Source organism: Cheilinus undulatus, linkage group 5, assembly GCF_018320785.1.
Source record: "Cheilinus undulatus linkage group 5, ASM1832078v1, whole genome shotgun sequence".
Taxonomy (NCBI): domain Eukaryota; kingdom Metazoa; phylum Chordata; class Actinopteri; order Labriformes; family Labridae; genus Cheilinus; species Cheilinus undulatus.
Window position 1 is genome coordinate 12,839,820 of NC_054869.1, and position 69,717 is coordinate 12,909,536.

Here is a 69,717-nt window from a genome sequence, read left to right on the forward strand (position 1 = left end):
GAAGTTTCCTCCCAACAGAACAGTCCTTGTAGGTCTCGCCACCAGGCACAGTAAGTCCTTCACAGCAAGGCCATGGAACAACTAAGCCAACTCTTTCCACACCACATCACAAAGGGAAAAAATGCTAATATTTTTATTTTAATAAATCTATTACAGTCCCATCTGATTCATTATTTGGCCACACAAAAGGGCAGTTGTGCAACAACTGTTTACAAAAGCTAATTCACAGTCATTGGCTTGCAGATCGCAAATGCACAACAAACAGCAAGGAACAGTTGGCCTGGGGTGACAGGGTCGAAAGAGGTCACAAGGGAACCATCCATCATGGCTGGCAGACAGGGAGACATGCTGGACGTGTACATACCCATGTTTAAACAAAGATCACTGTGGCTGCCTTACACAGTAAGCCACTCATTTGGGAGACATGCTGACAGCATAACAAGACCTTATCACATGCAGTACAGTTCACAAGTGTTATTCAGTGTTTCTTGTCAAGGAATACCTAAACTTGAATCTTAAATGGGTAAAGACAGTTTCCTTTAACAACTTTTGGAAAAAAGGTGTGCTGCTTGATTTCTACTAATGTCAATAGTGAAAACACAACTAAGATCAGAGTTTTTCCTGCATTCAAAATTTGGAAGAGCTGCCCTCATCCCTAATTCTGTAGCCCCACCAGCCTTTGTCATTGATACGAATATAAACAAAAATAAATAAATATAAATAAATACAAATTATCATTATCTAATATTCAGCACCTTCATGACAGCATTGTTGTGTGATTAAAAACACTAACATGCTGACGTATCTGAGACATATTGGGGGGGCAACATGATGATAATAAATGGATGAAAACTTAAAAACTCATTAGTACCACAAATAACAGTCTTTGTCACAGAGGCAGCGGGAGACAAAAAGCTCATAATGACACAGTCAGGATTTGGTGATGAAGTCATGAACGCAGCTTGACATTTTGAAAAACTTCTGCCAAGGCCTTGGGATAGTTTTAAAAAGACAGCTTGCTAAAGTGGCCGTCCAAAGAGGAGCCTAACTCCAGTCTCATTGGGCTGCCAGGAGGCCTGACTTCACCGTCAGGCCCGTTTGAGCTTGTGTCAGTAACACGTGCACTGGAATCTGAACATGTGGAGAAACGTTATGTTCAGAGATGAGTCCAGATTCTGCCAACAGCAGTTGGATTATAGGCTAAAAGTGTGGAGAAGACTAGAGAGTGCTATGCTGATAGCATAGCATCCTTTTGTGGAGGCAGTGTGACCGTGCGGGGCGGCATCTCCCTCACTCAAATGCTGGTTGAAGAATGGGACGCCATGCGACAGCAGTGTATGACCAGGCTGGAAAGTGTCTGGTTAACGACACATGCAACACGTGCATTTGTGCACAGTAAGAGAGGTGCCACCGTCTCATTTAGAGCCAGGGAAAAACCTGAAGATGTTAATGTCAGTCAAGCAAGGATGGGGTCAAGTACGCATTCACATCTGTTAATGTAAAAGACGTGAATGCATCTTTTTGGTGTATTTGTGGCTTTTTGAGTTGTTCAGTTATTTCACATTCATTCATTACTTTCAGTTTAAATATCAGGTACCATTTCAGTTAATTACAGGCTACCACACAAATGTTTTCCCCCAGTGCTTAACAGATGACAACTGTAGAGCTCCCTGCCAGAGACGTGAACAAAGGATAATGGGTAGTTTCCAGCTTTCCAATGAAAACTATCAAACCAGGTCAATTACTAATCTTGTTTTTTTATTACAGTGATGACATATAAGTGAGCTAGAGTGATCACACTTCAACTATTTTACTTTAAGAAAAAACATGATTTAAGCCTATCCTGGCATTTCATCTGGGCTGAAAAGCAGAGTCATTCTACTGTTAGTTGACGGCCCCTAATTACTCTACCAGCTCTACTTGTTGGTATATTGTTTTACTACTTCATTTTATACTTTCTAACACGTTGCATTCACATAAACTTGTCTCATAAAGTTTATAATGTACAGACATAATGTACAGAAAACCATGGAGAGTAAACAGAAGGTGGAGGCAAAGTTTTTGTTTGAGGAACCAAAAACTTGTTAATCAAACCATAAAGTGTGCTTTAGGGCATTTGAAGAACTTAAGTTTTTTTTCCAATCTTCTATTTGTAGTGGCAGAGAATACATTTGATTATTCTTCTTTTTCTGTGCATAGGGAAACCTATTTATTTATAAAACTCTTCATAACAAACTGTGAGTCAATCCACTGTTTTTTCTGTTATTATATAGCTTATCTTATGTAGCTTACATAGCTTCAACCTTTAGAAAATGAAAACAGAAATACACAGCAGAGTTTAAAAGGATTTAAAAAATGGGTCAGGGATCATTTTTCTAAACATATTTTGTTTGAATTCAAAGATCATTTTATTTACCATTGGAGATTATTCATCCAGATGCCTTAGCAGCTTGAAAAGAACTACTGTGATATATGATGCATGATGTCATGCTTTCCCTTTCACCCCAACAGCAGGCACATTGTTGCCAAAACATCAGCTCATGGGAAAAAAAAGCAGACACTATAAATCTGTTATTATAAAGTACTCCTACTTTAGTTGCTAGTTTTAACCCAGTGTTTGCACAGAGGAAGTGTAATGCAGCACCCTTTCACATCAGGACAGAATGTGGGTTGCAGGTTAGAGTCCATTCCTTAAAATCTAAATCTTAAACATGAATTCAAATTTTGATATGCTGAGAAAGCAAATACGTTCAGATGTTACCTTATGAAATTATTTTTCTATCTAGGGTTAGAGTTCTCATTCTTAGGTTTCCTCTATTTGTGTTTTCTTTCATTTCAGTTGCTGAAATGAGAGATTATGTGAATAATATTTGTTGATACATATTCCTATGACAAATTTAGCAGCTGTTTTCTGTATTTGGCTTTCATTTTCCTGAGTAGTCATTGTTTCAGTGAATTTGTGCTTGATGAATTGGTATAATTTGAGGAATAACAGCAAAGGGAGTATCTCCATCTAGAAAATTCATAAAGGATAATTCTATCCATAAGTCTTCATTTTTATGTACTAGTGACAAATGGTTCTCATAACAGAAGCTTTCCTCATGTTGATCCCTTATGAACCAGTAAACATGCACATTCATTCAACACTGAACTCCATCTGCGAAACATTTCCAGTGTGAAGCTTTCCACGGCCTCTCCAGTGGATTCTAGCTGCTTTAAAAAGCAATGATTGCTTACTATTTAAATATGGGAGTAACATTTTCCCCTTACATTTTATGATCCTTTGTTCCTTCACCTGCTGGGGATTAGAGATGGAAAAAGGACTAATCACTGCACCAACACGGCCGCATTGAACAAGACTCAATGAGTCACTGAAAACACTCGACACTGAAGAGCAGCTTGGCTTCCCAGCCGCTGAGTAAGTTTACCAGTAAGCCGCAGAGTCAGCTGCAGTTGTCATTTAGGAGCGGAAAGGGAAGATGATGTGTATAAACAAACGAATAATACCAGTTAAGAATTGTTTCGCATGAGAGCTAAATTTAATCACATTTTCTTTGATCGAAATCTCTTTTGAGGGATTAGCTTGTTGTGTGTTTGATCGGTCCTTCAATCTGGCTCAGTCGTGGATGTTATGAAACAAAATTATCCGCTTCTTGCTGGTCCAGCATCTTCTGCCAGGAACTTTGTCGCAAAAAGCCAGTAGTACATTCTCACTTTGTCATCAGGGGAAATATTTAGACAGTTCCATTCACTTGGGGACAAAATGAAATTAAGACCGGAAGAAAACCACGGCGGTTTGCCTGCACTACACGTGATGTGGACAAAGAAGGCATACATGAAGGCATCATCCCTTAATCGAACGGAACAAGGACTATGCTGATAGTGGTAATAAAGTCCCCCATTATAGGTATTTTATCCTTTCACTGACTACTAATTCATGCCCAGAGGATGATACAGCTACTACTAACTGAAAGGTTAAATGCTTCCTTTTGCAGATCGCTTTTCCAGTCTTACTACATTTGTTTAACTGCCCATGGAAACATTTCCCAAAAGTGAAGTATGACGGTTTTATTACCGGAGCAATCTTTGATATAAAACACATGAATGCAAACTGAATGAGAGACTGGGTTTCAGAGATGCAGAGGCCAACATTTACATTTAAAGGCTTTAAGGGAAAGAGGATGGAAATTTAAAGCACAACAATGGAAAGCACTGATTATACAGTATACAATTCAGTAGCACGTGAGGAGTAGCATAAACAGAATACAACATGGGGCTTGTTTGAAGGAAAAAGTCATTCTGTAATTGCACTAAACTTGCACATCATGTTCTGTGCTCCATTTAGGCTTTTTTTTAATGCTATTTAAACTCTTGTGTTAATATCTGGCATTTAACAGCTAAATAAAAGTTATGTAACTGGAAGCTTTCCCTTCTTTTCCTTTTTTTTTACATGCATCCCAACACTTAAGAGTTTATAGTTGACACATATAAAAGTCAGTCACCATCTGTAACATATTCAATGCTGATGCCTTTGAGGAGATAATCACATATCCAGTGCATTGTAAAACAAACTTCTCTGCCAAACAGACATTTTATTAAACACAACGCTACTATAAAACCAGGGAATAAATGTTTGCAGCATCTTTTGGCATCTAAACTGTGTGAGAAACTGTGGCTTTGATGGGCTGCCTACTGTTAATTGATGACACAATTCCTGTTTTTTTATTTGCTTAAGACTAAAATCCCTGTTAATGCAGCTGATGAAAATCTTCACCCATCTGATACCAGATTAAGATATCAGTTTAATAGCTATGAGTTAAGTACAAATTTCTTTGTGATTAACCTCTTAGGAAGTATGTTTCTGTGTGCACACAACGAAATACTGTTAGTTCAAACAGGAAACCCAGTGACGACATTATTGGCTGAGCTAAATCTCAAATCTTACTGAAAACAGGAAGACAACACAAAAACAACAGACAAGGGCCAAGGCAACAGTATCCAAAGCCAAGAGTTTCCTTTAGAAATTTATGAGCAATTGGCTTGACTGTCTTCACTTTGACACGACAAAGTGTTTCATATCCTTTTGTCCAGTAACACGCAGGGACACAAGTACCAACAGCTCTGCTTTTGAAGCCATTACGTAATTATCCCGTGGAAAGATGTAGTTCAAGTGTGCTGCAGTGTACTTTCAGACATCTCACCTCCAGGCTAAAAAAAAAACACCATAGTCATCAGTCCCTCACCCAGACCTGGTCTAAGTCAAACACCTGGATCTGCTTCCTATCTGTTGGCCTCTTTCCGTCTCAAGGGGAAACTGATCATTCATGGCCAATTAGGATCTGATCAGTGTAACATCAGTGCTGCCAACACCAGGGGAACCATGCAGTCCAAGCCAGAAATAGTGGTGGTGAACCAGTGGCAAGGGGGCAGGGGGTTGGAAATTTGAGTAGTGTGTGTGAGTGTGTGCCTTGTGTTGTGCATGCTTGCGGATCTCTTTTGTGCCATGGGGAGGAGGGGTGGAGAAAGAAGACTGTTGCTTTCAACAAGAATGTGTTCATTTTTAAGGGAGAGGGGGGGAGGATCTGAACTTAATTTGTCTGCCTACTGAAAAACTGCAAGAGGATTTTTCATCATTTAAAAGCACCAAGGAGGGAGAGAGAGGGAGGGAGAAAGAGAGGGAGGGAGAGAGGTGCATTTGAGAGAGACAGCCTCTTAGAGCTGTGAGGCAGAAGTGATGGATTCAGCCCACAGAAAAGTGACAGTCTTCCCCTAACAGGCCACAGGCAGTACACTAACCCGCCCTGGAGTCTCAACATTTATCAGGGAACTACCTCTTGTATCCAGATAAAGTTTACCAAATTGTTCCAACTTTTTCAATTGCATTTTTTGGAACAACTTACTTAATATTTCTTTAAGTCTTTTCTGGAAGTTTGAGAATCTTTTCAGCTTATGCTAGGGTTTTATAACAAAATTTTGAAATTCTGCCTTACAACTGGAATGGACTAAGGTGACAAAAAGTGAGAAACTAGAGGGGTGAGAGGAGGACGCAGGGGTGCAGCTTTCACATTTGGGATGACTTTCCACAAGGAGAAACTTCATTCAGCTTTGCCAGGAGAGCAAGGCAACTGAGGGAGCCTCATCAGTTCTCTACAGATATCACGTAAGCATTGTCGCATTCGGATCTTTTGTAAGTCTTCTGAATTGGTTTATTAAAAGGGTGAAGACCTTGTGTATATTTCATTAAACATTACCTCATCGCCCTGCAGTTAAAAACCATCCACAGCTGTAACAAGTAATGTCACAGAGCAAATGATGATTGCAAATGAAGCTGCTAGTCAGTTGAGGGATATTTCAAACAGATGAAAGTCTTCTGTTGTACGGGTTAAAGTAAGACTCATGCTCTGCCTCTTAACATGCAGCCCTTTATGTAATAGAGATTTTGTTTGAACTTGAAGTCATCAGTTGTCATGCAACATCCGCCATCTGACTCACTGTTTGGTGCAAAAGGGTAATTTTTCTTTCTAATGACTAGCTGGACAGATGACTGTTAGGCTTGGCTGAGGGGGGTTAATTCAGCGCAGGGGGATGCTGGAGAGCGGGCTCTTCAGGCTAAGTGTTTCTTTGCTACTGATAAAACACAGGACCCTTATAGGGTAAAGTAAAAGCACATGGCAATGAGGAGGGTGTGTGGAAGATGATTTTCTTTCCTGAAGAGCCTTGTATGACGCATGCTGACACTGAGAGTTGTTTTCTAATATCTGAAAAAAGTAACATTTAATACTAAAGAAGAGAAATAATGAATGTAAATAGCCAGGAGCTTCAGGATGTTCCCCTTGGCTCAGGGCGGACAGGGAAGCAGGCAGTTGAATCCCGTCTTTGTTTCTGTTGCCAGGCTAGTGTTTGGATAAGAGGGCTTTGAGGTAGCATGCTGGAACTTATCGGAACAATTCCCGTGACCCCCTGCTGCTGTGTCTGACTCAGATCACAAATGGAAGAATGCACCAGACAGCATGAGCATCAGAGACCTTAATTCAAACAAAAACTGCTTCATGGAAAAGAAAAAAAACAAACACTGTCCTATACCACCAAACTGTGCAGGTAGTTGAGGTTAATCATGTCCAGAATGTCATGTTACACGCTTACAGGGATTACATGCTTGAGGAAAGAATGAGGTCACCCTACAGGTAATGTAATAGTGCAGATTACCATGAGCAAATTGAATTTGACTCTGATCCAACACATATTGGGTGTCATGCCAGAGACTGCCAGTTCTCCGCTGAGTCGGCCCTAATTTGAACATGCAGCACAAAGCCGTCCCGCAAAGTGCCCGCTTCTTTTCAGCTACCGACAAATTAGGTGCAGTGTAGTCGTGTTGTGGTCTCCTGTTGTGGAGGATGATGATGTGATTATGAAGCATTCATACAGAAAGTAGGACAGTGTGAGTGAAATGGGTCAGTAGATACAGTATGTCTTACAGGTGCTGCGGGAATAAAAGGGGTACTGGTGCGGCGTCTTGATGGTCGAAGTCTCGCCGTCTGCCACCGCCACTGACTCGCCGTGTGTGTATGGCAGCTCGCTCTAATGAGGTGACGAAGAATGTGAGGAATGCCATGCTCATGCTGAAATGAGAGGGGCTGGGGTGAGACATCAGCCAGTCTTAGGCTGCCCACCTTCTAATTAATAAGTGCTGAGCATGACCAAAAAGGCTGGTGAACAGCAACGGTCAGAGGCACACTGACCTGCCCGCGTATCACACTTGATTTAACATTGAGTAAAATTCTGAAGGAGGAGTGGTATAAACACAGACGTACCACCTGTAGACACTTAAACCAAAACATTTTGGTGTGAAGCAGACTTAGAGAAATTACCTAAGAGGAGCTGTGCCAATCAAATCACTTTTGAGTTGTTTTAAGTTGCACTTGAGCTGTTTGTCCATAAGATGTAGACATATTAGACACTTCTCAACACCAGTTAATCATTGCAGCCATTGGCCAGTCAATAGCAGCTTGTTAAAGTGAACTGATGTAGGCACAATAATGAGCTGTGGGGGCTGTTAACAGCAAAGACGGAGGAGGAGGAGGCTTTCTGTTGTTCCCTCTGGCAGACTGCAGATGGGTTAATAACAGGCTGTCTGGGTCGGGGCAGATGGGACTCTCTCTCAGGTTCCTGGGAGAGAGAGTAAAGCAAGTGTTGTTTTTTGAAAACACACATTAACCGAAAAACATTTGCAGACATGCACATACACTCACGCAAAAAAAAAAAAACACATTTCATCACAAGCTGCAAGCATTTTCCCCTTCAGCTTTGAAGTGCAGTGAAGCCTGGAGCAGGAGATTCCGGACTAACGACGTCTAACATGGGAATCCTCAGCAGCAGGGGTAAATCACGGCATCTCAAAAAGACACAGAGCTCATGTTCCAGGGGGAGAAACCGCAGGAGCCACTGGCCAAACACAGTCATCAGCACATTACAGGGGACAGGCCTGAGGCTGCTCTATTATCTTAGTGAGGGTTTACTCGAAAGCTATAATTAGCGAGCACTTTAGGACTTGACCTACAAGATAATTTCATTGATAAGTGATAAGTGTTTGTTTGCGTGGTGTGAAAAATATTTATGACACCACAATTACTTCATCAATCAGCGTCTGCTGCGGTGACGTCATACAGCCAAGCTTTGTACAGGGATTAGTGCTATGAGAGACTTCATAGTGTGCTGACAGTTTCATGGGGAATCTGAGACAGAAAGCACTCTCTTCTCTCTCTTGCACATCAAATTTTTCTTATGACGTGCAAAATACAAAATGAAAAAGAATGGCAGGTTACACAAGAGTCCCATGTGAAAAATTCAGGAAAACGATGTGTTTTCAAAGTCTATTTTAGACAGATAATGCCAGAGTGGTCCAATGTGCCAGGGGTCATGTTCTTGGAGAGCTCTGCATTTCTCTTCTCCACATCTCCAACCTAATGTGCTGGCATAAAGCCCGGAATAACGAGACAAAAACATTTCTGCTCCCTTCCCAATTCTGTTCTGACTATTATGTGGTCCATTATCTCTTACATTGAGATAAATTGTAACAAATGCATGAGGGAATCACTTGTGAGATTGGCTCTCTTTCACCCTCCGTCAAAACCGAGCCAATATAGGCTTCTCTGTAATGCTTTTTGATTAGACTGGCCCCTTCTGACTCTGGGGAGGTGTCACACAGGACCCCTCTGTAATCCAATATACAGCAGCTTTCAATTAACGTGCCCTGGGAGTTCAAGGCCACGATATCCTTACACAGGAGTTACATTCTCTGCAGCAACCAGGGGTATCTCCTAATAACACATCATCTACTAACAGCACCTCCACTTATTTCTGTAATAAAAATGCCTACACTTTTAGGGGCAATAGTTAGGCTTGCCGGTCTCATTAACTTTGGGAGAAAATTACAGGGTTTGCCACAAGGTCCAGTTATAGTAGGAACAAAGAGAATGTAATCTAAACAGGAAAGTTTTCCAGACAGGAATGGCTTTGTGCCCTATCCCTAACTAGATTTATCATGCTAGATGCTAAAAGGGAGCATCTGACATGTTAAAAGTTTACATGCAGTGCCATTTGTGATACTTTATCCTGTCTGAAAGCAATTTATTTTCCTCTTTAAATAAGCACTCTGGACAGGACTGATGCAACATACTCAATATTCACTCAGTTCCTTGAATAGCATCATCTGGTATTGTCTCAAATTTTCCATAAGCAAAGATGTCCAGGCCTGCAGAGGGGAGCAGATTGGAGGGTTTCTTTACGTGAAAGACCGGCAGTGGCAGTTGCCAAAAAACCTGAGCCAGCGCAGCACACGAAGCAAAACACTCTACACTAACAGTCACATAACTGACTAAATAGATCAGCACATCATTAGACAAAAGAAAATATTTGTCTTTGGGGCAGCGAAGAGATTAGTAACTTTCAAACCACATGTTCTGCAAAACTTTGATGGTAGAAACCTGATTTAAACAAATCGTGATCAAGGCCAGATGTATTGAATGATACTTTGAAACCAAAGGTAAAACAGCAGTGTGTGTTATAGGCAGTAGTGATATGTGGAGCGCATAGAACAGTCATACATTACACATATAATATGCTTCCTGTCATGGAAAGTCAAAGCAGCCACTTGAGCTTTCAGATGGGAGAGCAGGAGATTTCCTTTCAGATCTAATCTTTGTCAGTAGCCCAGCTTTTCTGAGCTGTAATGACCTCCAGCCTAGAGCCCTCAGGTGCATACACACAGGACTTCTGAGCTGGTCTATTCCTGGCAGGCTACATATGATAGCAGCAGCAGAAAATCCTGATAGGCAGGTTTCTTCTGGTCTCAGTCAGAACATCTAAAAAGGACTCAATTGACGTTCTGTCAAAATGTAACCCAATCATGAGGGCTTTTGGTAAAAGTTGTTGGGAAGATGGTTTAGATTAGTGGTGCTCATGCAAACTTTATTCTTAAAGTAACAAAAGTGGGTCAGTTGTGACAGCTTTATCACTACAACATAGTCATGTTCTTCATTTTCTGTCCAGGTCTTGGCAGGCTTTGGTGAGTTGGACACAAACTCATGGATCCTCCTTCAATGGTCCTGCTGGGGCTCCTTCTTGTTTATGGACTATCCTGTGGTGTTCAGCAGACTCTGGGGAGCGCATCAGACAGCAGACATGGAAAGGACAGGGCCCAGGAATTTGAGAGTAGTGAGGATGGTCTAGAAAGAGAGTTCCTCTTCGCTGGAAGGAGCAAACGGGCTCCAGCTGACCCACAGCAGGACAAATGCTCTTACACTTTCATTGTACCTCAACAGAAAGTGACCGGAGCCATCTGTGTCAACTCTAAGGAGCCTGAGGCAATGCTGGAGAATCGGGTCAACAAACAAGAGTTAGAGCTGCTAAATGTGGAGCTACAAAAACAGAAGAGGCAGATAGAGACCCTGCAGCAATTGGTAGAGGTGGACGGAGGGATTGTCAATGAAGTCAAGCTGCTGAGGAAGGAGAGCCGAAACATGAACTCCAGAGTCACTCAGCTGTACATGCAGCTGCTCCATGAGATCATCAGGAAGAGAGACAATGCCTTAGAATTGGCTCAGATGGAGAACAAGATCCTGAACCAAACCTCTGAGATGCAACTTCTCACCAGTCGATACAAAGATCTCGAGCACAAGTACCAGCATTTGGCATCTTTGGCCACGAACCAGTCAGCTCTTATTGCCCTCTTGGAGGAGCAGTGCCAGAGCCGCCCACCTCCTCGTCACATGCCAGTTCCCCAGCCCCGGCCTCAGCCACCTCCACAATCACCACCGCTCAACAAGCCTTACCCACCACCTGTCCTTCCACGCATTAACAACCCAATCAGCAACGAGATCCAGAGTGACCAGAAATCTCTGCCGCCTCTTCCAACAATGCCCACCGGCACACACAGCCCCTCCACCACTGACAAGCCCTCTGGTGAGTCAAGCATAGTTCAATATCAACTTTTAGACAAAGGCCTTTTATTGTAAGTTTGACTTCTGATGAATGCTGACAAAATTCAGTTATCAAAAACAAAGAAAATTGTGTCTTTGTATATTGTAAACCCCCTGATCATTAATCACAAGACAATACCACACACCCATTCTTCCAGTCATAGCAAATATGAATACAACCCACATATTCCCAGGGCAAGGGGGCTCGCAGTGAGAACAGAAACTCTTGTTTTCCACAGCTTTTTGAGATTCATATCATCTAATCGCCATGATTCAACCAACATAAAAGCATTCAGCACATTAAACACAAGCTTTAATGGATAGATGGGTCCTAGTAGATGAGGCTCTTGAACATATGTTAGTGAATGATAAAGCTTTGACATTTTTGTAGACGATGGTTGTTTTCAGTGAACTGTAGGGAATAATCCATTGCTGTTTCCTTTCTTTAGTAGATTTAAATGATGGGAAAAGGAACAAACCATTCCCAACCTGACAACTGGGAGCTGTTTTCCACTGACATTTAGTGACACTGCTTGCCATTTTCACCAGGCTGCGTATTTGAACGCCAGTCTTTGTATGCAATGTCTGAATGGAGGCAAGTAATTTCCTGCCCACAGCCATGCAACTAACACCCTGAAATGTTACATAAACTCTTTACACGAACAGAGAGTTTCACACAATGCAGCAAAGACAGAGGAGAAAAAGCAACCTGAAAACAACCAAAGGGGGGATGGTGTTGAAGCCAAAGGGGAGGGGGTGAAGTACAAACAAATAGAGATACCAGGAGTCAGTGATGTCATTTGTTCCACTTGCACCAGGCAAGAATCAGTCATATGTTCCACCAAGCTGCAGACTTTATCAGGGAGAACAGAGCAAGGCAGGACAGGGCAGCTTTCTGGCTTGTATCTACTCAGCAGAGACATTCCTGAGGAAAAAAATGGGTGGCAGAGACAGGACTGAAAGACTGATATCACTTAGAGTATCTTACCAAAGCTGTTCTCAATATGAACACATTTTTCTGTTTGTTATTGCAAGATCTCATGACATTTTTCCTTCTTTGATAAACTTCGTCTTCCTTGCAAACTGTTTATGCTCCCCTTCCCTCACCTCTACCTCATTGTGTGACCCCTATTCTCTTTTCATTTGTCTCCATTGTATTTAAACACTTTGTAATCCTGGCCAGTTGGCAAACCACACAAGTGTGAAATCTTGAGAACTTAAACACTTTCACAGCCAATTGAATCAAGGGAGCCAGTTGCCCCATTAGGGTTTCCAAATCTACTGGGTTTGGAATTTGAGCAAAAATCATAGTGGCACAGAGGAAAACAAGGTTTCACTGATTACATCACAAAACTGACTGTAACAGAAATGAAAAAAACCTTTTTGATTTACTGGAAGAAAAGTGCAGGTGGAGAAAAGGATCTTAAAGCTATCCTTAGTTCACTCAGTCCCGGAAATCCTCCCTTAGGAATATGACGTGAAACCTTAACATGTAAGCCTCTACTTAAGGGATGTGTCTGTATTATATAAACTAAAGAAAGTCTAAGTGAAAGTAAGTAAAATAATCTTCTGCTGTAAAGCATCACAGATGCTTGAACGTTTTTGCTACTGTTTCCTCATTCAGCAGTCAGAATTCCCTTTGCCCTCATGCCAGTGTTTCTTTTGGCTGCACTATCGGCAGCTATTTCCCTTGTGAGAAAAGCCGCCAAAGTCAATTCTGCTGTTAAAATGAGAGCCTCTGCTAAAAAAATGGGATTCCCTATGGCAGAGGATAAACACTCCTTGTGCCACTATGACTTTTTCCTCATCCTCATTTCTTAACTTTGGAGAAACAGCTGCAACTGCCCAAGTCTGGAATGCTTCAAATAACTCGATGACATCTCTGTTTTCAGGACCATTTAAGGATTGTCTGCAGGCTCTGGAAGATGGCCACACTACCAGCGGTATGTATCTGGTGAAGCCTGAAAATGCCAACAGGCTTATGCAGGTGTGGTGCGACCAGAGACATGACCCAGGTGGCTGGACTGTGATCCAAAGAAGGCTGGATGGCTCTGTCAACTTTTTCAGGAACTGGGAGACGTACAAGGTGCGACAACCTCACACCAAATCAAGGACCTCATAGTCTAAAGAGAAGCTGGTGGCTTGTGAAGGTTGTTTGACACCAACCAGATGTGAGGCAGTAATGAATAGGTAATTGTTAAGGTTTCAAAATGTCTGATGCAGTACTTGGCTCAGTCACTGCAAAAGCCATATGACTCATTAGTTCCAGCAACATCAATTGGTCTTTGTGACTTCACGGTGAAATTAAAATGTAGGAACTACACTTGTAAGCCACATTGGTCGGTGGTGTCAGCAACCCTTGATTTTCTGTCAAAATAACTATTTTTGCACACTTTATCCACCAGGGGTACCCCGGAACAGGGTATTGAGAAAAACTAGTTTTCCTTATCTTTCTAAAGGGAACCCCCTTACAAAAGGAAACAGTTCACTGGTAATTGTTTGATTGCTGGCCAAAAAATTCACAAGGGCCCTGAAATCCACGCTTAGGGCAGCAACCGAGATCTTTCCAAGACTTTTATGGAAACCTTTAAACCACATTATATTTGAAATTTCATTTGTGTTCTTATCCAAAGGGGTGTTTCCATGATTCAAAACATCTGTGGGCTAGAGGATACCACAAACCAACTTAAGAGAGTGACTGGAGCCAGAAAAATCAGCAAGACAGCACCCGCTTATTCAAATTTTATATCATGCAGTATATCCTGCTGTGTTTTTAACAACAAAAAAGAGTTGAAATCTGGACACCTGATGGTAGATACACAATTGGCTCAATGGCTCCTTTATATTAATGGTCCATGACAATAAACACAGAGGGACTGAACTCTCAGTTACCTCCAGATCATGAACCTTGAATAGCCCCAGACTCAAAATGAGTGTGCTAAACTGTTCAAAGAACATTTAGCAATATCTTCTTATCTTACTGATGTTTTCTTATCACTGCACTTTACAGCAAGGTTTTGGCAATATAGATGGGGAGTACTGGCTTGGTTTGGAAAACATCTACTGGCTGACTAACCAGGGAAACTACAAACTACTTGTCACGCTGGAGGACTGGTCTGGCCGCAAGGTGTTTGCAGAGTATGCCAGCTTCAGAGTGGAGCCTGAAGCAGATTTCTACAAGCTAAGGGTGGGCCGCTACCATGGAAATGCTGGAGACTCCCTCACTTGGCATAATGGCAAGCAGTTCACAACACTGGACAGAGATCATGATGCATATACAGGTAATGTAATGCTATTCAGTGTTAAACTAATCAAACTATGACAGTATTAAACTAATAATGGAACACAGTAGTTAAAAAAATATGCATACCATTTAACAGTTTATATTTTTGGTATTTCTAGGAAACTGTGCCCACTACCAGAAGGGAGGGTGGTGGTACAACTCTTGTGCCCATTCAAATTTGAATGGCGTTTGGTACAGAGGAGGACATTATCGCAGCCGCTACCAAGATGGAGTTTACTGGGCCGAGTTCAGAGGAGGAGCTTATTCACTAAAGAAAGTGGTCATGATGATCCGTCCAAACCCAAATACCTTCCACTAAGGATCCAAGGAAGACGACTGTACTGTGTCTCACTAAAGACAGACATTTCAGCTCCTTAATCCCAAGCAAGCATTATCATTTTTGTTTGATTGGGTGGCACCAGGACAAGCAAGATGACAAAGAATGAAAATTTTGAAGTGCAATATCAGAACACCAGGCAGATATTCTGGTACCATAGTCAAAGATTGTGCGCACCTTGTGCATTGTAATCCAGTTATCTGTACCATTTTTCACTTTTGAATATGGGGCAGTTAGGATATGTGCAAACAGCTCAGGAGTTTTTGAAATACACTGTCTTTGATTAAGCAAAGATCTGTTTAGCTGACAGTACTCCCATTTGATGAAAAATGAAACAATTGGTGCTTTTTAAGTTGAAAAAAAAGAACACAATAATTCATTTGTTAAGGTTTGAGATAGGAACCCTATATATTTAGTTTATACATTTTTTAACAAGCAAGGAGATTGACACAGGAAACAATTCCAGTGAATTTTGAATTTCATTTTGAAACATTTTTTTAAAATGTGTAAGTAATAGGTACAGTAACATTTACTAACTTGTAATACAGGGTTAATATTCTGGCCAGTTTTACTTATTACAGTATACTAAATATACTTTACAAATAGCGCAATATTATTTTCTTGCAAAAATCAAGACTGGTAATATCAAGACTTTAAGATAATGTTTTTTTTTTTCATAGATCTAGGTACTTTTAACAGATCTGAGAAAGAAAATCTACTCATCACCAAACCTTTTGAGGGGAAAACCCGTTTTTAAAGTCCTGCTTCTTTTGTAATAATGCATTTATTGAAATCTTGAATTGCTTGAAGAGGTATCCATCAATTTGCTTGTATGAATCAAGCACTGTATTTACTGTATAAATTAAGCAGTTTGTTGATGTCAATAGATCCAACACATTGCATTTGTACATAAAAGGTTATTTGTAATATAATGTATTAAAACATGTTTTGACTATTCATTTGCAATAAAAATGTACAGCTTGTTTGTGTGTTTTTGCATCACTTGGTATTAACTATACTGAGAATATGTAACCAGAATAATTCTTTACGTATTATTAAAATTGAAAGATTGACCACTTTACTCAGCCATACATATTTGGCATATCAATGTCTTAGCTGTATCTATCAGTATAGTGAACATGAATTCAATTACATGGCTCAATTCAACTTGAAATGATTGAGTCATACAGTGTTTATTAATAAAAATGCATCTACTTTATAAAATAAACTTAGAATTCCAAGTGAAATTGGTCAAAAACTCCTACCCAGAAATACCAAATTAAATTGTTTGCTGTGTTTGAATGATTTGGAGATCAAGCACAAACAAGGTGTCTTTATAAAGGTAATACTCTGAAGTATCTTCCTAAATTGTCAGACTCACTGTAGTTGCTACTGCTATTGAGTAATACAACAACAACTTTTTATTTTTTTTCCTTGTCTGAATTTGTACTGTGAAATAGAGGCCTGTAGATGACTGTAGCTTGAAGGTATTAGCTGGAAAACTAAACTGAACTAAAGCGCAAAGCCTCAGGTAGTTCAGGTTCAAAGTTGATAACAATAGAACAGAAACTGGTTAATGAGGAAAAGTCCAGGTCTTTCAAACTGAAGACTCCAAAAAGGGTCGAGACTGATATACATTTTATTATATAACATTACTAATACCACCTAAAAAAAAGACAGCGAATACAGTAGACTGTTGAGAACAACAAATTTGAAATTATATAGAACCAGTCCATGGATCTTAATGGACGTAATCCTGTTTTTGACTAAAATTTTGACCGGATTTAGATTGTGTGGACTCTCTCTGATTCAGGAGGACTTTTGTGATGGAAAATTATGATTGGGAGAGTACAAGAGAGCTTTTAATGGTGAGCTGTGTAACTTTTATTATTGTTTGTTTGAAGCCTGACAAATGCATTAATTGTGGCTGCTATGGTGGTTTTCATCCTGATAGAGTTTCATGGTCAAGATCCCGAGAATCAGAGCTTTCTGGTGGTGTATAACATGTTATATTTACATTTTGTTAATAACTAAATAGTTGCAAAAAAAATCTGCTGGTCCACAGGTGGGCCCTCGGATTGTTTTGGGTTAATCCAGTCAGACTATCATTGAAGTACCTCAGATAATACCACAAGTTTAAGAGGATAGGTGTCATAGGTCACCACGATCATCAGGGTCCAGTGGGTTGAGGATGCATACTATCAGTCAGAGCAAGACCTTGTTATAAACAGATGTGGGGTTATTGCTGGCTAATGCTGCCCAAAACCTGGTCTAAAGTCTAATGTCTGTGATGTATTACGGTCATGATATTGACACATGAGGAAGACTGCTATAAATTGAGCTTATTGCACGCATAAAGGTCAGGTGCAATTTCTGATATGTTTGAATAAAATTTGGTCAGAGGGCTGAAAGCTTTTGTTTCTGTTAGTTTCCAAGTTTTCCTACATTTTCAACCTATCTTTAATTTAGTGTTGAGCTCACAGAAGATTGATGCTGGAGATTTAAATAAGTGATGAAGTTACAATTTTCCTCATAAGGTGGCAGTGTACACAGCGTCTTTTAAACTTTTGCATGAAGGGTTTAGCGAAATATAACTTTCATCTTTCATCAACATATTTCATGCAGTGTGTGTGTTTTGTGTTCAGGGACAGGATGAAAGGAGAGAAGATCCATCTATTAACAAATTAGGACTTCAATCTGTCATCAGCCGCCAGACGCACATTTCTCTAAGAGAGAATGAAAGATGACACTCTGGTTTGTGTGAATGATTGTATACTGAAGGCAAAAAGTTTATTCTCTCTGCATACTGCGCCTGGATTGTGCACACGCCCCCCCAAACAACTTTGTACCACTTTACACACAAGCTTTACACCATCAAAATACTAGCCCTAGTGGTGACACTTTCTGCTTTATTTTTATGCACATCCCTAATAGTTTGACAGTTGTCTAGCCGTCTTAACAATCAAAAGGTTTTAAGTTATCAAAGCCTTCACTGGTTAAGGTGGCTTATCTAGGAGAAGACCTAATGTAATTGTTGATATTCAGCTCAGCACTACAGCTTCTTACTGACTGTGCATTCTAATTTCAGCTTCCTTGTCTTTCATTTGCTTGGAAATTGAGTTGTGTTGTGATGACAATGAGCCTGCAGTGTCCAACATGTGCATGAACATCCAGCTGTGGGGCATTTTGAGAGAACCACTGGATTTTTTGCACCCTCTGGCATGGCAAGTCCCTCTAACCATACTCCAACAGTGAAGATGCCATCCAGCAAAGCAGGGTCAGCTGAGTACAGCATACTTTTTCTCTTAGCAGACACATGACTGCATAGAGCTCTCTTCAGGAAACCATTGATCTTCACTATGTCAGATGATTTTTGTTTTTGCAGCCATCAGCTGTTCCATGCAAAGTGTTTTCTTTTCCAGAGTAGATTTTTACTTTTCCATGTGTTATTGCATAACAACCCAGTCTCTCTGGATCCTTTTGACAAATAGTGTTGTTACTTTTCTTTTCTCCTTCAGGTGGATTAATGATTCATTGGCTCTCAATCCATACAACTGCTCTTTTTATTCGGTCCCAAAATGACTATTACTTAACTAAACTGTTCACAAGGTTGTACTTAAATCAATTATGTTTACCACAATATCTTATTAAACCACTGAGCCACATTTGACCCATTTTGAGTCACATTGTATGGCTCTGTTGCCATTGACTTTCTAGCTGTAACAGAATCTGAAGAGTTCCAATAAAATGTTAGATTTTCTGGTAGACTGATTTATGGCCCTCATTAGAGCAATCTTGCTTATTACAAAATATTCATTTTAGCAGTGTCCAAGATCATGTTTATGCCTTCCACTAAAAGAAGTAAACATCTTTTCTTAGCTTTTAAGCAACACGTGCTAATCCTTAATAGGCAGACCTTAATGCATACTGAGGACAACTTTATATCCAATAGCACAGACCGCACAAGGATATGGTCTGAAACACTATCATTAAGACCAGTTTAATAGTGTGAATGCTGCGGGTACTGACACACATTAGAGAGCAACCCAACAGCTGATGTCATCTGCAGGAATCACCCTTTAAGCAATAGGCACAGCTTATTTATGTCTGTCCAGCCTTGCTTGAAGTGATGGGAAGTCATCTTTATTAAGATCTGGATCATTTTGCTCAGCTCAGTAATAAAAGTTGATTATGCGGCTAACAAACTGCCTTCATTTGGTACCATTTTGGCTTTTTTATTTCTACTGATCAACAAAAAAAAAACAATAGATGTGATGTAATTTTTGAGATGCTCTGCATGTCATGTGACAAAACATACAAAGGAGAAACAAGAAATACCAGAAAAAATGCAGGAGGAAAACTTCTGGGAGGTGCACATGATCCATCAAGGAGAGAGCTGAACAGAAACATTTAAAATCAGCCATATCAGAGTACTGTAAGAGAAAACAACATCATGGACTGGGAAAGCATGAGGGCTATTCATCCAAAGAGCAACAAGTATGATCGATGGATCAGGTTAGGGTTAGTTTGTTTGATACCAAACTATTGTCTTTTAAGCCCAGATCATACATGGAGAACTCCTAAATCTCCTAATTGAAGGACCTGGATGCACATATGCAGTCACCACCATTCACTGTCAATGGATTTGCAGGTTGATTGCATCATTTATGATAACAATTTCTTTAATTTCTAGTCTTAATTGCATGGCCCATTTGCCTGTTTCAGAGTGTTTTTCAACTGGTGCCTATCACTGCTAAGTTATGAAAGTTGGCTTCTGCTTCCCTATATAGAGACTGTTTATAAATAGCTCTGTGTTCATTTAATTGTCAGTATTGAAGGAAATATCACCAAGAAAACATAAAAACAAGGCAAACTAATCCTGTCCTGGCATTTGCAGCCGCTGTAGATTTGGAAACTTTCACCCTTGAAAAGATGAGTTGAACTACTTTATATTCCATTACCAGATGTCCCACCCCTTCTTGATTTTGATTGGCGTGGCATGACAAAGAAATAACAGTGACAAGCACTATTCCGAAAGTTGAACAGTTTTCTACTGAGAGAGCTGACAGCACTGCAACCACTACAACTAAATCCAAGGGCATTGTCCACTCAGGACGCTAAGTGCTGAAAATGCTGAACTACACCAGCTTTGACCTGAAAAATATGCACTGCCAAGGCAAAAAATGACCAGGCCCACATTGCAAATATGTCCTTATATATACTGTAGTGGTATAATCCAAGAAGAAGTCACCTTTACAGAAGATATAATGGAGTATTTGTAAGACAGTGTTCACCATAAACAGCTATTGTTGTGAGGGCAAGATGGATAAATGTAAGAGTTTTAATGTTTGAATTCTTTATGGTTTCATTTACATGATTAACTTTATCACTGGGCAAGTTAGCCTCTTGGTTTAACACAATATAATCCACCATAATGTCAAACAGGCATGAAGGCCATTTCCTCATAGGATATTTTTAATGGCTACCTGGTTTTTTGTTTTTTTGTTTTTTTTTTACCTAAAGAAAAGAAAAATGCAAATTAATTCAAAAATTCCAGCTGTTTCTACACGAAATACAAGCAACAGCAAAATAAACATAATTTAAGTACAGTAACAAGTAATAGTGACTGATGAAAAACGTCATTAAATGATGTGTGGATCAAAAAAGATTAAGTTGTGACAACTAAATGCAATAAAACACATCTCAAACACTATCAGCCTTAGTGTTTGCATGTTGAGTCTGCACGCCAGGAAATGACAAATGAAATGTGACAGGCTAGTAGAACTAATGCATCCAGCAGTCCCTTCCACTGACAGCAAAAACCACCTTCACTTACTATGTGTGAATGAGATTTCCAAAGACAGCTGCAAAATGAAGCAAAAAATACTCTACACTGAAATGAACCAAGCCCCATTAATGTCATACTTTAGGAGCAGCAGAGTTGAGTGTGCAGAGAGCATCAATTTAGAGTGAATTCATGTGACTGACAACATAAAGACAACCTGACGTCCAAGGGGACCAATTACCCACAAAGCAAAACGTGACACTTGTATTTATATTCCTTTTCTCTGCATAAAACTTAACATGCTAGCATTTTTTTGCTGCCAAAAATAAGATGGATGCTTATGTGATGGCAGCCAAAACACTTGTCTTACATTAAACAGACAAACACTGGCTGCTAAAACTGGCTCATAAGTCAAAAGCAAAAAAGCTTTCTTCCCCATGACAAAAGGCTTTGGATGGGACAAAGGAAGACATTTATCACAGCTACTGTCACTGTTGTCAGCTGTGTTCCTACTAAAGATAGATGAGACAGTGAAATCCACTCAGTACAGAGTCCTTCTGTCTTCCCAGACTGGTAAATGCTGTTTTTGTAACATTTACATCTAACCAGCTTAAGTCTGCTTTTTTACTCAACCTAATCGTGGTTAAACTGAGGACGTTGCTTCATCGTCTCCATAAACAGAGAGGACAGACTCTTTGGATGCCGTGTACGTCTGAGGACTTACCACGATGGAAAACCTTCAGTAAGGGTGGCCTGTGCAGCCCCCAATCCCCAACCAACATGGAAAATCATGAGCTGACAGAGTGCTCACTCAGCATAAAGAGAACCGCATTTCCTGAGCCTTCAAACGTGAACCTTCAACTGGTCTGTATTGTTGTTTCACATCTGTAAAGTCCATGACCATGTACTTTGAGAACCACCTTTTGCTCTAAAGTGCTTGCATAAATACTTTTCACTCCACCTTTTGCGTAACTGTAGTCTTGGCAGGACAAACCACGCAATAAAGTTTTCACTTGGGACGGTAACCCCTCACACTTCATGACTTTACAGCAGCATGCAGGTCAGGACGATAAATGAGAAACATAGGGCTGGGATAATTAACATTGCAGATCACAGAGAACTATCTTGTTATTGTGATGTATATCAGGTGAGTAAATTACAGGTTTTACCATTAGATGATACTACAGCTAGTATTCAAGTAACAAAATATAATCTTGTTATTTCAAGTCTGCTTCAACAAGATTTTCGGACTTCGGGTCCAATCATACGTCTTGCACAAAGAGTACTGGTGCTCAGGGCAGTTGTTAGTCCCATTTTACACCTGAGACAGATGTCACTCACATTGCAACGTTGCTCTTTGTATCTACACATCTACATGCAGCTCAAAGGATTAAATGGGCTTGCGCTGTGTGGATACAGTGGTTTTTGAGGTGACAGGAGACATTTATTGCCTTTACATTTCATCTCGCTGACTCCAACTTCTGTTCATCTGTAAGGTGAGTCAAACAGACCATTTGTTGATTTGATTCTGATGAATTCTACCTTTTATTGAGGAAAAATGGGTATAAACTGCCGCGCCGGGGAAAGAAATTTCATTTTTATGATGACGTCATACAGCTGACAGGACTCTGTCCCATATCTGGGCACGACTGCATTCACATTTCAATCAACCAGTGCCAAAGACCATTTGAATCATGCCAAAGACTCAAATCCCCTAGTGTGAAATCCACCTAAGTTTATTCCTGATATTTAGAAGATGCATCAGAAAGGTGGGCATATATCAGCAACTTCCTAACACACTTCTACTGAGCTTGTTCCATGCACACAAGCACAACAGCACATCAACACCACAGTCTCATATCAGTGCTTCTGCTACATATTCAAATTAAGTTTTTGATATAATAGAGCTGTTAAACTGAGAGTTTTTGTTTCTGTTTGCTTCCAGTTTCCCATCTGTGTGCTCGCTTCATTACATGTTCTAATATACGCAGGGACAAATGCAGAAGCACACATACGCACATGCAACAGAAAGTTGGATTTATCATAATTCTTTTACATATCTCTGAGGGTTACTAGCAATATACCTCACAGAAATTAATATAGGATGTCCAGAGTCGATTACACATACAAGAGAATGTAGCCAAGGATTCCAGTGTAGAAAGTACGTAAATAAATGTTTTGAAGCTTACTAGAATTTGATATTGAGTTCACAGAATATCAGTAAACATAATCTTTTCTGATCCTCTTGGTATGTCCAGTTTTTACTTTAAGTTGTGCTTTTGTGCATCACATGGAAGTCTTCATGAAGTCTTTGTTTCTGTTCAAATGACTTAGTGAAATATAACTAAAATTTGCCAACTAACATATCAATATCAACATCAACATGTATCATGTGTCATGTATCACAGTGTCCTGGATTGGGAAAGTCTCTCTGCCTCAGGTGAAGGAGATCAAGTATCTCAGGGTCTTGTTCAGGAGTGAGGGTAAAAAGGAACGTGAAACTGAGAGGTAGATTGGTGCAGCATCAGCAGGCGCTGTGCCAGTCCATTGTTGTGAAGAGGGAGCTGAGCCCAAAGACAAAGCTTTCAATTTACCAGTCCATCTACCTCCCACCTATGGTCATGAACTCTGGGCCATGGCCAAAAAAATGAGATTGTGGATACTAGTGGCAGAAGTGAGATTTCTCCAGAGGGTGGCTGGTTTCTGCCTTAGAGATAGTGTGAGGAGTTCAGCATCCAGAAGGAAGTAGGAGTAGAGCCACTGCTCCTTCAGATCAAAAGGAGCAAGCTGTGGTGATTCAGGCATCTGACCAGGATGCCTCCTCAGCACCTCCCTTTGGATGTCTTCTTGAGCTTATCCGGCTGGGAGGAGACCTCAGGAAAACCCAGAATGCACTGGAGGGATTATATAAATTCTGTCTGGTATCGAATTGGGATCGCCAGAAGGAGTTTGAAAGCATCGCCGGGGAGAGGGATGTCTGGGCTGACTTGCTTACCCTGCTGCCACTGTGACCCGGCCCTGGATGGCAGGATGGACGGATGGATGTTCAGTCATACAATGAAAGTAAAGATGTTAAAGGAACCATCTTGAGATCAGTCTGATTGGAAATAAAAGCTACAATATGCCACAAAACAACCAGCATGCCAGCCTTTCTCTTACAGGGAATGAGAGCCAACAGTGATTACTTTGATTGAAGTTACACCCACAACACACCCATTTGTAATCAAGCAACTTAATTCAACCTCCTTGGCTTTGCTCCCAGATTTCGTGTCATATAACTTGCACTAAGAAGAGGAACATGCTCCCAACTGCTTTGCACCACATGCCTAACATAATCAAAATAGGGTCATTTGGTCCACATACTTAAAAACCATGATAAAGGTTAAAATTTTCACCTTACTCTGGTTTGCTAATTTGGTAGAGATAAATAAATAAATAAAAACAAAAAAATGTCTGAAGTTTAGCAGCATCTTGACAGCCAGCTGAACTAAAGCTGTGTCTGATGACAAAAAGGGGCAGTGTCTGTTCTCACCTAGTAAGATTCAGAGGTCCCAAATCTATCAGGACTTTAAAAGGAGGACAATTTTAGTGTCCCCTATGTGAAGCTAGCACTTAACCTTTTTTACATGTGCATATTGTGCAACAAGAAGACAAAGACCCCTCAGTAAGTGCATGAATAGAGGTGTTCAACTAAATTACTGACAAATATAAAGATGAAGCTACACAAGACCTGCAAGATAGGGCATTTTTGTTCAGACCATTGGTTTAAGATTGTCTTCATGCATGAGAGCAAAAAAAGACTGATGAAGACCAGAGAGGCCTCAGGGACGATGGAATGCCAGGAGACATCAAGCCGCAGTGCTTAAGTATGATCCAAACTGCTGACACATCACAGGCAAGAAAGCCAAGATGTCTTTGGTAAGTTCCTTCAGAGAGTGGAGCTGCAGCAAAGAGTGGTTCCTCTGACCCTTAAAGATGCCTTGGAAGTTTAACGACTGCCATCCAAAAGGAAGAGCAATGTGCATGGTGGAAAACGTACCCAGGAATCTGTCTGGGACTGGCAAAGATTGCTCTTAAGTATCTGAGAGTCTGCAACAAGCTTCCACTCAGGGAAGCTTTTCAATACAAGAAGTAACAATGTACTTCGAAAGTTCTTAATAGCAGATGGGCAGGTGTTATTATATGGCACTACAATTAACAAAAAGTGCACAGAAAATTACAAGTCAAGTATTGAATTTGATATAAGTAAGAAGCCGTTCAAAAAATGATGGGAAACATTTGATACATCGTCTACTCCGGGGGTCCTCAACCTTTTCGGCCCGCGACCCCCAAAGTAAAGGTGCCAGAGACCAGGGACCCCTGCTGTACCTGAAAGTGGTTGAACACAGCTATGCACAATCAAGAATAGTCATGTGCAGACAAGGCAGTCCATGGGGGGGGGGGGGGTTGTGTTGTATTTTTTTAAATTTATATCTGAATCCTTCATGTTATTTCTCTTGCATGATTTCCAAAAAAAAAACAAACTAACTTGTTTGTTCATACAACAAATATACAGGTATGTACATTTTAAGGACAATGAGGCAAATCTTACTGGATATGAACATCTTTGAACTGAATGTGTCAGCACGTGTATTCAGAATGTGAAGCACTAGGAAAGGACTGCAGAGAGGAGGGGGCTTTTCCACTGTAACCTTCAATTTTCCAGCAGATATGAGCCAGGGTCATGCTAAAACCTTTTCATGCAAGATCCCAGTACAGCTGGGAAACAGAAGTTAATTATTCAATAATCAACTAAGAGTATTACTTTATACAGGAGCAGAGGCATTTAAACTTACATTTTTTCCAAAATCCTTCATGTAGGGGAAACCGAAAGTTGCATAATAGTATTTTACTCCAATAATAGTCTGGATATTGAATCAAATCCACTTCAGTTGTGGCCACTTCATTGTTCTGTCCTAACTTACCACTGACCAAAAACATATGGAGGTACCACAGATATGCTATCTTTTCAGTCTGGATCACACCGTCCTTTTCACAGCTACACAATGCAGCATTTCACTGAGGGTACACAGCCTATTACTGTTATTGTCCCAATGAAAATCAGCAAAAACTCTGGAAAACCAAATAGCAAGATTCAACAAAACCACTTTTCCAAGTCATTTCTTCAAACAGCTCCATTTTAATGCTAAAACGATTATTATGCAGTTTGGAGTTCTTAAAAATGCTTAAAAATAGAAACATAATTAGGCTGAGAGACTTCTTCTTGGGAGAATAATTAACTGATTGTTTGTGTAGTGGAGCTATTGCACTATTTACTGGGTCATTTTCTTTTCAGTTTTTCCAAGAGCTCAGCACTTGAACTGAATTCCAACTGTGGAGATGTGCAGACTTTCTTATACTTTACGGCCATATGCCATGGCCACTATTTCATGTCTTTCCAAAATGTCTGCAGGGAGCATACAGGAAACCTCTTAAGGATGGATGAGAGGAATTTTCCTTTGTTTAATGGAAAACGTGCTTTGCAAGGTGTTACTGCAACCACCACTGCAGCATTACACCATTCAACAAAGCTCTGTTTTGTTAGGCTCGATAAATTCAGTTTTTAAAATTCCAAAAAAGTAAAACTGATTTTTGGCTGTAACAAAAACAACACATCTGTGTTCCAACAACTCCAACACTAAGCTTCACAAACCTTGTAAATCATACTGCAGGCTAGTAACATCACTCTTCTAAAAACAAAAGGGAATATACAAGAGAACAAATCAAATCAGTAGCACAGTCAAGGATTTAAAAGATTCACTGTCTCAAATAGTTATGTGAAGCACAATCCTCAATACTCAAGACTGATGATGTGTTTTTTAAACTTCTAATTCCCTCAGACAGAATGAGCTACATGTTACTGCAGCTAATGAATGCTATTGGTAATAACTCACAGCAAAAAAATGCTCAGTAAGAAACCAGCTTTGGTCTCATGGCAGGAAACCAAACAGCTCTTAACTGTTACTGAAGTGTGAGTCAAAATCATTGGAGCATGGCTCACTCACAGTACGACGGACTGACTCAATTTTAATAAAGGAAAATGTGACCAACATGAAAAGGCTTTTTTTCTGGAAATGGAGGGGTTTCTCAGAATCTGCTGTTCCACTTAACAAGGATTTTTATGTCATCATGACATCCCAACAAGACAAGGCACTCTTACCATAAATCAAGCTCTGTCCTCACCTGATTACGTGCATGTGATTACCTTTGCACAGGGATGTATAATTACGAAATAAATACTTTATCAACATGTTTATTCATATTCTGTTCTGGAAAGTTAGCCAAAGTATAATCTGTATTTACAGATTCTTCATAGAAATGCTGATTTTGTACAAAGGGGAAAGGATTTTCAGCATGAGAAGTGTTCTGGTTAGTGTTTACAGTGCAGTTGTTGTCTGAGGTGTGCCCTAATGACACACCAGCTCCCATCAACAGCATTCTAACTATGACTGTTTGAGCTCTACAAGTAGATTTTTGCATTGAAATGCAAATAACAATGTGGTATTGATATGACATTTCAACTTGAGCCACAAATCTGCTTTAAGATGATGTGTTACAAGCACCAACCTGCATTTAGATTTTCTGATCACCTGAAAAGCAACTAAACTGATGGATTAGACCCCAATTCAACAAACAAGAATTTTGAAAAGTTGTATACTTCTCCTCTTGAGGACAGGAATGAAAAAGGCCGAATTAAAAAATCAGCATCTTTGTTATTTGTGTAAACTTAATTCCTAGTAATTGCTAATAAATTACAGAAAAATGTTTTGGGGTTTTTTGGGGCGTAAGATATGATGCAATACTACAATGTATGAAACAATACAATGTGATACTACGCAATATAAAACGATATGATACAATACTATATGATACCATACTTTATGGTCAATATACTAAAGTGAAATACAAAAATACAAACATGATGGCCCTCCCTGAAGCTGCAGTACAGCAAAAACTGGCTGAACGATATTTGGAATACAGACATTACAATAGTTTATCTCTAAAAAAACATACAGTTTTGACTTATTTGGTCTTATATTCATATTCAGATTTCAACGATCACACTGTGCAGTTGCCTGACAGCAGCTCCGACACAGACACACAGAGAGGAGGATGATAAGAGGAGACAGAGCAGGCTGCTTGAGCAATTTGATTGTTAAAAAACTTTACTGCGTTCCCTTAAATGCCATAAACTATTCCTTACAACCTTCAAAGTTAAGCTTAGCCAACACACCCAAGCCCATGAGTGCAACTGATGGTTAAATGAATGCTTACAGGTTTGAGCTTCTGTGACTGTTAAGTGGCGGGGCACACACGGAGGCTGTAACCAGTCAGCACGTCTGCTGTCAGAATGCGGGAAGTGGGACACAATTGCGGACTCGGGGGGGGGGGGTTCTTAAAGCTATCCCAGAAGGATAACCACTAAAATCGCAAACGATATTTGGGAAAGGGAAGGAGAGAACCCAAACTGGTAGCAACCCAAACTAAGAATCTCCCCAACTAAAATAATACTGAGAAAAGAGAACAAAACCACTGCTGCCTAGCAGCTGATTAGAAACAAAGCTCTAAGGGGGAAGAAAAGCTTTCTCCCATGAAACACTATGGTCACCAGAGCAGTGAAAACTAAACAAAAGGACTGGGCAAAGACCTCCAGCACTAATCCACTTCAACTGTTAATTCACAGGTAATATTCTCAGGTAAGTTGTCAGTAATGTTTGTGCTAACTTTCGCTCAAAACACAGGAAAACACAAGGAGATGCGCTCACTAACTCTGAAGGTGAGGTAATGAGTCAGCACAGAGTGCTGCAGCCCAGGTGCTTAAATCAGTTTGCCACACCTGGCCCTCATCAGTGGCAATCAGTCCTCACACACCTGGCACTGCACTGATTGACTCACACTCGGTGAGAGGCCATGCTGAATTCTCACAGTCTGCACCATAAACATTCTGTTTATCAGCAAGCACCAGGATGTGGGGCCATTTATAGCGGGAATCAACTCACCTTGGATTGGCCTTGTGCAACTTAGTGTCTGCCTGAAAGGTCATACCAGTGTAGTTAGAGCACCAGCATCACCACATACATGCAGCAGGAAATGACTCACAGACTGCTGCACAGAGCTCAGGCAGACTTGACTGCACACTCGTTACAGAAAGGAGAAAACATGAGCTTTTGGCTAAAATCCAAAAGCACAGAAGCAGCAGCATGATGTGCACCATGTCACCGCACATCATGCGACGTAACTATTGTGCATGCACACGTCACCACTGCGATAGAAATACATCGTTCAACCTTAGCAGAAACAGACGAGCAGTCTTTACTTGAGGATTTTACAGACCAAGAAACGACAGTTAGCAGCAATAATGGCAAAGAGATCTTGACTGTATGTTTTCAATGGCCTTACCAGAATTACCACAAATTTTGTACCTGATCCCTAAGGATTCAAACATCTATCTGACTGTTAATGAGAAAGACTGCTAAAATAATGATGTTAGGATTACTGGAGAATTAATTCACAGATCTCTATACAAGAGTGTGTACAAAACCTATGTTAATAAATGTACAAATGAATAAGTAACAGATTTTAAACTTGCACTGCCTTTATAATTCTATCAATCAGTATAACTTACAAAAAAACAGTGTAATGCTGCTTGATTCAAGTTAAAGATTTTTTTTGTGCACAAAAAACCTTGCCTCTGTAATGTCAAATCACATTTACCTTCTCTGCAGCTGGTACTCTCAATTATAATCTGATAAGTTTTTAATGTAATGACTTACTGTACTTGGGATTGTAAGATTTTCCGGCTGGGACATGCAGCGGTGTGTGCATCCATGCCTTCTGCTCTGTACACAGAAAAAAAAAATCCCAGCCTGTGAATAAGAGATCACAAAAGAGTGAAAAAAGTTGTGCGCATAGTACTTGATCATAAAACCATAAGACCACTACCAATCTGCATACCCAGCTGCACTGTGCACTGTTTTGATTCACATTTGACACAATATCCAGACCTTTTTGGAATTCAGGTTTTTAACAGATAACACACGTTCTTTACACCAGTGATACTCAACCCGTGGCTCTAGAGCCACATGTGGCTCTTTAGTGACCAGTTGTGGCTCTTTTAAGGCTTACTTTAAAAAACCCTCCCGAAATCTTTTATAAAGGTGAAAACTATCAATGAGTAAAGACACATTGCAATAAGTCATATCAATAAATCTAATTCCACACAAAGAAGACAGACTTTAACTGCCAAATTCAAATAAAAACTTGTGTATTATTACCGTTGGATGCACGCTGGACAGAGGAATGTGCGTAAAAGAGCACAGAGGAAGTCCGCTGGTGGCGCTTCTCTTCAGTAAGTTCATTCATTGAGGTGTGTTGTATTGTGTTCGAATTGAAGCTTCTAATGCCCTTGTTTTAACAAATTTCTTCAGTCACTTCCTGTCAATGCTTTCCCATACTCGTATTGGATGATAATTTTTGCGATGCGCATCATCATCAATGAGCCAAACACACACAGATCACATTTTGAAATAACGTAAAATTGCGTAAAACTTGCCAAAACGTGGGTGTTTAATTTGATCTTAAATGTACTGATAATAAATACTGTCAAAAAATCAGAAACAGAAAAACAAAGGCATCAAACTGGCAGGACAGAACAATTTGTGAGGGGGAGCTGCAGGTGTGAGGCAGGGCTGGTTTTTGCCATTTGGAGGCCCAGGGCAAAGACCAATATGAGGACCCTCCCCCTTTAGCTAAAAGCAGTAATAATGAGAGGGGGGAAAAATAGAGAGCATAACTTTAAGTTAAGAGTCACAGAACAGTAAAAGTCCAAATATGAAATATAAATACCCAAACCAAAGCTTCTCATAGCTCTAAGTCAGCACATTCTGATATTTTAAAAATACTTTAGTCCAGGTGGAACTTGTATAAATTTTAAAAAAATGTGCAAATTATCATTGAAATATTCTTTCTTCTGATGCTATACAGGCATTTTTATGTAGCCTATGTCATCCCATTTAACAACACAATAATCCACCAATTCATTGTTTCATTTCAACTATGGATAGGTTGAATGTGGCTCTCACACAAGTATTTTTAAGACAATGTGGCTCTTGGGTAGAATAAGGTTGAGTACCACTGCTTTACACATACATAAAACTTTTAATTTCGTACTGTACTCACTCACTGTAGAAGCACAGAAAATATCACAGAAGTAACCTGTTGTTTACATGTTTACATGCTCACTTTTACTCAGTTGTTATTGCATGATCTTGCAGTTCCTTCATGAACTCATAGTTCCACCATGATCCTGTGATAACTCATCTCCAGCTCACTAGCGGCGCCAGGATTTTGATTGTGGGTGGGCCTCCAGAAAACTGGATGGGCCAGTTAAAATAAGCCAAAAAAGGGTTCCCCTTCATCTCCGTTTCAGCGCTTTTCTGCGGTACTGAGGACAGTGACTCAGTAGCCTACCTGTGTGGCGCTTGAGTCGCTGTCCTAAGCTCAGAGCTGAAGCGGACAAAGACATGCACCATAACGCTATCATAAGTTACCTCTGCCTACTGCCAATATTATTTTCAATCCAGAAATTGTGCATACAGCAGCGTTTCCGCTAGACTTTTTGGTCCCCGGTCAAAATGACCGACAGCCCTCAAGAATTCCGGCCATTTAGAACAACTACATTTGCTTTAACATTATTTTGATGCATTAACAGCAGCAAAATGCATAAATCTGATATTCTGTGATACATTGATACATACAAGTCTGCGCTAAATGGGACTGAGGACACATTTTTATTTCCAGACCTGACCCAAAACCGAGATGGTAGAAACCAAGCCAACTGTAAACCTGAGTAACTGGTAGACACGTACACATTATTAGACCCTAGAAACGACTGCGAAGCAATACAAAGACTTTCTCTTATTATTCTTTGTGTAAGTGGTTTAAAGTATCAAAATAAAAGCTGCAAGCTTTTCCTTACACACGCAGTCAGTTACACAACACACACCCACGTTAAACTCATCAACAACAACAGTTAGCTTCACATCAGCACCATTAGCCTGTTAGCACTTTGGCCGCTATCATAACTTAATGAGTCTTACCGTCAGTTGTCTAATATCAGTCCTCATGATGATATCACTGTAGCATCTGCTAAAGCTGGAAATCCAATCATCCTGGTTTATTTTGACTAGTCCCGAAACGACAAAAGCTCCACAGCAGACAGTCCAGTCCAGTCCTGTCCTCCTCTCGTTAACGGCTTATCCAAGACCACTGCAACTCTGCTGTCTCTCCCTCTGCTGCTGCATCGGTGTTTATGACGCTCAGCTATATAGTTCCCTTTGTTTCAGCCTCTTCAGCAGCGATGACATAAATCCCTTCATACCGCTGATGATATTAAGCCTTTGGTTAACCAGGAAAACCTCACTTAGATTAAAATTCTGCTTTAGGAGAAAGCTCTGGTCAAACTTTTCCTGCAGAGTCTCCAGCAGTACTGAGCATGCGCAGAGAGATAGATTTTTTTTTTATTTGACGTCATCATACATACATAATTAGCCATGTGCTTGCCGTCTGAGGAGATAAACAACCCCAGCACCGCAGGACAGGAGATGTAGTAAGATTAGGCAACGTTTAGTTTATATTAACGCTTTCTTGCAACATATCTTCTAGGTTACACAAAATATATGCAAGTATTCAGTATTTACTTATCTGGTCATTTGCATGTTTTCTGCCAGACATTTTGACCATTTATATTTTTATCTGCCGGACTTCCGCCCTTTTTAATGACTGGCAAATGTAGGCTAATGGAAACTCAGCATACAGACAGCCAGAAATTAACAGTAATGTTAGCCTTAACTGTTACTTGCCTTGATGGTGTGAGGGGGTGGCTACGATGACATGATGGGGAGAGGGCGGCCAAGCTGGACGGTAACTCGTCACTCATAACTTTACTTAAAATGGCAGGAGTTTCCCCCTCTTGCTCCTCGGAGCGTTTATTAGTGAATTTAAATAAAAACAAGCTGCTTTGCTTTGCCATGTTGACGTCTCATATTAGCTAATAGCTAAAGTTACCGTCTGTGTCTGTGCTTCAAAAGCTTACGCCCTATTATCATTCATTTCATTGGATCACTTGCTGATGACGATGCAGCCTGTGGGCAAGCTTAAGAGTCCGAACGTAGGGTACAATCCTCTGATTGGCTGAGAAGCTTTCACTCAAAGCCTTCCTCAGGCAGCTTATTGGATGAACAGCTAGAATGAAAACTAATTCTGTGTCCGAAATCACGATGGGCCTGGGTCAAAATGCTCCAGCTGCTCTCTGCTGCGACTCAGACAGGCCAGTTGGAGTAAAGCCTCCAAACACTGTGGACACATCAAATGCAGAAATTAGTGGTCAGTCTACCTACATTTTCATAAAGGTGGCCAGAAACATACAAGCAAGTGAAACAAAAAAAGGTAACCTGTGACACCAGCTGACTAAAAGCTACCTTAGCAGATTAATTCAGTTTTCCTTGATTTGTTCCTCATAACGAACAACTCATCAACTACATCCTGCTACTTTGAGAAAAATATATACCAGCTAGTTGTAGTGATTTCTTTTTTTCTATGAGTGGCAATGTCCTTAAAATAAAACTGAAGCACACCTGTGCCATTACATGTGGTGCTGTTTGGATCAGGCCAAGCAGAAAGAGGTTAACTTTCCTAACCAGTTCCTTTACACTCCCTAATTGCTCCTTAGAATTAGAAGTCATTTTCTCTAGAAAACAATCAATCCTGGTAAACAACAGGACTGTTTTTTCAATCTCTCACCTGTTTTTCTAAACTTCCCGACCACCCACAAGTCTTGCTCTCTTGCTTACTTTCCTTTTAATCTGGCTGCAGTTTTTCTTTCAGAGGGCTGTTTAACATCTTCATCATAGGTAAAAAGGCCAGTAAACCCTTTTTTGTATTATGGTGATTAATGTTAATTATGAACTCTTCTCAGTCCCATGTAGGCTGTCCTTAGTCTGAAACTAATAACTTTTTTTCAGATGACAGTAAATTTTGAATTTTATTTGGAAATCAAGGTCACAGAATCTGGGGAAAGATTGGAGAGGCGCATAATCCAAGGTGCTTGAAGTCCAGTGTGAAGTTTTCACAATCAGTGATGGTTTGAGGTGCCATATCATCTGCTGCTGTTGGTCCTCTATGCTTTATCAAGTCCAGAGTCAATGCTTGTAAGCCATCTACCAGGGGATCAAAGAGCATTTCCATCTGCTGAGAAGCTTGATTTCCTTTTCCAGCAGGACTTTACACCTGCTCACAATAAAGCAGAAACTACCAGTAACTGATTCGCTGACTATGGTATTACTGAGCCTGACTGACCAGCCAACTGGTCTGATGTGAACCCATAGACTGTAGAAAGAATTGGACAAACCTAACGGCCCGCCCACTAAGCTGGACTTCCTGTCAGCTAGCTAGCATTCTGGTTGACAGAAACTTCTGCCTGTCGAGCTATCTGTCAGTCAAATGAGACGCGCCAATCAGTCCACAGTGAGGTTTTTCCTAAATAATAATAAAAAATAAAAATATAATCTAAACCATTGTGGTACAAAAATTTCACCCCCATACAGTGAGAGCACATGAAGACATTAGCTGATGAGACATGTCTGGTTTTTTGAACCAACCTGTAAACCAGTTTATTTCTAGTGTAAAAAAATGGCATTTTACCAGGTGTCCAGACGGGACTTCCGGTGTTCCTGCGGCCAGCCTCAGGTGGACACTCGATGTATTGCAATTTTTTGCTCTTGACCATTGGCTTCATTTTCCAGGACCGGAGGTTGCCGCTTGCGCAAACCCCATAAAGAATGTCATGAGGAAGACAAGAGACACCAGACTCAACAGCACAGATGAGCTGAAAGCTATCAGGGCAACCTGGGCTTCATAACACCCCAGCAGTGCTGCTGACTAAAACCAAAAAAAAAAAAAAAAATTGAAATATGTAACTTTGTATGGATGTATCAAGAACATATGGAAGTTTCACTTTTTGAATTAGGTCATATGAAAAAAAAAAATTTTCATGACATTTTGTTTTTTTGAGATGCACCTGTAGGCTATACGTTTTAGGGTTAGCTAAACTTTTATCACTTCCTCTGGTTTCAGGTAGCATTTCAGCTAAACAGCCAGGCTAACTAACTTACTACAAGGTTGCCACATTAGAGAGAACTTTTGATATTATCACTTGGTTCCTAGAGTTGAAGCAAAAGCACCACCAAATTCCAGCTACAGAGAGAAAAAAACGTACCTGCTAGCTCTTAGGTCTTTACATTAATTCCTCGCCCTAATTGAGATTAGCAAACAAGGCTTGGATCAGGCATAGAGTTCACAGGTTTATTTCGTATACTTTAACATTAAGGTGAGCTCTTATAAACGTAAAACATAAAAATGCAAAAAAAATCCATCACCAAATGCTGTCCAACACATAAGGAACAATTAATAATACCATGTTTTTATTCATGTCTTCATTTTCTCCACTAAATGAACATATGAACGCCGGACGAAATGATGAAAGCTAAGGAGGGTTTTTTTTTTTTTTTTTGGTTTGTGTGTGTTTTTTTTTTTTTGGATGAGTGGAGTTGATATCCATGTGAGATGTTTGGAGTTTGGCTGTTTGAATGTTTCCAAAGCTGTTCAAAACCAGAGGGAGTGACGAGGACGGGCCCCTGCCTGCTCCACCGAAGTGAGCGACTTGGCCGAGCTGAGGCCGCGAACCAGCGCATTTGCGGTTGTTAAGCCAACGCTCTACCCACTCCGCCACCGCTCTGGCCGAACGTTCCACAGGAAAAAAAGTCATATTTGTCTTCATCACCCCAGCGCACTTTCAAATTGTCAAGTGTGCTGCTGTGGGCACCCATCCGCGCGCCCGGTATCAAGCCGTCACATAAGTCATCTTTAATAATTGGATTCATATTAACACTGACTGCGGTTCCATGGACTTCAGGAGCCCGTTTTCTCTCGCCTTTTTCCACTAGCCCGCTTTCTCTTTCTGAATCTCCACGGCTTGAGAAAACACCATATTCCAGTATCCCGCTTTGGACAAAGCCGCTTTTGCTACCTGGACAAGTCCAAAAGTAAACGGGATACTGGGCCATGTACACGCACTATCCCGTTCTCTCACACTTGTAGACTAGCTGCGCAGGCGCAACTTTGATTCAAGCTCACTTGACTTCAGACAGGATACTGGAAATACTGCGTGGCGGAGGAACAGCTGATCTCTGCCCAGAGAGAGTGCCAGCTGAGCGCCTGGGCTGTGTGCAGCCGATCAGTCTGTAAACTGACGGCAGTTTTGAGTCAAAACGCGCTCATATTTCCATCAAACTCGAAGTCCACACTTTCATATGCAGCCACGAATGAAAGATGAGCGCATTTTACTGCGGAGACAAGACAATGAGCGCAAACGCCATGAGTTAGCGGGAATGAAAGCTCTGTTCTGGGAGCTGAAGATGGAAAGACGGCACTCGGTAAGAATCCTGCACAGAAACGACGACTCTTCCGGTGTGGCCAGCCGCGGATACCCGAAGAAGACAAAATCAGTGAACACGAGGCTTTTCAGACAGCTGTGGGCTCCAGACCAGCGCGAGGCTAACGACATTTGGAAGAAGTGATCCAGAATGACTTGGTGGATTGTCAGTGCATCTTTAAGTGGATAAACATTGATGATTAATGCAAATACATACATAGATTTAGGGACAAGTGTTTTTATTCTTAATCTGTTTGAATGGAAATGAAATACTGACTTATAGTGTAACTGTGTAAAGTTTGTTGACTTTATGGAACAATTAGAATGAACTACACACACCTTCTGCATGAAAGCTGGCACAAAATGATTGAAATCTGGTCCAGAGAGTAGAGTGGCACTCTCAATTTATATATAATATAATATAATATAATATGATATAATATTGAACATAGAAATTATGCATATTGTCCAACATTAGCTTCAGTGTTACTATTAAAAGGATTAAATGAAGACAGTGGTGAGACGTAAATGAGTATTAGTTAACATTTTCACTAGGCTAGCTATTTCTTAGTGGTGATCCTCTGTTTTGGTCCAAAATAGCAGATAGATAGAGAGAGAGAGAGAGAGAGAGTTGAAACCAGAAGTTTACATACACTATATAAAAAGGCACATAAACTTTTTTTTCTCACTGTCTAACATTAAATCAGATTAAACTTTTCCTGCTTTTGGTCAATTAGGATTACCAAACTTATTTCTATTTGCTAAATGCCAGAATAATGAGAGAGATCATTTTTTAAACAATTTTTTATTATATTCTTGAGAGTCAGAAGTTTACATACACTAAGATTACTATGCCTTTAAATGATTTGGAAAAGCCCAGATGATGATGTTATGTCTTTGGAAGCCTCTGATAGGTTTATTGACAACATTTGAGTTAATTAGAGGCACACCTGTGGATGTATTTTAAGGCACATCTGAAACACACTGCTTCTTTGTTTAACATCATGGGAAAATCAAAACAAATCAGCCAAGATATCAGGAAGAGAATTGTGGACTTGCACAAGTCTGGTTCATCCTTGGGTGCAATTTCCAGATGCCTGAAGGAGCCACGTTCATCTGTTCAAACAATTATACACAAGTATAAACACCATGGGAATGTCCAGCCATCATACCGCTCAGAAAGGAGACGGGTTCTGTGTTCCAGAGATGAACGTGCTTTGGTCCGAAAAGTTCATCTCAACCCAAGAACAAAAGCAAAAGACCTTGTGAAGATGCTGGCTGAAGCTGGTAACAGTGTGGCATTATCAACAGTCAAACGAGTCCTGGACCGACATGGGCTGAAAGGCCACTCTCCCAGGAAGAAGCCATTACTCCAAAAGAAACATAAAAAAGCCAGATTACACTTTGCAAATGCACACAGGGACAAAGACCTTCATTTCTGGAGACATGTTCTGTGGTCTGACCAAACTAAAATTGAACTTTTGGGCCATAATGACCATCGTTACATTCGGAGAAAAAAGGGGGAAGCTTGCAAGCCTGAGAACACCATCCCAACTCTCAAACATGGGGGTGGCAGCATCATGTTGTGGGGTTGTTTTGCTGCAGGAGGGACTGGTGCACTTCACAAAATAGATGGCATCATGAGGAAAGAACATTATGTGGAAATACTGAAGCAACATCTCAAGACATCAGACAGGAAGTTCAAGCTTGGGCACAAATGGGTTTTCCAAATGGACACTGACCCTAAGCATACTGCCAAACTGCTTACAAAGTGGCTTAAGGATAATAAAGTCAATGTTTTGGAGTGGCCATCACAAAGCCCTGATCTCAATCCCATTGAAAATTTATGGGCAGAGCTGAAAAGGCATGTGTGAGCAAGGTGGCCTACAAACTTGGCTCAGTTACACCAGTTCTGCCAGGAGGAATGGGCTAAAATTCCTGCAAACTATTGTGAAGAACTTGTGGAACCATATCCAAAACGTTTGACCCAAGTCATACAGTTTAAAGGCACTGCTACCAAATACTAATGAAATGTATGTAAACTTCTGACTCTCAAGAAAATAATAAAAAATTGTCTAAAAAATGATCTCTCACATTATTGTGGCATTTAGCACAAGAAATAATTTTGGTAATCCTAATTGACCAAAAGCAGGAAAAGTTTAATCTGATTTAACGTTAGACAGTGAGAAAAAAAAGTTTATGTGCCTTTTTATATAGTGTATGTAAACTTCTGGTTTCAACTGTAGATAATTCACCAATGAAATACAGAACCAATCATTCATCTACACACATGCATGCACACACTCGCATTCATTCAGCCACAATACATATTTACCAGCAAAGGAGAACAAAATACACAGATGAAAGTCTAGATATGCTATTTTTTGTCATCGTAAAGCAGTGATTTGGATGCACGATTAATTCTGACAAGACGGAATTCTTAAATCCACTTTTTCACTTCTCCAGGGAAAATGTGTAAGTCTGTGCAAAGTTTCAGATTGGTTGGGAGACGATTTCAGGCTTTGATAGCTTTCAAAGAAAAGCAGACTGTGCAAAGGCTAAGCCACGCTCAGGGATACTACAGTCTCCACTGGAGGCAGACCTTGAAGATCTGCGAATGTACTCCGAGCCAAGTTTCCCAAAACTCTTCCGTGGTGGAGCCACATTCTGGCTCATTTTCTCCACTAAATGAACATATGAACGCCGGACGAAATGATGAAAGCTAAGGAGGGTTTTTTTTTTGGTTTGTGTGTGTTTTTTTTTTTGGATGAGTGGAGTTGATATTCATGTGAGATGTTTGGAGTTTGGCTGTTTGAATGTTTCCAAAGCTGTTCAAAACCAGAGGGAGTGACGAGGACGGGCCCCTGCCTGCTCCACCGAAGTGAGCGACTTGGCCGAGCTGAGGCCGCGAACCAGCGCATTTGCGGTTGTTAAGCCAACGCTCTACCCACTCCGCCACCGCTCTGGCCGAACGTTCCATGAAAAAAAAACTCATATTTGTCTTCATCACCCCAGCGCACTTTCAAATTGTCAAGTGTGCTGCTGTGGGCACCCATCCGCGCGCCCGGTATCAAGCCGTCACATAAGTCATCTTTAATAATTGGATTCATATTAACACTGACTGCGGTTCCATGGACTTCAGGAGCCCGTTTTCTCTCGCCTTTTTCCACTAGCCCGCTTTCTCTTTCTGCATCTCCACGGCTTGAGAAAACACCATATTCCAGTATCCCGCTTTGGACAAAGCCGCTTTTGCTACCTGGACAAGTCCAAAAGAAAACGGGATACTGGGCCATGTACACGCACTATCCCGTTCTCTCACACTTGTAGACTAGCTGCGCAGGCGCAACTTTGATTCAAGCTCACTTGACTTCAGACAGGATACTGGAAATACTGCGTGGCGGAGGAACAGCTGATCTCTGCCCAGAGAGAGTGCCAGCTGAGCGCCTGGGCTGTGTGCAGCCGATCAGTCTGTGAACTGACGGCAGTTTTGTGTCAAAACGCGCTCATATTTCCATCAAACTCGAAGTCCACACTTTCATATGCAGCCACGAATGAAAGATGAGCGCATTTTACTGTGGAGACAAGACAATGAGCGTAAACGCAATGAGTTAGCGGGAATGAAAGCTCTGTTCTGGGAGCTGAAGATGCAAATGAGTATTAGTTAACATTTTCACTAGGCTAGCTATTTCTTAGAGGTGATCCTCTGTTTCGGTCCAAAATAGCAGACTTTGAAAATGCAGCAAAACAAATAAAAGTCCTTCAGAACAACCCCTATTAAATATCAAGTCTTCAAATATTACACATTAATAATATCAATAATAATTATAACTTTATTTGTATAGCACTTTTAAAACCATGGGTTTACAAAGTGCTTTGACAAGTGCAGAAGCAAGTCCAAAAACAAAGCAACAACCCAGACAAAAGACAAGAAACAGAACGTGACATGTAGACAGATAATAATTCATCTACATCGAAAAAGAGCAACAATATAGAACCAAACCTAGATGACCTGTGATGCCATGCAAACTAAGACATCACAGACATCAATCAGAGTGCAGACATGAAACCATACTGCACAGCTAAGACATCATGAACATCAGGATGCAGGCAAGACACACACATCAGTACCATAAAATGATAGGAACCCAGGCAAAGCAGGAACCCACTACACAGGCTGAGACCGAGAGGACAAAATTAAAGACATAAGAAATTAAAAGAGAAACAGTAAAATGTAAATAAGAGGGCAAAAGCAGATATTAAAACAGGGTAAAACAAGCTCTAAAACTGTAAAAGCAGTAAAACTGATAAATATTTTAACACAGGTAAACATAAGGGGAAGCAGTGAAGACATAAGATCAATAAAGTGAGGAAGACAGTAACAATTAAAAACAGCCAGGGGGCAAGGAAATAAAATTAGGTTGACAGGGAGTAAAGGAGAGATTAAGAGGAAATTAAACTAAAATATGTAAGAATCTGTGAAAAGATAAAAATTATAAAGATTAAATAAGAAGAAGATGAAAACGACATCACATAAAAGCCAGTCTATAAAAATGAGTTTTAAGAAGTGATTTAAAAGATGTCAATGATTCTGCATGCCTTATCTCCTCAGGCAGGTCGTTCCAAAGTCGAGGGGCTCTGATGGAGAAGGCCCTGTCACCCTTTGATTTGGGTCTCGACTTTGGAACGAACAGGAGGTTCCCGAAGACCCGAGGATCTGAGGCTGCGGGCTGGGACATAGGGGAATAAAAGTTCTGTAATATATTCTGGAGCCAGACCCTTCAGTGCTTTAAAAGTAATAAGTAAATTCTTAAAATCAGTTCTAAAAGTAATGGGTTGCCAGTGTAAAGATGTTAAAATCAGGGTGATGTGATGTCGTCTGTTAAAACCGGTTAGAAGCCTAGCTGCTGTATTTTGAACCAGTTGAAGGTGAGAGAGGGATTTTTGGCAGAGACCTGACAGGAGAGAGTTGCAATAGTCCAGACGGGAAAAAATGACAGCGTGGATTACCTTTTCCATATCTGACTGGTGGAGATTTGGTTTTATTTTGGCAGTTGTGCGTAAATGAAAAAAGCATGACTGTATAACTTTATTGATGTGTGCTGTTAAGGTGAGGTTGGAGTCAAATTCTACTCCTAGATTTCGAGCTGTTGATTTAATGTTTGTAGACAATGGACCAAGGCTGTTTGTGATTGTATTGGGAGACTTTGGAATATTGAAAAGAATGATTTCGGATTTGGAATTATTGAGTTGTAGAAAGTTTTGTGCCATCCAGCAGTTAATATCATTTAGACAGTCTATGACAGCAGCAAGGCTTCTAGGATCCTCAGGTCTCAGGGGCAGGTATATCGGTGTGTCGTCTGCGTAGCAGTGAAAGGAGACTTTATGATTCTTTTTTTTTTTCTTTTTTTAAAGATTTATTTTTGGGCATTTTTTGTGCCTTTATTAGATAGAGGAGGACAGTGGATAGTCAGAAACAGGGTCAAGAGTGGGGGAGAGACATGCGGTAAAGGGCCTCAGGCCGGATTCGAACCCGGGCCGCCCACGTACATGGAGAGTGCCATTAACCACTACGCCACCTGCTCCCCGACTTTATGATTCTTAATGATTTGACCAAGGGGCAGCATATAAAGAGAAAATAAAATCGGGCCTAAAACCAAACCTTGCGGTACACCACAGGTAAGGGTAGAGGTAGAGGAGGAGTGGCTACCTATGGTGACTGCAAAGGTTCGCTCTAAAAGATAAGAATAAAACCAGCTAAGTGCAGTGTCCCTGATGCCCACCCAGTCTCTAAGACGTTCTATTAAAATACTGTGATCAACGGTATCAAAAGCTGCACTGAGATCTAAAAGAATTAAAATGGCTCCCTCCCCTCTATCTGCTGCTAAAAACAAATCATTGGTCACCTTGAGGAGGGCCATCTCAGTGCTGTGACCTGCTCTAAAACCAGGCTGGAATTTCTCAAAGAGGTTGTTGTGAGACATAAAAGATAAAAGCTGTGTAGAAACCACCTTGATGTCCTTGACTTTGTTATTAAAAGAAACTAAAAACTTTTCGCAAGTCTCGTTAGAAGCATCAGTAAAGTGGGAAGGGGGGGTGGTGGTGGTGATGGACTCTAAAACCTTAAATAAAACTCGAGGGTTAGAATGATTCACTAAAATTAAATTAGAATAAAATGCTGCCCTTGTGTCTTCAACTGCCTTTTGATATCTCTTCATTGCATTTTTCCAGATATTGTTGTTGACTTGCAAACGTGTTTTCTTCCACTTCCTTTCTTTTCTTCTACAGTCTCTTTTTAAATCATTTATGGACTCTGTTAGCCATGGCTGTGGAGCACTATTTGATTTCTTAACTTTAAAAGGGGCAACAGAGTCCAGGGCAGATGTACAGGTCTGATTAAAAAGAGAGACGAGCTCTTCTGTGTTAAAATCTGTGTTAAAGGCAGTTAAAGACGCAGAATCAAAAATCTCCCTAAACTTGCTGGCAGACTCCGAATTAAAAACCCTTCTGCGAACAGGCACACTTTCAGTGATAAAAGGCTGAGATAAAAACATTTTAAATAAAACTCATTTGTGGTCTGACACACAGATATCCTTTATAATAAAACAGTCAGGACTAAGGCCACAGTAAAGAACTAAATCAAAGGTGTGGCCCTTAGAGTGAGTGGGTTCCTGGATTGCCTGGGTAAGGTTAAAAGACTCTAAAAGGTCCATAAAATCAACAGTAGGAGACTGGCTGGGACAACAGACATGTATGTTAAAATCACCTAAAAGAAGAATTTTATCATATTTAGAATCAAAATGTGATCAAAACTCTGAAAATTCGTGAATAAAATCCTTGTTTGGTCGAGGAGGTCTATAAATGATTAAAATTAAAACAGGATTTTTTTGATTTACAATAAAACTAAGACATTCAAAAGAGGTCAAATGACCGAATAAAACAGCAGAGCATTTAAAATCTTTTCTATAGATAACAGCAACCCCCCCTCCCCTCCCCTCCCCTGCCTGATAGGCGGGGCTTATGTAGGTGAGAGAAGTTAGGGGGGGGTTGCTTCTATTAGTGACACACAGTCTCCAGGACCCAGCCAAGTCTCTGTAATGATAAAAAAAAAAAAAAAAAACTCAAAGTTATTGTGATTTATAAAATCATGACAGATAAAAGATTTATTATTCAAAGATCTAATGTTTAAGAGCCCAGAGTATGTTGGTTGAGGGTGGGAGCGGTTGGTGGGAGTGTTAGAAGGTGAATTTGGATAAGGTTGTCAGGGTTGAGGGGGTTGATGGGATAAGGACGAGGAGGTTTAGACAGTCTGTGGTTGATGTGGACTGGAATAGGGAATACAGGGCTATGCTTGCTGTCAGCAGAGGGCAGCGGATTGTTAATTATTGGTATGGAAGGAAGGGAGGGAAAGAGGGTGATGGCAGGAACAGGTGGGTTTTTTTAGAGAGTCAGATGGTCCGGGTCCAGTAGGGGTTATGTTACTGCTAAAAGTGGAACCAAAATCATAGGCACTAGGACCGGGGGGACATCAGTCACTGACGGACTGGCTAGCAGCTGCGGGCTTGTAGCGGTGAGAGGGAGCTGACGAGCGGGCGTGTGGGGCGCCGAACTCCAGGTTCGCGGAGAGCAGACGGCTACCGGCGCTGTTTGAGTGAAGCCCGTCAGCCCCGAATAGATGTCTCCTCTGCCACAGGGAGTCAAAGTGGTTAAGAAAGCCCACGTCGTGGGAGCCACAGGCAGAGGAGAGCCAGGTGTTTAGGCTAAGCAGCCGGCTGAAACGCCCCACACCTCGGTCACAGGTGGGGGTGGGGCCAGAAATAAAAACACTGAAGTGGGAGTGAGAGACTGCACGAAAGAGGTGGAGGAAATCCTGTTTCATACTGCTGTTTAGGAAAGTCGTTGGTAACTTCATGAATGATGAGACTGGTGACCTCCGGATAGGATTTTATGACGTCGGGGATTTTCTCTGTTATGTCCATGACGGTGGCTCCAGGGAAAGCCAGCGTAACCGCCCCCCTCATGCGCACGTTCCTCACGATTGAATGCCCGATGATGAGGGTAGAAGGAGGAGCTGTCTGATGGAGAGGAGGTGGGCGTGTGGTCGTTTCCCCGGTGAGGTGTCTGATTTTAATGGATCCTGACGGACTTTTCCGACTGCTCCTGTGGCGAACTGGGTGGGCAAAGTCGGAGTTTGGTAGGACTGGGAGCGGTGGAAACTGAAGTTTGTCCCGGGTGTCGTACTTGTCCTGGTGAGAGGAGGCGGTCTGGGCGGGTGGAGGCCGTGAAGAGGAAGATCCCTCCCGTGCAGGCTCAAGGTGAGGTAGCCCACCGGAGCGTCGGCTGATGGCCTCCACGAGCAGCCTGCGACGGTGGGAGGAGGCGGACCTTTCCCGCTGTCTGCTCCGTCGTCCCTCGGAGGACCGGGCTGCCATCCGGCCATCGGCAGCAGGATCGGTGTGTGCTGAGGGGACAGTAGCAGGGCTGGCAGATGACAACGAGGCCGCCGTGGATGGAGTAAAGGCGACAGCAGCAGCAGCACTATCCGCACCCGAGGCGTGAGTAGACCCAGAAGGGCAGCCCGCTGGGTCGCTGTTCAAGCCCGCCTCACCTCGATCACCCCTGGACTCCTCCTGCAGTGCAGTGAACTGGTTACTGAGGAGGAGCGGCAGGGGAGAACTCGACTGTCTCCTCTTGTTTTTCCCTCCTCGTACCACCACCTCCATCCAGGAGTCCCGGGGATTAGGAGTCGAGCAGGAAGACGGTCGTGGGCGCGAATAATTGACCTTAAACAGTAAGGTCAATTATCTGCAGTGCAGTGAAATAACCATGGCCATTGTTTAATAACTATATCTGTTGATGGACTTTTTTTTTATTTGACAGCCATATTAATATTTGCTTTTTCTTACTGCTGTAAATGCTTCAGCTTTCAAAGGAGTAAAGTCCCTGAGTTCATCTTGTGAGTCTTGTTTTACTACCAATATCAAGTCAAGACACCAGAACAGTAATGCCTTCAAGATGTTTTATTAGACAGTGAGAAAACTACACAGCCATTCACAGGATGCAAAAATATATATTATATACGTAAAATATAAAAGTGCAAAAAAATCCATCACCAAATGCTGTCCAACACATAAGGAACAATTAATAATACCATGTCTTTATACACAACAAACAGTAGATAGATAGATAGATAGATAGATAGATAGATAGATAGATAGAGATAATTCACCAATGAAATACAGAACCAATCATTCATCTACACACATGCATGCACACACTCGCATTCATTCAGCCACAATACATATTTACCAGCAAAGGAGAACAAAATACACTGATGAAAGTCTAGATATGCTATTTTTTGTCATCGTAAAGCAGTGATTTGGATGCACGATTATTGCTGACAAGACTGAATTCTTAAAATCCACTTTTTCACTTCTCCAGGGAAAATGTGTAAGTCTGTGCAAAGTTTCAGATTGGTTGGGAGACGATTTCAGGCTTTGATAGCTTTCAAAGAAAAGCAGACTGTGCAAAGGCTAAGCCACGCTCAGGGATACTACAGTCTCCACTGGAGGCAGACCTTGAAGATTCACTAAATGACTTAGCCTTTGCACAGTCTGCTTTTCTTTGAAAGCTATCAAAGCCTGAAATCGTCTCCCAACCAATCTGAAACTTTGCACAGACTTACACATTTTCCCTGGAGAAGTGAAAAAGTGGATTTAAGAATTCCGTCTTGTCAGAATTAATCGTGCATCCAAATCACTGCTTTACGATGACAAAAAATAGCATATCTAGACTTTCATCTGTGTATTTTGTTCTCCTTTGCTGTTAAATATGTATTGTGGCTGAATGAATGTGAGTGTGTGCATGCATGTGTATAGATGAATGATTGGTTCTGTATTTAATTGTTGAATTATCTATCTATCTACAGTTGAAACCAGAAGTTTACATACACTATATAAAAAGGCACATAAACTTTTTTTCTCACCGTCTAACATTAAATCAGATTAAACTTTTCCTGCTTTTGGTCAATTAGGATTACCAAACTTATTTCTATTTGCTAAATGCCAGAATAATGAGAAAAGGATTTTTTTTAGACAATTATTTATTATTTTCTTGAGAGTCAGAAGTTTACATACATTTCATTAGTATTTGGTAGCAGTGCCTTTAAACTGTATGACTTGGGTCAAACGTTTTGGATATGCTTCCACAAGCTTCTCACAATAGTTTGCAGGAATTTTGGCCCATTCCTCCTGGCAGAACTGGTGTAACTGAGCCAAGTTTGTAGGCCACCTTGCTCACACATGCCTTTTCAGCTCTGCCCATACATTTTCAATGGGATTGAGATCAGGGCTTTGTGATGGCCACTCCAAAACATTGACTTTATTATCCTTAAGCCACTTTGTAAGCAGTTTGGCAGTATGCTTAGGGTCAGTGTCCATTTGGAAAACCCATTTGTGCCCAAGCTTGAACTTCCTGTCTGATGTCTTGAGATGTTGCTTCAGTATTTCCACATAATGTTCTTTCCTCATGATGCCATCTATTTTGTGAAGTGCACCAGTCCCTCCTGCAGCAAAACAACCCCACAACATGATGCTGCCACCCCCATGTTTGAGAGTTGGGATGGTGTTCTCAGGCTTGCAAGCTTCCCCCTTTTTTCTCCGAATGTAACGATGGTCATTATGGCCCAAAAGTTCAATTTTAGTTTGGTCAGACCACAGAACATGTCTCCAGAAATGAAGGTCTTTGTCCCTGTGTGCATTTGCAAAGTGTAATCTGGCTTTTTTATGTTTCTTTTGGAGTAATGGCTTCTTCCTGGGAGAGTGGCCTTTCAGCCCATGTCGGTCCAGGACTCGCTTTGACTGTTGATAATGCCACACTGTTACCAGCTTCAGCCAGCATCTTCACAAGGTCTTTTGCTTTTGTTCTTGGGTTGAGATGAACTTTTCGGACCAAAGCACGTTCATCTCTGGAACACAGAACCCGTCTCCTTTCTGAGCGGTATGATGGCTGGACATTCCCATGGTGTTTATACTTGTGTATAATTGTTTGAACAGATGAACGTGGCTCCTTCAGGCATCTGGAAATTGCACCCAAGGATGAACCAGACTTGTGCAAGTCCACAATTCTCTTCCTGATATCTTGGCTGATTTGTTTTGATTTTCCCATGATGTTAAACAAAGAAGCAGTGTGTTTCAGATGTGCCCTAAAATACATCCACAGGTGTGCCTCTAATTAACTCAAATGTTGTCAATAAACCTATCAGAGGCTTCCAAAGACATAACATCATCATCTGGGCTTTTCCAAATCATTTAAAGGCATAGTAATCTTAGTGTATGTAAACTTCTGACTCTCAAGAATATAATAAAAATTTGTCTAAAAAATGATCTCTCTCATTATTCTGGCATTTAGCAAATAGAAATAAGTTTGGTAATCCTAATTGACCAAAAGCAGGAAAAGTTTAATCTGATTTAATGTTAGACAGTGAGGAAAAAAAAGTTTATGTGCCTTTTTATATAGTGTATGTAAACTTCTGGATCCAACTCTCTCTCTCTCTCTCTCTCTATCTATCTGTTATTTTGGACCAAAACAGAGGATCACCACTAAGAAATAGCTAGCCTAGTGAAAATGTTAACTAATACTCATTTGCGTCTCACCACTGTCTTCATTTAATCCTTTTAATAGTAACACTGAAGCTAATGTTGGACAATATGCATAATTTCTATGTTCAATGATATATTATATTGTATATAAATTGAGAGTGCCACTCTACTCTCTGGGCCAGATTTCAATCATTTTGTGCCAGCTTTCATGCAGAAGGTGTGTGTAGTTCATTCTAATTGTTCCATAAAGTCAACAAACTTTACACAGTTACACTATAAGTCAGTATTTCATTTCCATTCAAACAGATTAAGAATAAAAACACTTGTCCCTAAATCTATGTATGTATTTGCATTAATCATCAATGTTTATCCACTTAAAGATGCACTGACAATCCACCAAGTCATTCTGGATCACTTCTTCCAAATGTCGTTTGCCTCGCGCTGGTCTGGAGCCCACAGCTGTCTGAAAAGCCTCGTGTTCACTGATTTTGTCTTCTTCGGGTATCCCCGAGAGGGGTATGGCTGCAGCCCGGAGACCTCTGAAATACGGACCTCTTGCCTCTTGTCGATCTACCTCAGCGCATGCGCGGAAATTCACAACGGCATGTCTAATGGGTCAGCAGTGATCTGGGATTCATTTTTATGTATATGGGGAGGAGAGGCCGACTATCAATTAAACACAGAAGAAGAATAAATAAAAAACGCGGGCTGACCATTAATAAAAACAGAGAAGAAGAAGGAAAAAAAGAGCGGTTCTTTTGAAAAGTGGTCTGTGGTCAGTAAGTAGCTTCAAATTGCATTGAATTTTTCACAATCATACTTAAAATTATTCATGTAGTTTGTTATATGATTATGAGTTCATCCCATTTATCCAGATAGAAAGGTGCTGCTTTTGTCAGTGTTGTAAAAATTTTTCATGGAAACAGATCAAACAATGCATCTCCTGTCACACAAACAGGCAATCTGTACCAGTTGCTCTCAAACCTGGGGTCGGGAAGCCCATGAGGGTCACCGGATGTCTTAAAAAATTAGATTAAAAAAAATTTTACACTGCATTTTCCTCATTTTTATGAATATATATATATAAATATAAACAAAATGGACGACCAGACCAAAATAGACGACCTGACCAGTAGTGATCTGTTATAGCCAATATGGAAAATATATATGAACAAAGATCAAAGCAATAAAGGTATCACCTCTCCATTTGATATGAAAAAATATATATACTACGTGCGACTTCGCGTGGTCTTTTATTTTGAAAATTACAGCACGGAGGCGGGACATCCGGTCTGTATTTCAGAGGTCCGTATTTCAGAGGTCTCCGGGCTGCAGCCATACACTCTTGAAGCGATTAGGCCATTGGAATTCCTAATAAAAGCCAGAAAAGTGACGAATAACGTGCTACAATACTAAAGTGTCCATTTTAACAAGAGCGAACTCTCACCTGTTTTCCTCTTCAATCCCCCAGCTTTATTTCTTCCTGTCAGTCCTTTGTAACGTGGCAGTAGCATCTTACTCACAGGCCTATCTTCGTCATAACAACAGCTTCAATTATCCTCTATTTTTATGTGGTGAGGAAGCTCAAATTAGACTATCTTTAATTCTCGGTCTGACACAAAGGGATGAGAGAATAGTTTGAGTCAGCTCTGTTATATAATGCACAATAACAGTGGATTTTAAATGCTGCCACCTAAAACAACCACTTGGTGACATAAGGACAGATGAAAGGAGAGGTTGAGAGGTCTGCATTTTCAGAATTATGGGAGTGCATGAGACAGGCTGAATCATAGTGCAACTAAATGTTTAGGAAATTGAAGCTGAACAGTTATGTCCTGGCTGCAAAACTGCTTCAAAAAAGCATAATCATGAAGGTACATTAACAAATGTGTGAAACAGCAATACATCAATTATTTACACGAATCCAACTGGTAAGGTTTATGTTACAGAACCGCAATACATCATCCCCATAGTATGCATTTTAAGACTCCTTGTGGAAACAGCTACCTCGGTTTCCTGGCCTTGTATCTTGTGGTTGTTTAAATGCTCATATTCCACTGAACAGAGCAATCTAACCTATTATTTTAGGATCAGATGTCTGTGCAGACCTGTAATACTGTCATTTAAGCAATCACTCAGTTTATTAGAATTTTCAGCAAAAAGCTGCCAAGTATTACGTTCTTTACTGTGATAATCAGTTACTGCAATACATTAAAACAAAATGATTTATAGGTTTGAATCACTAGAATTATGCTCAGTGAAGCTGATGACAAATGACTCCATGCAGCATGAGAGTAAAGTACCTCAAGAAAATGTCGATGAAGCACATAGCAGGCCAATTTGGTGGTTTATTGGTCATTTGGCTGCCTTGTGTTCATGCTTTCTGTAAAACCCACAAACAGTGGTACGTAACACTGTGGGAGACTGTTGTACAGCTGTGCCACTTTATGAGTCAATTTCTCCCCCCGGGTGCATTTTTTAACACTGTAGGGAGAGGAGCAACGACACGGCTGAGGATTAGGTAAAGAATTTCAGTGGACATGCAGCAGGAAGGGAAGTCTGTTTGTTTGGTGATAAATTAATTTTACTACCAGCCGTGTGAGACTAAAGCAATTTATCGTTTCATATTTTACTATGGTGCCTCTGTGACTTTTGTGAATGGCTTATTTCCATAAGCAAATAAACTAAAAACAAAGACTTATTCATATTTAAGTGTAAAATGAACAATTCAGAGGCAAAACTCCCTTCACACATTTTGTTTGATTGTTATTGTCCAACCAAACGTATACTTAATTGTCCACAGTTTATCATTTCTCAAAGGTTTTATGCACTGGCAACAATAGTAGTGTTTAAAAAAGTGTTTTAGGCAGCATTGGCAGGTTTAATCTAGTATATATACTCAGAAAATGATGAGATACCAGGCTTTAGAAGTGACCTTTCGTGCTGCATTTGTTATTCCCTAGCTCCCTCTGGAGGGTCACAGCTGTACATACATCATGTATTTCCTGACTTCCTGCATACCATTTTATCATTATGGACACGTACTGAATGTTGAGTGGTTAAACACAGAGCGCACAAGGTAATTCGAGGGCAGCTGAACGTTTAAAGTGCTTGTGTTCCCACGTATGCTTAAACACGCGGAGCGAAGTCGTAGGACACATACAAAACGAAGTAAATACACCAATTTTTGAGACACAAAAGACAAATCAGAGCCAAATCAGCGTCTTTATTTTACAAACGCATTTTTCTATTGACATTTTTTCATAATAAAAAAGCAATTTACAAGCTTAAGAACCAAAATGAAGCAGCACAGAATGATTATGAGTAAAATATATAATTTGAATAAATATATCTTATTTCATGCTATAAAATAAATTCATAAATGGCAATAGATACAACATCAGCTCTAGCTAGCTTCATTTACTTCATAGTTGTACAAAAACAGTAGAGTTCTGAGGTTCACAGTTGGGTTGTGAGGTTGTGTGTAGAGTGGACAAAAACAGGAGTTAGGGCATTTCTGTAGTCATGGTTTGGGTTTGGGTTCTCCAGAGCTCCTCGAGCTTCAGCTCTGTGGAAAACATGGGCTCATTGAGACCTTGAGGCAGAATGTTTGGGAACCACTGACTGAGGACTGTTTCCCCACCTGAAGAGAAGTGCACAATTATACTATGGACATAAGCTGTATGTCCAATGAGACCACTTTTAACACTATATACCCTGAGTTCTAAGTTTTTTTGCCTTGTCACCAATACGAATGAGCCAGAGACGTTATAGTGCAGAGTTTAGGGAGTTGTAAAAGGAAAAGAAACGACAGTAAGACTGGGAACTTCCTCTGATCCTGAACAACTACACCTACAGTCTCAGTGCACGAGGAGCCAAAGGAGAACCCTAAACCTTGACATAACGTCAGAAGACCCGCTCCCAAACAGTGGCTAAACAGCCCATAATCCCTTTCATTCTTTGACACAGCTGGAGGTGCAACTCTGAACAGTGCCACTGAGTTGGATGACTGAACCACACGCTCAGTTCTTGTGTTGCAGTTTACTGAAACCACTGGAGCAACAACAATTGTTCTTCTGAGTGTAATTTTCTGAAAAGGATGTCAACCTGTCCAAAGTTCCAGAAAATATTTTTAAAAAATCAATATCAAATTGTGTTGGTCTAACTTCAATTCAACAGCTCCCTGACATTCAGTTTGTTTGATGTACGACAGGCCAATATTTCAATAGGCTTGATGATCCCAATACACCGCTTTTAAAAAGGTTATTGCTTTTTTCAATAATACACAGTGGACAGAAACTGACAGAAAAGCTATGGAAGACTTAAGTTTTTTCTAAGCCTGTATCAGTGTTTGTAAACTACCTGAAGTGAGTTTATTATAAAAAGAATAGGACGAGCTGCAATTCAAAAAGTAGTCCGACAGCCTTCCCTGTAAACACTTCCTTTTGATTACTTGTGGCCCATAATGCATCTCCTGTTCCTCTCAGAGGTGTGGAACTAAGAGCTGACAAAGAGTCGATTCGAGTGTATGTGTGTCAAGTTCAGTTGGATCTGTTAAGTGTGTACTATCACGTGTGTAACTATAGTACATGAAAAGCATTTAAACAATCCCCCTTCCATCCACCTATGATGATTACATGGATTTGTTTACTATTTGATAAAAAGAAAATGTGACTAGTCTAAAAGCACCATTTAAGGGGGAAAAGGTCCCGACCGAAGTGAGTGAGGCCATTATAGCTGAGTCCCTTAAGGGTAAAAACTGTTATAAACAAGACTTCCCGGATGGAATTTGTTTGAACTATCAATGAAGAACTGTAAGTGCACAATCGATGACACAAATACAAGAAAACTCAAGTTTTAAAAAATGATCCATTGGCAATTTTATACAATTTTGTGGTTGAGCAACGTGCAATTAAGCTACAGTATATGAGGATAAGCTTTTTTTTTTCTTCACAAATGTTTCTCTGCTTAATACCCAGGCAGCTGTTCCCTCGCCTGACACTCTAGGAGAACAGAGCGGAAGTCGATTTGTGATTCTCATGCATTTCTCTTTTCACTGAAATGCCTTAAACTATAGTACATTGCTAAGATTGTCCTCAGTCATTAGAGAGGAGGGATACAGTATTGTCTCTGAACATGGGGCAATGGCTTTTGGGAACAAGTCTGCCTCATTTGATTGTTATCAATTGCTACAAAAGCGGTTTAACCTTAAATTGTCTGTCCCGTAACAGAATAAATCAAATTACTAGAAGCACAACAGGCAGGACTTGAGCTAAAAAAAAATACAAATGGACAAGTACAACATGATTTAATTTCTAATCATTCTTGGCATCTCTTTACAACAAATCATGAGGCCATATTTTATTAAAATCTCTGTATTTAATCCTTTAAAAAAAGAAAGAGGCACAGGAATCTAAGTGCCGGATTCTCAATGTAAAGCTTGTGGCAAGGCACTAAGTTTAAGATGCCACTTTTTAAGAAGTTCTCTTTTTTGATTACATTGGCTTTAAACAACTACAATACCTATTGCACAACTTCAAATTGTCAGCTTTTGTATGGCTTAATATATGTTGCTATTCATGACTTTGCTGCTTCATGTCTTCTTCACAAGTAGTTCAAATTTTATACAAGTGATTGTTACTAGCTGGGAAGCATACATTCCTTGAAAATAGCTATGGACTAGTCCTACATTAAATCAAGAACCTAATCTTCTTAATGAGCATTCAGCCTATGTTCAAAAACCACCCATGAGTCTTTGGTGTGAACTCTTGGCACAAAATTGTTGTAGCAGTTTGTACCCATTACTCACAGAACATTAGTGATAATGTAAAAAGGTGGTACACATTTCTTATTCTTTCTCTAACTGCAGGACAAAAATAATCCTTGGCAGATTCTAATGAGCTTGTAACTGATTTTGTTGGTCAAATCGGCACATCTCATTACATCTGACAGAAATCAACATGACTTAGTAAACATTCATTTTAAAAGTTACTTTAGAGGTCGACGGACTGTGTGGTTGTGGCATCAAGAGTGTATGTGATGAATTCTTGCACAAAAAGATTAACGAAAAAGCTAGCTATACTGATCTTTGTAAAATCCCCAAAAGTTTGGTTTGCTATCTCAACCATCAATGAGTGAAGATGTTGACCGCACATTCAGTGGAATAAAAGGACTGCAATCATGGCGTAACCTTAGAAATAAGCAACAAGAAATAATATTCTCCCAGCAAATGCACAAAAAGTAGAAAATTATATGAAAACCAAAATAATCAAACTAAGTTCATTGACAAAAAAACCAGCATGGACCAGATGGGACAGAAAAATCTTTTAGCAGGTGGTCTACTTCAAAGGCATTAACAACTGAATGGTAAGTAAGAAAAGGCCCAAGCAGCTGAGCTTGAAATTAGCTATGTATGACAGGATTACCCATCAGGCCTTTCAAGAGCCTTCTATGTGTTCATAATGAATGCAGATTCTCAAAATCCCAATGGAAATAAAACCAAGTTTCTATATACTAAAACACCCCATCCCTTAACCCTATGGTTCAAACAGTATAGATAAAATATAATGTTGGTGTATGCGTGATTTTTAGCCAATAGTATTCATGTGGCTGCAGAGTCTCATTAAAGTTCACAACATTTTACAGTCTGAGGGAAAAAAACTGCTGCAATAAAGCAGGTGCTGCTCCAATACTCGCGCTGCTGCACCAAACTTAAGACAAAATCAGCACATTTCATTCGATGGGTCAGCACCCAAGATCCCACCCACTAACTCTGCAAAGTGCATCAATACTTTGGATCACCAGCTACTACTAACGCTTACCATCTTAGCCTCAATCCAGCTATAACATGTCTTTGTCAACGCCATAAAGGAGGATTGACAAATGAGGAAGACATGTTCAACATCTGCATCTGACCCCAGACTGATACAGAGATCAAGGATCACAGATCAACGTCCTGTCATAAAGGGCAGGACAGAATGAAAGAGAAGGAAACGAACGAATAGCTCTTTAAAATGATGGAAGAAAAACCATGTCAGAATGGCTGAGATTCCTTTTTTCTTTCAGTTTGCATATTATTCAGACTTGTATCCTAAATAGACTTGTGTGAACAGATCTGAGGCTGTTCATTCTGTGCTGAGTTTCAATGAGTTCTCTTGTCTCCGTTAAACGCAGAGTATTAACCGAGAAGCCTACCTCAGGACAAAAAAAAAAAAAAAAAAAAAAACGATTTATACATACAATTATTCAGTAAAAGTCTGCAATCAGAGTATAGAGGAGTCCAAATGACTTCACTGTATGGACGTAAATCACCCATCTCATGGATGACAGCATCTAAAATCACACCTTGGCTAACAGCGTGAGATCTCCAGTAGTGATGAGAAAAGTGTTTTTGAGAACAAGTAGTTCTCAGACAGCAAAATCATTTCTTGTGAGTATACAGGGCCATTTTCTCACTCTATTCTCTGGATAAAACGACAAACATAGAAGAAAGCTAGCAAATTTAATGCACTCCTAACATAGCACCTTCTTAATCTACATTTTAACCTGGCTGACCATGAAACATTTGACAAGGACTATGTCCCTAATCCATACAATCAGCAAGGAATATTTCCCCTAAGTATCAAGGCTTTGTGTTGAGAGAGAAAACTTTACATTGTTTGGCAATAAGATACTGTACAAACAACCAAAAACTGATTCAAACGGTGAACACTTCTGTGCCTGGTAGGTTCTTGGCTATGAGGTAGAACCTGGTGAGTTTGATTTAAGTTAAAATACTGTCTATTATGAGTATGTAGTTGCATCATGAGGTATTGAACGGATATGTCACACGAAGCTTTGCACTGGCAGAAAAATCATTCCTTGTGAGTAAGTGACCTCCTGTGGCCACATGTGCAAAAACAGGTCAGGTAAAAAGGTGATATGACTAGCATCTTACCAGAGCTTTCACATTATCAATTATTGCAACATGCCTATATAACTCTGTAAATAGGTTTTAAAAAACATGGAAAGATAAAAAGAGAAATCAATCAGGGGGTCTTGATTATTGGGACCTCCTTAAAAATAGTAAGGTGTTACTCCCTTTGCTTGAAAGAATCAAATTTCTTAAAAAGCACCCATTTGCTCTCTGCATTTAACATCTAACTTTCAAAAATCTGACAGACACCCTTTAAGAAATGTCTATAGTGGAGGGAGCTGATTCAAAATGAAAAAAGTCCTTTAAGTTGAGTTAAAATAAACATTTCTTAAAGCTTCCTTAACCTGAAGCAGGACCTAAAAATCACATCTTGATGCTTGCGCCTCCTCTGGACTGCATTTTGAACTCTCCTCCATATCATCGGCTGGAGCCTCTTCTGCATATTGTGCCTCAAAGGCCATCCCCTCAGATGTATCCTCTTGGTCTTTCTGACCTGAGCTTCCCTCCGTCCTCTCTGGAGAGTCCATGTGATTACTGCCCTCTGTTGCTCCCATGTGCTTCTTCCTCAGGTGCTGGTTAAGGGTGCCCTGAAACGGGAAGCACTTGCCACAGATCTGACAGTGGAAGGGCTTGTTGTCCGTGTGGCCACGGATGTGGTACTCCAGCTGGTCTTTCCTCGTGTACTTCTTGCCGCAGAACTTACATACAAATGGGGTGATCCCCATGTGCAGGCGCATGTGTCGATCCAAGCTCCCCTTCTGGTTGAAGGTCTTTCCACAGTAGATGCAAATGAGTCTCTCATTGTAGGGGTACCACTGGCTTCGCAGACTTCTCTCTCGCACATCATTTTCCAACGCTGCAGCTCCAACTGTGGATTCGCTGTCATCAGAGCCTGTTTTGATATGACTCAGCACTGCTGCTGGGATGGCCAGGGGGCGCTTTGCCCTGGCTCGCCCACCTCTAAAGCCACTAAGAATAGAGCGGGAAGGACTGGAGTTGCTAAGGTTGACAAAGCAAGGGGAGGTCAGCCCTGAGTAAGAGTAGGTAGCAGACTGGATGACAGGACCATAAGAACCCACACTAACAGCCAATACCTGTTCTCCATCCACCAGCTCTGTGTGGTATCCATCATCACCTGCTGAAGAGCTGTCTGAATAGGTGGGCCTGTCCGTCTTCTCTATCTTCACTTGCACATCTGTCACTTGGCCATCTTTGCCGATTAGTTCCACCTGCTCTATTTCTCCCTCCATAGGAGTATCATGCTCAGACACACTATCGCTGCTGCCTCGGTCTGACTGGCCTTCCTCCTGCTGCTGTCGCCGCCGGCCCAGACCTTTTCCTGCCAGCTCAAAGCGTGCCTCATGCGCTGCCTGACTCTGGCGGGAGTAGTAAGGGGGGGAGATCTGGGTAGGGTTCACAAAGAGGTTGCTGTCATTGACCCCATTGTGGCTTGTCTGCATGTCATCCTTCTCTGGGCTGCAGACAGTTACTGGGATGCTGATCTTGGAGTGGATGCTCTCCAGAATTTGGGTACATTTGTCAATGATGGCTTGCATCTGCAAAAAACTTGCAGCTGTGAGGAAACTGATGATGTCCTTGAGCTGCAGGGACATGTGGCCTGTGTAGCAGAAAGCAAGAAGCTGCTCAAACACCTCAGGGCTTTTGATGACCGAGATTGAAAGGCCACTCATGGTGCTGAGGGCTGTGTGGTCACGAAAGTAGGGTGAACTAGCTGCCAGCACGGCCTTGTGGGCTCGAAATGGCTGGCCTTGTATGTGAACGATGATGTCACACAGCTTCCCTTGCAGCCGCAGCTCATTGAGCTGGGTCAGAACAGTGTTGCTGAACTCCGGCACATCGAACTCGATGTAGCTGCCGTCGTCCATTTCTTGGATATGTTTCTCCAGTTTGGCAGCGGTCTGAGGTAAAAAGATGAAAAGAAGAATACGTCAGGATTTGAAACACTGTATTCAAAATTAAAGAAATTTTTAAATTGGAAAATAAAATCATATTTAGCATTATTTATTTTGACAAGGGGCTGTTTAAGATGAGCACACAGTAATATCAACATACTACCACTTCTCAAGAAGCACATTGTTTACCTTACAGCAAGCATAGCCTTTTTAACTTCATTTGAAAAGCTACAATTCCCTCTAATTGAGATTTTAATGAATTTATAGTTTTGTTAGGAGATAATGGAAATGAGACACACCATTTATACATTTTCAGAGAACTTGTAAGATTATTCATAAATTCTATTTCTGCTTAATTGCTGATGCTCAAGAATGTTCTAATAGACCTAAGAGTCCATTGATATCAAACAATTTCTTATAACTGTCTGTGACTGTCTCCTTCTATATCATACTAAAGTATATTGTTCAATTATAACTTTTTCCCCCCTTTTCAGGAAATCTCTTATTAACTAAATCTTAGTGATTCTTGAGTGCATTACATTAATATTTGCTGCAAACTTACTCATCCAGAACTGGGCAAGCTCCATTTTTTAGGGGCCTGGGGGAAAGTACAGGAATTGTAGTGACCTAATATAGCCTAACGTATGAACAATCATACTTAAGTTGGACAAAAGACCATCAATCATGAAAAAAGTGTTAATAGTATGGGGAAAGGGATCTGGAATAAGAATAAGATTACACTGAAGAGTTGTGGTGGCACACATACTAATCATAAAAGAGTCTGACCATTTAGCTATCTCTGTATACCAAAGATTACAAATACACATAACAGATACACACAGAGTTTTAATAATGTTATAGTTTACATTCTGGTCCAGTATCAATTTTAACTACTTAATATTTTTTCTAAAGTTTTATTTCATTGAAGGTACCACACTGAGTTCTGTGGCTACTAGATTATTCTTGGTGATGCATAATGTGAACAGCAAACATTAGTGAGAGTGGCTTAAACAGAAAAAAATACAGTCTAAACATTAGATTCCATTAAGTTAGTTTATAATTTTTACTCATTACAGTTTTAGGATTGATTATTTCACCGTAGCATCGCTGAAAAACAAGAAATGTGAGTGAAAGTAGGTGAAAGAACTGCCATACACTGAACACAATAGGCTATGCCAGTGTTCTAATAACATGCACTGTCTCTTGTGAGGCGCCAACCGTCAAACAGGAAAACCATAAATGTGTACGTCCTGCATTTGGCAGAGAAAGAAGAAAATCTGGTTCTGTTTGGAAACTGGGTGCGCACCAAGCTGTTTGAAACTAACTTGCATAGAAGGCTTCCTTGATAAGTTCAAATATAAATGCTATATTCTTTAGCAAAGACACTGATGCAAACAACCCTTTAACTGTCAGATTGTGGTTAATGCCAGATGACGTCCTTCTGACGTGCACAACTGGTCACTGCCTCTCCCCTGCTTTAAGATATGTTATAGCATGCAAGCCAGAACATTCAGGACTTGGCTGAAACACATTTTGGCAAAATGACAGATCAGTTCCCCTGATGGAAGGCACTGCTGCACAAGTAATGGTACACTACTCTTGCACAATAATATACTGACTTGAGCTTGTTGATAAAATATTAACAGACATAGATCCTGCCTTTTCAGCAGAATCAGTTATAACACATTTTGGAGAGCTGTGTGTAGAATCTATTCCTACTGCATACACTGTGTGGTTCTTTGTTGGTAAAAGGCAAATACTTCCATGTTGCAACACCAGAGTTCGTTTCCATCCTCCAGCTCCCCTCTCCTCTCCCCTTAGCCCATCTGCCCTTCTCTCATCTATCCCACTGCATCTCCTGCTCCCACCCTGCCTCTTGCTAGCTATTCAGCATGATGTTCTTCCTATTGAGACACTGTCAGCACTTTGGGAACGTAAACACTTTCTCCAGTTGCCAAAGCTTGCCAAGACACCTGTCCAACAAACCATATGCTCTCCTCCTGGCGCAGGAGAGAGAACGATGTAGCAATATGCAGCAGCTAGAATCATAAGAAGGCGTACATTATACTCAATCGACCATTACCAGCCCTCAAATGCAACATGTTCATACACTAAACCATATTAGAGATGGCTGCCAACAGCATGCATACTAAATGGAGCCAAGTTGAAGGCAAGCCAAAGAATGCATGCTCAGTAGTTGAGATGCACATGCTGGGCGAGGGTCACATGCTCAGCTCACGTGGGAAAAACCGAAAAATGTTTTAACTCAGCTCAAAAAATTCCATCTGCGGCTCATGTTCTCTGCCTGGCAATAAACCTTTTTGACACAGCTGCTTCATGTACAAGGAGGTAAAAGGGATGCTGAGTACATTGTGATACTCCTGCGGACCAAAAGGTCAGCATAACTCTGGGGGTAAGACATCACCTAAAGCCTCCAAGTCTTTGCCATGTCAATCAAAAAAGGAAGGAAAAAAAAACATAAGAAAAATCAAAGTCAGCAAGTGAGCAGTGAATGCTTTCTTCAACATCAGCAGCATTTCACCTCCTGTGAAAAAATAGCTTGTGAGGCAGACCAGACCCAGAGCAGAATCGCTTAACAAGCAGAGGTCTGGACAGCAATTTAGCACATATAATAAAAAAAAAAAGATAAAAATAGGCTGTAGTTGGATCCATCACAGTGAAGGGTATTGTGTGAGGACCTTTGATGGTGTGTGAATAAAATGTTCAGTGAAGAAAACTGGGCTTGGTGTGAGTTCAGTGTGCAAGGCTAAAAAATGAATATGTGTTCTCAAAATGGTTAACTGGAAGCCACAAAATGCTCATCTTTTATCTCTGCCCACTCATGTGATTATCAGATGAACAGCAGTGGCAGAGTAAACATTTCAGCCCCTCCTTATTTTTGACTGTTCCAAGAACATATTCATTCTCAAAAAAAATGTACAAAGAAATGATACAACTGCACAACCCTGCAATGTGCAGTGAAGTATGTTTCATGCAGTCAAGCGCTTCCTAGAGTTGCTCAAGGCTAGAAGACTGCACAAAGAAATCTTGGGGGTATGATCCAGAATTTTAATGCAGAAAAAGACCTTCCTGTTGCCGACATCTGTATTCGCTGGTAGCAAGGACAGAAGCATTCAGAGGAGAGTTAAGTTGTTTAAAGGCTGTCTGGCATCAACCTTTGCAAATTTACAGCATCTTGCATCCTACAAAAACACTTCTATTGGCCAGCATGATTATAGACGATATTATCCTCTTACACTATCTTTTCATGTAAAGCCACTCTGCAGTTATTCTATAATGAAACTATACTAAGCGCAGTGATGCATTTACCCTTAAACATGCCCTTAAAGAGCATTTTATTACTGCACAATTATCGGACAGAAAAATATTTCAACCAAGGCTGATACTGTTTTTGACATGTGGGAAAAAACCTGCAAATGATAGCTCATTTCTAGTTTTCCAAAACTCTGAATCAAACTCAGCCTCTTAGTACCCTTACAGTAATGTAATGCTCTTTGCTCATTTAAATGGGGCCTGGAAATGGTTTCTTCAACAAAAATTGCAGAAAACAATAGCCTTTGAAAGTTCATTTCTAAATTTCCAGACTGTCAGGGCAGACCTCTCTAAGCCCTGTTTTCACCAGACATTACTTTTTGTGCCAAGCATCTCTGCGCCTTGCATTGCACAATCACTAATTCCAGCTGGCAGTTAAAACCAATTCAATTTTACTGCTTATCCCAAGCAGAAACGGGGCTCTAACAAAAGGGGGTGGAATGGGTGTAAAGCCATAATGCCTGCTCATGCAAAAGTTGTAATTGGTTTGGCTCCACTCCGCTCTGACATGCCTTGTAGTTGTACCATTTAGACTAGTCTCTGGCGCAATTGTCCAAGAATAGGGCATGGTATTGGTTTCACACTGGGCTTTGAAAGGGGCATATTGGAAATTTCAGAACAAATGAATGTCACTGAAATAGATGTAAACACAGTCCTTAGTGACCAAAGTGAACCCAGCAGTACAGAATGACTTGCCATGTCCCACTTTGTCTGTACTTTGTCCTTACGAGCCATAATGTTATTTTATACTGACACTGGTTGTAACCATTCACATTTATACCTTTCTTGTTCAGTTAAACAGATGCCTTGTAGGAACAATTTCACACTCTACATATTAGGGATGGTTCTGGCATAAAACTAATAAAGGCCTGGTGCACATTTATACCCTGAAAATTATGTAGAAATACAGTTTATCGTAGCAAATCCCTGATAAGGACAATCACATATAAGGAGTAACGTATACGCATGTACGCTGTGGGACGTTAGCATGTAATGTTGATGCCGTCGTACATGCATGCAGTGCAGATACATTGGGGAGCGACCGTGCGGTGTCCCAAACTTTATCCCAACCATTCCGCTTGTAGTTAGTTAGCTGCTGATGTGAAGGACTAGCTGGTGTCAAAACAATTGCTTACACCGGCTTCGATGTCACGGCTACCCGCGTTTGGGATCAGTGTCTCCTTTGTTACTCGTGTACACCATTATTCTGAAATACACTTACATTAGTCAAAAAAAAAATGCAACGACTGACAGGGCCGAACCACCCAGCTACCAAGCAACAGTAGCAAGCTAGCTAGCTAGCTTAGCTATCCGGGAAATTTCTTTGAAAATTTGATTTGTTTCCCACAGACTTCATCCCTTCACACGCTGTGAATTATTTCATGGCTCAGGCACGTTTTGTTTGGCTACATAAACGTATGACAACACTGAGTGTCCTAGCAGCGAAGTTTAGACGTCGAAATCGGGTGCAAACTATGTCGACTGACAGTTGGAGTAGCTACACCGCTAGCCTCGTTATGCTAGCATTTAGCTCTAGTTTAGCTAGCAGCCCCTCTGTGTCTACTGACGACCTGTGCTAAGTAGTGGCTAGCGGCTGTTAGCGTTTAGTTGCTAGCGTCCGTTCGCAGGCAATTATGCCTCCATTATCTAATGGTTGGTGAGACGACGCGCCCAGGGTACGACTATATTTTTATCAGAAGCACATCCCGGTTGCGGACTCAACCAAACTCACCGTCTTGCTGATTAACATTGAACGCTGTCCATTCCCCTCAGTAGTTCGCTAACACCACAGCCAGGCCTCCCCCCCTCTCCAGTCCAGATGTGTCAGACAGTTGCTGCTGCAATTTTGCATCAACAGGAAGTGTTCTTTTGGCTCTTTGCATTCATTCTATCAGAGTGTTTTGCAGCAGCCCCTCCCTTGCTCATGTCAGTTGTGTACTGAGACATCATGTTCTTGTTTAACGACACAATGGAGGTTGTATAGACAGGCGCAGACACTAACATTAAGTATGCTGCGGTCCTTTCCAAATGGTTTCACACAGATAACGTGGCTTTACTTAAACTCTTATCTACAGTCTTCACCAAGGCCATAGGCAATGTTCATAGATTAGTCTTAGTGTTTCAACTTTATATCACTGCTGTAGGACTGAATAGTCCAATTTAAGCATGGAGAATTTCTTCTCGTTGATAAATATTTTAGTAAACTATAGTTATATAATATCTGCCAAAATAAAAGTCTTATAGAAATAGTTTAGCCAACAACTTTACAGCCTTGTTTTTACTCCAAATACTGCACTTATACCCCAAAACTAGCATATACACCACCAACATCACCTATAAACTAGCACATCTATGAGTATTTTATCAGTGTTTGCAATAAAAGTCAGAATATTTGCTGCATGAACCAAATCCTTATGACGGAGAATGATTTTGATTTCTGACTTTTTAATTAACTTCAAAATAAGGGTGTCAGAAGGCAATAATCATCACAAAACATCAAAAATGTGACAGGACAGCACCTCTGCACCCCTTTAAAACCAAATAAGGTTAGCCTGCATTGTCCACAGACATCAATCCACTTAAGGGTACAATTTTTATGGCCATATTTCAATTGCATTGTACAAAAAACTTTCATTAGTTTTAGAATAGATATAAGAATAAATAGAAAAAATATTCTAGTTAACTTTACTATAACTACCAATATAAAAGTCTCATGAAAATAGTGTAGCCAGTAACTTTAAAGCCATGTTTTCTGCAAATATTGCACTTATCCCCTCAAAACTAGCACATACTCGTACACCAGCATCAGATATAAACTAACACATCTATAAGTTTTTTTTTTATATTAGTGTTTGCAATAAAAGTCAATATTTGCAACATTAAATGAGTCCTAATGATGAACACCAACTGTGATTTCTGTTTCTTCAATTAACCAACACAATAAGGGTGTCAGGAGGTAATTATTGCCAACAGAACACCAAAAATGTAAAGGACTGCTGTGTGCACGCCTTTAAAACCACATAGTGGAAGCCTGTATTGTCAACAACTTCTGAGACACTGATCAAATTTGAGGAACAAGTTTTTATAACTACATTTCAGTTGCACTGTATAAAAAATATCATTAGTTTTCAATTCTAATAACAAATTTTAAATTATTGGCATGAGCTGCATTAGTATCTGTCTTACACCATAATTTTCCACAAGAGGGCGCCACAGACTAAATTGATGAGTAAACTGCACCATCCCAGACCTCCTTACCACCAATGTATATAGATCGCAAGACCAGGAAGGGTAGAATATCCATTAAACATCTGAAATAAGATGTGGTTTGATTTTTTTATCTTTTGTTTCAATCAAAAGCACCTCTCACTGATGTGGATTTTTGCATTGCTGGACTCAGTTTTAATCTCAAAACTCTGGGATTAAATATTTTCCAACAAAAAACAACAGAAAACTCTGTAAGTGTAACCTTATAGGTAAACAAAATAAATTCAGCATTACAGTTTTTGGCTGCTAACCAAAGCATACATACGTTTGTTTATTCTAGGATTCAAAAAAAAGCTGCTTGCATACACTTTACTTTTCTGTTATTTGATCAATAATTATATAGTGTGTGTTTGTTTTACGGCTGATAAAAGGTAGATAGGTAAATGCTTGTCTGCTGATCTACCTGGAATGAATGTGTGCTGTGTGTGTTTCTGTTTTTTTTCCAGAGTGTGAGTGACAGGTTGGCAGCTCAGGTGAATTTCTGACCTAATCTGTGTGCAGGTGGGTGATCAGTGGGGAGAAAGGAATCGCTTTGTCATTGCACGTGCTCCTTGTTAAACAAATCACTCCTCTATTCTCAGCCATTTTCTGGAGGGGGGCGGGGGGGGGTTGATGCACGACCGAAGGTGCAGCCAAGGTATGGTGATTAGAGATGGTTTTGTTGATTCGCAGGAATGATCATGGTATTGATAACGTTTCAAACAAAGTCATAATCAAAGGGTTTCCTGTTGGAGTTGTAATCTTTTCTGAAATGGGGCTTTGTTAGCTCAGTGTCATTTGGTTGACCAGGAATTATTTGGCGGTGGGCTAATGGGGGCTGCTTTCTGAGTGGTGAGGAGCCAGGGATCGTATAGGGGGCTCCAGGTGGTGTGGCCTGGGGCTCTGATGTGCTGCTCCTTTTTAATCCCAGATGACATTGCAAAATCCCTAAACCCTGTGCCCCTGTAGAAGACTGTATATAGGAGCAGAGACCAGATGATTTGTTTAAAGAGCTCATATCATGTATCAGACTGAGGGAATAAGGAGCTCCACTGTTTGTGTTAAGCCTGGGTCTATGGGTGATGTTAAATATGAAAGATAAGGATTTTTTTTTGCAATTCTTATAAGAAAATATAGCAATCCTTAGATTTAGCTACTTCTGTGTTACTTGCTCTTATTAAGGAATTCTAATTTGGCTGCATTTTGTATAGAAAATGACATTTTCAGTGTTGAAAACTGGTACAGTAGTCAACAAATGCCACTCTAATCACAGTTTCTTCTGTAATGTTGAATAAGTAGCCTAAATTTTAAGCTTAACATGAATACCACATTGTTTTCTATGTGTGCCAAGAGTCCCAGAATACCTTGGCTGTCAGTGTGGTAGAGAACAATGGTCCCCCAGTGCTCCTGTCCAGTAATAGTCTATAGCTCACTGATGGAGAACATATTTCCCAATAGCAGGTGTCTGAGTCAGTCAGTGCCTGATCCTCAGCAGGACTGTAAATGAAAGGGCCAGCTCGTGCAGGTGCGGGAGCACCTCTTTGGCCCTCTCAGGTTTCTCCTTGATGGAGGAGCTTTTTGTGGAAGAATGAACAAGAGAAATATTAACATTAAAGTATGTTTATAACTATTCAAAATCACATACATCATCCCTTTAAGTAACATTTTCTCTGAGACTAATGACACAGCTTTTGGATCTTTACAGATGATTGACAGCCTTTTATTAAACAAGTGATCGCACTTTACATCTCATACTCTTCTTCAGATCAGACAAAAAGTCGAGACAACATGCCTAAAACTTCTTTTGTGTCTTTTAAAGTGCACTATTAAAGCAAACACATCATAAGCTTATGTAATATTTATATACCTTAACGTTAGTCAGTTTGACATATCTTTATTTCATTTAAAAATCAGCTGGACTCCAGCAGAAGACATTCAAGACCCTGAAAGCCATGAGAGTTTAAGCAGTAAGTACAATAATCAGTTGCATTGCAGGGATAATGAGCTCTCAGATGTGTCATATATTTGCCTGAGAAATTAAGCCAATTTGTGGAAATGGTGGCCTGGGGTTGGGGGAATACGGAGTGGCTTGTAAAGATGAGTGATATCTGGCACAGCATGAAGAGAATGAGAGGTGTGCTGCCTGGTGCTTAGCTCAAATGAAAGCTCTGATTAGTGGAGCAAAGATCAAAATGACAGAGCGGCGGAGGCTTCAGCTGGGCCTTTGTTATTGATAAGTCTGTCATCTCTGCTGATATTGGAGCAGTAATGGCAGCTGATGATTAGGCCACTCCTGAGCTATTAACTACATTTCTTATCCTTTTACTGGGGCCCAAGAGAGCCTGTTTGAGAGACAAAGGAGTCCTTTATGAGGCCGGCTTCTTAAACGCCATCCACCTGACCTAAAAGGCACAACTGTTACTGTCTTTCCGCGCGGCCAAAGGAGTCGGGGACGAGCTACATGTCAGAGGTCGCAGTGTGCCGCTGTTTGAAATGAAGGGGTTCTGAGTGAGTAAGCTGCTGAAAGATGGACGCAGCAAAATTACAGAAAATTGGCTGTTTTGTCAACATTTCATCAGAAGATTTACAGAAAGCTGACCCCGACCCCTTTCTCTCCCCCTCTTTCACAAGGCTAAGGAGATTGAGGGGGTCGGAATTGACTGACAAACAAATCTCTTCTTTATTTCTTTCTCGCTTTCTCTTTCCCTCTGTAGGCGGGATATTCAATATGATCTCCTTTTAATGATCCTAAGTGGCTGAAATTACATATCCTCAACACATATTGTTGAGGTACTTTTAGTCTGAATGCAGGGCGCACTCAGGGCATAAAGGGTACTCATCTTTATGTTTCAGCTCTCCAATAAAAAAAACATTTTAAGAATTTATTAGCATCCAGAAAAGTTTACATAGATCCTGCAGTTTCAATATTTTGCAGCGTAGGCCAATGTTTCCAATGTGAAGGCTTAAGGCAATAACCATGCATGACCTTGGAAAGATAAGACAGGTTTTATATTTAAGTTGCTTTGTTAGTGTGAACTCGATCGGTAATTCCCAACCAGGGGCACTGGTAGGCTACTCCAGGGGGGTTCCTCTGCAGGTGCAAGGGATTACGATGGGAAGATTGAGGTAAATCTTAGACAATATGAAAAAAAGATAAGAAATCTGATTGAAAATGTTTTCCAAGTGATCAAGGAGGGGAAAATCTGTAAGTTAATGTGGTAAGTACAGTATTAACAAACCAAAATACACAAATTAACCATTTAAATTCAAGGGAAAAATGTGTTTAGTAATGAATTTTGAATATAATGGTAAAAACAGATAGAAACTAATACTAATAGATAAATGATGAACAAGCATTGGTGTAGCCAGGTGGTGGCTTATGAGTCTAAAGCCTCAAAGTTGTCTTAGTCTTTCAGGCTGATATAAAGTAATTGCTACTGAGTGTTATGATGGATCAACACAAAATAAATAGATGATAAACAAAAGGGCCCTACAGTCTTCCATCAATGTGGGAATTTATTCTTGTCTCCAAACTTCACATTGCATTAAATATGACCATTTTCTGTATTTTCAGACAAATATCTCTGAACCCTGACATGTTGCTTTACAACACGTGTACACATTGTTTCTGCCTTTTTTAAGGAGGCAGAAGTGATTATTAATGGCTTTCAACATCTTGTATTATGATTTCAGAATAATGAGGATGTTTTGAGGACAATGACATGTTAATAAGTGATGCTGGCTCCAAAGGATTTTTTTTGACATATAACTGCTTAATTTTTGCCAGAATGATGAATAGATTGTTGGCATTTTAAATCTGAATTTAATTGAAATTGCTCAAAACTTGGTGCCTACACTGCAAAGACGGAGCTAAAAAATATTCTAAACCTCCGGGGCCAACCCAAGCTTTAGGAGGGTATTTAAATGTGCATTTTATCCCCATCAGGCAGCATAATTCACCACTTTCAAGCCATTTTGATTACAAATACATAAAAATAAAGATAAATATAAAACATGTTTATGTCATTTATGACATTTCATGGGCATTTTTCACTTTCATATGCTTATTAGGAGCCGTTCCCATGCTCCAGGTTTTTTCTTTTTTTTATACACCAAACAAATGAAACAATATACATTGAAAGCTTGAAGCTTGGGATAAGCCTGGATCTTTAACTCCTCTGGCTGTGCCTCTGTTAAACTGTGAAGTCTAGCTTCAAAATGGCTAAAATGTGAAAATAGCTAGCCTAGCTACAGAGTGTGCTTGTTCAGAAAGATAGGGCTAAAATGTAGCTAGCTGAAACTGAGGGCAAAAGGTGATTTAAAAGGATAGTAGATGTTGAATATATAGCCTAAAGGGTGCTAACAGATTAGTGTACTGTTAAAAAAACAGCTATGTGGTGGTAAAAAGGTCAGAGCTACACATAGGCTTATAAACTGTTCAAGTTGTTAGCTTAACACAGAAGATAGGATATAGGAGAAAAAAGGTATGACAAAACGGTAAAAATACTAGTAGATTAATGAATGAAAGGTTCAAACTCAAAGCCTTAAGTTGGTTAATGTACAGTATATGTGATTAAATGAGTAAGCTAAAAGTAAATGAAGTTAGAAATAGATGGCGAGAAGATAAAGACTGACAGGTAGCCTAAAATAGGCTAATGGCTAGGTGTTCAAAATGCACCAGCTAAAGAAGCTAACCAATAAAGGTTACATAGCTAGAGAAAGAATACAAAACGTTCAATGTGTTAGCTAAACTAGTGGAATAAAAAAACAGAAGTAGTTATGACAAAATTGGTAAGTAAAAGTGGATAAACGCTCAGAGGAGCTAGGTGGAAGTATGCTAATGGAGTAGATGGGTGGTTCAAGCAGCTAGCTAGTAGTGATAAGAAGATGAATGAGCCGGTTCTCAGAGGCAGCTCTTTTACGTGAACATTAAGATCCAGATCCTTTTTGAGAGTCGTTTTATATTCTTATTATTACTGTCATTATTTTGATATATACAGTGCTTAACAAATTTATTAGACCACCTCTCTCAGAGACCATCCAGCATCATGAAGTGCTTTAATGCGGACTCTTTCATTTTCAGTGAGCTCTCCACATTTTACCATTTTGAACAGGAATGAGGAATTTCAAACTGAATTCACCTTTTTATATCCAAATTTGAGCCGGCTTACTGGGCTTCTCTGAGAAGTCAGAAATGAACCAAGCATAACATTCAACGACTGAAACAAATTTTTCTGTTCAGTAATGCAAGTACATAACTATAATTTGACAAATTATTCAAGAAATAATAATGTGCTTTACT

General features: G+C 40.4%; 2 protein-coding genes across 2 annotated transcripts; one reads left to right on the top strand and one right to left on the bottom strand.

Annotated features, from left to right (window-relative positions):
- The first annotated feature begins 5,744 nt into the window (after positions 1-5,744).
- Positions 5,745-16,080, top strand: angptl2b (angiopoietin-like 2b). The gene is made up of 5 exons (XM_041788422.1): positions 5,745-6,160; positions 10,549-11,460; positions 13,370-13,563; positions 14,488-14,758; positions 14,880-16,080. Exons 2-5 carry the CDS (start codon positions 10,584-10,586, stop codon positions 15,077-15,079), a joined length of 1,542 nt encoding a protein of 513 aa, XP_041644356.1. The 5' UTR covers positions 5,745-6,160; positions 10,549-10,583; the 3' UTR covers positions 15,080-16,080.
- A 35,145-nt stretch (positions 16,081-51,225) lies between these two features.
- On the bottom strand, positions 51,226-63,018 carry zbtb34 (zinc finger and BTB domain containing 34). The gene is made up of 2 exons (XM_041787407.1): positions 62,902-63,018; positions 51,226-57,842 (listed from the first exon to the last, which is right to left on the bottom strand). The coding sequence occupies exons 1-2, from the start codon at positions 62,917-62,919 to the stop codon at positions 56,280-56,282; spliced, it is 1,581 nt and encodes a 526-aa protein (XP_041643341.1). The 5' UTR covers positions 62,920-63,018; the 3' UTR covers positions 51,226-56,279.
- Between the last annotated feature and the right edge of the window lie 6,699 nt (positions 63,019-69,717).

Bases quoted from the DNA above. Each gene is read 5' to 3' on its own strand.
- angptl2b (XM_041788422.1), top strand. From the start codon at position 10,584: ATGGATCCTCCTTCAATGGTCCTGCTGGGGCTCCTTCTTGTTTATGGA. The intron at 13,564-14,487 runs GTGCGACAACCT...TGCACTTTACAG, and splicing joins GGAACTGGGAGACGTACAAG to CAAGGTTTTGGCAATATAGA. The intron at 14,759-14,879 runs GTAATGTAATGC...TGGTATTTCTAG, and splicing joins AGATCATGATGCATATACAG to GAAACTGTGCCCACTACCAG.